Source organism: Heloderma suspectum, chromosome 2 (genome assembly GCF_057233095.1).
Source record: "Heloderma suspectum isolate Gila_16-S chromosome 2, 16-S_ref, whole genome shotgun sequence".
Classification (NCBI taxonomy): domain Eukaryota; kingdom Metazoa; phylum Chordata; class Lepidosauria; order Squamata; family Helodermatidae; genus Heloderma; species Heloderma suspectum.
In genome coordinates, this window is record NC_139459.1 from 338,945,739 (window position 1) to 339,017,602 (window position 71,864).

The 71,864-nt window shown below is 45.2% G+C and overlaps 2 protein-coding genes across 2 annotated transcripts in view; both read left to right on the plus strand.

The window, feature by feature from the left end:
• The first annotated feature begins 10,999 nt into the window (after positions 1 to 10,999).
• Positions 11,000 to 23,951, plus strand: LOC146355128 (uncharacterized). The gene is made up of 6 exons (XM_084840685.1): positions 11,000 to 11,225; positions 13,785 to 13,845; positions 14,026 to 14,107; positions 17,021 to 17,227; positions 19,238 to 21,667; positions 21,752 to 23,951. The coding sequence occupies exons 2-6, from the start codon at positions 13,822 to 13,824 to the stop codon at positions 22,432 to 22,434; spliced, it is 3,426 nt and encodes a 1,141-aa protein (XP_084696811.1). The 5' UTR covers positions 11,000 to 11,225; positions 13,785 to 13,821; the 3' UTR covers positions 22,435 to 23,951.
• Positions 23,952 to 64,418: 40,467 nt separating this feature from the next.
• Positions 64,419 to 71,864, plus strand: part of LOC146355129 (uncharacterized) — a 10,910-nt gene continuing 3,464 nt past the window's right edge. Inside the window, exons 1-4 of the mRNA XM_084829844.1 lie at positions 64,419 to 64,469; positions 64,614 to 64,740; positions 67,656 to 67,859; positions 71,640 to 71,864. The exon at positions 71,640 to 71,864 is cut by the window's right edge and continues 3,464 nt beyond it. Coding sequence (XP_084685970.1) covers positions 64,419 to 64,469; positions 64,614 to 64,740; positions 67,656 to 67,859; positions 71,640 to 71,864 — 607 coding nt within the window. The remainder of the gene's footprint in view (positions 64,470 to 64,613; positions 64,741 to 67,655; positions 67,860 to 71,639) is intronic.

Below are 71,864 nucleotides of genomic sequence, written 5' to 3' on the forward strand. Positions count from 1 at the left end.
CCAGGGGCTCCTCCCCAGCATAAACTGAATACCTCTGAGATCTTTGCAGGAGCAAACTTCTTTTTTTCAAATGTTGCTTTTATTTTTAACTTTATTATTTGTCTTTTCCTTCTGCCCCATCGTTATGCTTGTTTTTATATATTATTGTGAGCTGCTTTGTAAGAAAGATTTTTTTCCTGTCTAAAAAATATTTATGTTATTGATTGATTATATTCTTAGTCCACCCAATAATGACCAGTTCTCTGGGCAGTTTTATAGCTATAAGTCTATTTTTAAATGGTTAAATGGTGCTGATGACTGCTCCTGGAAGGGAGCAGGCTTCCGAAACACGCACTGCCCCCTTATATCCCAGCCCAGTTTCCTAAAACACTTTTCAGTGCGCAAGCAATTATTTTAGAGAGACCTGGCCAAGAAGGCAAGAGAGCAACAAAGGCTGCCTCATGCGTTCTGCCTGCGATGGTGGATTTCAATTTCGGTCTCTTCTGTCTAAATCCCAAACTCCAGCCACTATTGACCTCTACACACTGGGATATGAATAAAAGCTATGAAACTCCAAATGTCAACTTTTGCAGCAGCTATGCAATTCCAAATGGTGTGGTGGGTGCACGAGCACGGGGCCTGCACATAGCCCTGAGCTTCCCACTTCTGTGTGCCATGGCTGGATCTTTGAGAAACCACAGGCTGCTGATACTGAAAAACATTGGCTTTTCCAGGGTCCACTGATCTTGCTCCGGTATCTGAATGTGTTGGCATGGAACAGCGGACTTCCAAGGACCTCCAAAAGCAGCAGTTGATGAGAGTCCTGGAGGAACATAGGGAAGGTGAATTGTATTTCATTATGCCTGTGCCCACCCCAAGATACCACCTGGTACCCTTGCCCAGCAGCGGCAGGAGTGCTGCCTGATACCCCCCCCCCCCGCCTCCGAAAAGCATGCTTGGACAGGTTGAAGACTTCTCAATGCCTTGTCTTTCTAAAACTGCATACTGCTTGTGTTGACTCCTCTGTCACTGAGAGCAGCCGCTGTGCTGGCCGCAAAGAGAGACTCCTAGGCATCTAAATAATTCTGTCGATGGCCGTATTTTGTGGCCCGGTGCTTTTGGTAAGCTTTCAAGTTGCATAGACCTCTCCTTTAGACAGAACGGGCTCTGCGCACCCTTTCGCCATCTTTTTGCACCCACTGTTGAATAACAGGCTCCCTGCCCCAGTTAGCAATTTGCGCAAGTCCCTTCTGGAGAAGGGCTATTCTGTGCAAAGCGCCCTTTCCCCATAGTTTCCCATTGTGAAAGTTCCCACTTGGGAGCTCTAAGTGTGCACAACATGCCATGCGCTGTATCACCTGACTTATGGTCTCCCTCTGTGAGGCTGATATGCTGGTGGGGCTGTGGCTCAGCAGTAGAGCAGCTGCCAAAGGCCCAGGTTCAATCCCCAGGATCTCCAATCAGGGCTAGGAAAGAATCCTGCCTGAAACCCTGGAGAGCCCCTGCTGCCCATCAGTGTTGACAGTACTAGGCTAGATGGACCAACAGTCTGACTCAGCAGAAGGCGGCTCCCTATGTTCCTATGGTGGTGGTGTGCTGTGATTGGGTGGTGAATTATACCATATCCTATGCTTTGTTGTGGTAATGGGGGTGGCTTTAAATGTCATAATTCCCTCCCATTGAAGTCAACAGGAGGGGCATTTATTGGGCCAAGTCTGGGGCTGGTATAAAGTTCCGCCATCAACAGGAGCATAGCTGTGGATTGAAGAGGTATAGGAGGTGGCATAAGTTTGCTCCTCTCCACTGCTGCCCACGTCCTGCTTATGGCTCTGCCCTTTTTCAGTCTTTCTGCCAGCAGAGTGTTGTGCCAGGAGCGTATCTCACATTCTGCCAGCATACTGAGGTTTCTGCCGAATCCCATAGCCTCCCAGCCAGTGGATCTCAAGTACAGGATTGCACCCTTAGATGTCTAGGCCTACAGTCCTAAGAATAAGGGAAAGACACATTAAGGGGGAAGGGCAAGGAAAATAAAAGGGAAGGAGGGTCAACTGGAATAGCCGGGATGATCAGATAAGTTTTAAACAGGGACTTGAACTTAAAAACAGAGGGAGTCAGATGTCCAATGGAAGGTCATTCCAGTAATGGGGAGGATTTGCAAGGCAGCGAATAGAGAGGGTAATCTGAGATGAACTAGAAGATTGGTACCTTTGCAGCAGGGTTTGGCAGAAGATGGGTCTTCAGATGTTTGAGACCAACTCCCAGAAGCCTTTGCCAGCATGGTCAATGGCCAGGAATGCTTGGAGATCTATGTTCTGCCCACCCTTGCTCTACAGCAGCCTTCTCCAACCTACTGGCCTCCAGATGTGTTGGACTACAACTTCCATCATCCCCAGACAGCTATGTGGTCCAACACATCTGGAAGGCACCAGGTTGAGGAAGACTGCTGTAGCATGAAGGATTAGAGGAGGAGTGTACAAAGGAAGAAGAGAAGATAGATATAAAGGTGCAAGATCCTGAAGGTGTTTGAAAGTAAATCCAAGAAACATAAAGTGAGGACTAGTAAAAGCCAGTAAAGAGAACGGAAGGAAAGAGCAATATGATTAAGACAAAAGACAGAATCTATCCAGAGAGTGGCAGCATTTAGGACAGAGTGAAGTTAGGTACAGCCATTATAAAAATTTGTAATCGTTTTCCCTTATTCTTCATTTATCCCAGTAGGTGACGGGATGGAAAGTGAGGAAGAGACAGAAACCCCTCAACAGGAAGACCCCCCCCCCCAATGGAGCCACAAATGAATCCAGGCAGATATAATGGAGTCCTTTCACGAAGTTCCTGAAAGGATGAATTGTTTGCATTTGAGTCTGGGTCAGGAAATGACTCTGCCAGGATCCGGGCTGGTCAGAGCCACCATGAAACCAAAGTGAAGCCTCCAAAATGTAAGGAAATGTATCCCTGCAAGTGTCCTGCCTGTGGGAAAAACTCTACAAGTGCCCCGAATGCAGCAAAGCCTTCTGGTTCAATTGTTTCCTCATGGCATATCGGAGGAAGCACACGGGTGAGAAGCTGTATAAATGTGCTGAGTGCAGGAAAAGCTTCAGTTCTTGCTCGGACCTTTTTATTCACTGTCAGGTCCACACAGACAAGAAACCCTGTCAGTGTTTGGACTGCAAGAATAGCTTCAGTCAAAATTCAACCCTTAAGATGCATTGGCGAGTTCACACAAACAAGAAACCCTACAAATGCCCAGACTGTGGGAAAGATTTCAGTCAGCAGTCTACTCTGTTTAAACACGAAATCATCCACACAGCTGAAAAGCCATACCTGTGTATTGAATGCGGTAAGAGCTTCAACCGGAGCTCAGCCCTCCTGGCACACAAAAGAATCCATACAGGGGAGAAGCCTTTTGAATGCTCTGACTGTGGGAAAAGCTTTACTCAGACTGGACATCTTAATAGACACCAGAAAGTCCACACAAAAGATACAGGAACGTGATGAACGAGGCTGGGCCAAGACCAAAAGTGCTTGGGACTGAAGATGTTTGAACAGTCTACCTTTTGTTTATGCTCTTAGAGATGCAAGGGGATGCTTTAAGGAGAGACAATGCTGACATCCGGACTGGGTGGTGGCATTAAGAAAAAGAATTGCGGGGAGGGACACAGGATATTCAGCGGGGGCAGGCTCTATCTTGGATGCACAAAGTGTTGGGGAACTGGTACCTCTGCAGTTGGGGGGGGGGAGGAAATGTCATTTGAGGTACACTTCCCCTCCCCCCCATTACATCCCAGTGGTGTTATCCAGCTTGGAATACTCACCTTGCCATCTAAATAAGACTATTGCTGGCCTCTCCCATTTTTTTTAATATTACCAGCAGTCTCCCAACCTACATTTTGCCTTGTGTTTTCTGTCTATAATCTACTCTTGCATATTTTATTTTATTTTGTGTATTTGTTACATTTATATCCCGCCTTTTCCTCCAAGGAGCCCAAGGCAGCATACATAATCCTCCTTGAACCAGGGGGCAAAATCCAATTTAAATCCTACTGAGAGTAGACTCATTTAAATGAATAGGACTTAAATTAGCCATGACTAACTTAAGTCCCATTTATTTCAGTGAGTCTACTCTAAGGAGGATGTCGGTTGGATTTTACCCTAGGTCTCCCCTGTCCAACACTCGAGCCACTACACAACGCTGGCTCTCAGCCAGTCAGCTCACAGTTAGTTCAGGGTGGCTTATTTCCTCCCTCTGCATGGTACTCCGCACCATGGACAGAGGTGTATGTGCAAAGAATTGTAGTAGCACATTTCCGTTCATCACCACTGAAGGGTGGTATATAAATCCTCACAGCTGCTTTTTGCCTGTGCTGTAAACTGCAGAAGCATGTTGGTAAAAGCAAACAGTATCCGTTTTCCCACATTTATCTCTTGTGAGCACATCACACGCAGCAACACTCAATTTGTGTTTGGATTCTGAGGGCTTGCTGGCACTTTATGAGCTCACTCCTGTGTTGAACTGCGTCAGAACAGTTGACACTGAAGGTGAGTCTGCATAAAGACCACATGGATACCCGTCCATTTGTATCAAAACCCAGCTGGGCGAAAATGTCTCCTAGCACTGCTTGGACACGTTCCTTTTGTTCCCTGATCCTGACTTGTGGTCAGTCTGTTCTTGCTTCTTCCTCGTTATTTGTGTAGAGCAGGGCTGCATGTGATGCTGGGCCGGGGATCGCATGCATATGCACAGACATGTACATATACATACACAATTGCTGTGCTGGATCAGACACGTCCTCCATCTGCTTCTGCATCTTGATTCCTGGAACAGATGCAAAGAAGGATGGGGCTCTATTGTATTCTTCACAGTTCTGGAGAAGGGGGAAATTTGGTCTATGCAGCTTTTCTCACATCTCCATGACAAGTTATACTGGCTGCTACTGCCACTCCTACAGGGAGCCCTGTCGTTCTTTGTGTCTGGTTACCCTAGGTCTGACTACGTCAAGTAAAAGCACAATGCATCTTTGTGTTCTGAAAATCCTCGAGCTTAGTGGGTGATTGACTTCCAAGATAAGGTGAAGAAAATTAAGTACAGTGCTTAGACATGTATTACTATTATGCTATATAATTATTACTATCACTACTATTATATTTTTATTTATTAAGCATGAAGTTTGTTCCTATTGTCTTTCACTGAAGTGATACCTAAATAGTAGATTTGTGGTTTTTAAACGAAATATTCCTATTTTTCTCCCAAATGTAGCAACACTAAACTAAAACCCAACCACACTTTAGTGGTTCATATTCTTTATTTGAAAATGTCTTACATACTTTTGTGGACCAGAACAAAAGACAGAAAAATAGCCTCAGTGCGGTATGAGAAATTTATCTCCACCACATCCAGTCTATCCAGTCCATTTGGAGAAAAGCCAATGACAATAATCCTCATTATGTATTGCAGCAATTTCTGTCGCAATCTTCACTGTGACTCTTAGGACTTTTAGTTGGGGATCTCCTGGTTACCACCTCTGCAGAGACAGTTTTTGTATTTGAATCTCTTGCCTATGAGCAGTCACACTGTGATAAATATGTTAAGGGCACAATCCAATGCATGTTTAGACAGTGAAAAGGCCTACAGCTCCCAGCATTCCCCAGCCTTGCACCCTTAGTCTTTCAAATGCCACAGGACTCCTTAGCCTTGCTGCTAAAGGTTAACACAGCTATGCTTTTGGAACTTGGCTCATTTTTGCATGTTTCATTGTCTTCATGGCAGAGAAGTTGTGCAGTCCTAATCTTCCCTCCCACCATCTCTCTGCCCTTTCTTCCTTCACCCCAATATCCTTGGATGAGATGTCTACGTGGTTGTGTTCATCAAACCCAGAGGTGAAGAACCTCTTTCAACCAAGGGCCAAATTCCATTTCAGATAAGCTTTTGGGGTCTGCATTCCAGTAGTGGGTGGGCCCAAAGGCAGTAGGGTGAAAGGCAAAGTGGTTGGGGCCAAAATACCAGCATCTCTTAGCTTCAAGCTCTCACTGCCACTAACTAAGCCTTAAGAGAGGCATGTGAACCTTTTGAGGACACCACTACCCGCAGAGTCCCATTTGTTGGCATGTGTGAAAGGGCTTTCTCCTGTGTTGCCCCCAAAACTAGGGAATGCACTCCCTCAAGAACTACAATCAACCCCCACTCTCCTGGCTTTTAAAAAGAGTGTAAAAACACATCTTTTCAATTAGCCTTTAAAAATATGCAGTTTTAAATGTTTTAATTTTCATATTTTTATTCTCACGGGGTTTTGTTTTAAATTGTTGTACACTGCCTTGATGGCTTTTTAGCAGTTAATATATAAATAAATACAATTTTAGAATAGGGAAAAAACTGCACAAAAGCTGGGAAACCACCAAACAATTGGTAGATGGGGAAAGGGAGTGGGTCCAGGGGAGGGGGCGTGGCCATCAGGGGAACCCCAGTTGGCCAGATTGGGACCCTAGGAGGTCCGGATTTGGCCCTTGGGCCTGAGATTCTACAACCCTGATTTAGTCGCTTTACATGCCCCTTCCCCAGTCCTGTCATCTGCCCTGCCATTATCCTCACTCCACCACGTTAGAGGACTTCACATGTCCCACATTGGCTGAATACTTAAGGTGGGGGGGAGCAAGGCCACACTTGTTGGCCACAACCCACTGTGGGTTCAGCATTCATGAGAAAGGGCCCTATGTGCGACTACTGAGCCAATCAGGGTTCCTGAAAAAGAGCCCTAAGCATGTACAGCTGTCCACACATATGGTCCTTTCTCAGTAATGCTAAACACGTGGCTGCTAGGGGCATGCCTAGTGGGAGCAGTGGTGTTGGGAGCATAGCCAGCAGGCACAATCCTGCTCCTCCCTCACGCATTCCCTGAACTTGTGGGGGGCATGTGTGAACACCCCTATTGTTATCCTATCCCTCACAGGCTCTTTCTCCATTACACATCCCGGCTCTCAGAAAACAACCACCACCCCTCCCTTGACCCATCCTGTTCCAGGCTAGGGCCTGGAGCCCAGGGGTGTTTTGACCAGGCCTGGCTACAATACAGCTCAGAGCAGCAAGTCAAAGCCAAAGATAGATCCCTGTGAGGCTGGTTGCAGGAACAGGCAAGGATATAAGCAGGGCCAGATCAAGATGTTTTGCTGTTTGAGGCAAAGGACAAGATGCTGCCCTCTCGCCATTCCATGTTCAGAGGCCAAATGGCTGTTAACAGGATAATATCCTCCATCGCACCTGAGGCAGCAGGCTAGTTTAGGGGGCCCAGGATGGGCCAGGTGGTAGACTCAGCACTGCCCTCCGACAGATTGGAATGGCAGTGGGGGGCTCAGGATGAACAGCTGGGAGGACGCACTGTGCTATCCCCAATAGTTGCTGTCTGAGGCAATTGCCTCACTTTCCCCAGTGGCCCTGGAAACAAGACTCGCTGACAAATAGGAAGCCTGGAGTGTTGTTCCAGCACTGGTCTGGGGCCTACTGAGGATTTAAGTCATGGGTGGGCAACTTGTCGCCCTCTGGATGTTTTGGCCTACAAGTCCCACGAAGTCTTAGCCAGCATAGCCAGCCATGAGGCATCATGGGAGTTATAGGCCAAAACATCTGGAGGGCCACATGTTGTCCGACCCTGGTTCCTGTGGAAATAGATGCGTATAAAGCCCCACCTCTGTGTAACAAGTTAGGGGCTCTTTCATATGAAGGTCACACACCAAAGAAGTTAATTGTTCATTGCCAAACAGATATGTTTAGGAACAGCTTCTGTTAGAGCTCCTCCCCCAGTCTGCTCCTGACTCTGCCCCTTTCCTCCAGGGATCATCTCTAAACTCCCCTCTCTATATTCCCTGAAATGAGGTGTTGTCTAATTACAACAATCACTACACTCTCTGGAGGGCCCCCTGCTTTGTTATGCAAGAGAGTGCTGATGTGCGCGCGCATGCATGTGGATGTGCGGAGGAGGGTTCTCCTGGGCTGGAGGTAGATCTGGGAAGGGGTCATCAGAGTCACAAGGCAGGGCAGCGCTACCCCCTCGGGAGCAGGGGATGCCTCTCCTGGGATCCTTCATCACCGCCATGGAATGCTGTTGCAGAACAGCAGTTTTGCAGACTGCCTCCTACAGCGGTTTAGGATCCCAGTCTTCTCTGTCCTCTGAGTCTTCGGATCCCTCCTCTGTCAGGGGTGGGGTGGGGGAATGAAGACAGTCAGGGGTCCTTTGCTATAACATTATGATCATATCTCCCATTCCGCCTTTGCTTCCAAACTCCTGAATGATGCTGTTGACTCCTGTTGATTCTCAACCATTTCAGCTTCTAACTTCGATCCGTAGAATTTGTTGGACGAAAGCATGGATCTCTGCTCTCTCACCCTCAGCAACTTCTCTGTTTTGTCTTTAATATAGTTGACCACCCTCTCATCCTTGATTCCCTCAACACCTTCGGTTTCTGTAACTTTGTTCTCCTCTCTTATCTGCGCCATAGTGCTTTCATAATTTCCATTGGGGGAAGCTCTTTGTCCGCTGTGGAAGATTTCAGCAAACACCGAAAGGTAAGGATGAAGAGTTTGCACTGGATGTGGAATGGGGATGGGAAGCCAGGGAAGGTACATGAGAAAGGTGAACAATTTTGGCGGTCAAGGTTTGGATGGCCTGAGATGTGACAAGGGGAGCCCACAACAAAACAGAAGAAGGAGGAGGAGGAGACAGCAGTTGTCAAGGTGAGAGATAACTCAATGTTGTAGCACCGGGGATGGATTTTTGCTGCATTGTAGATGGAGAATTTGGCATATGTAGGAGCAAAGGAGAGGGGGGAATCAAAGATAAAACCAAGGCTGCATGCCAGGTCAGGAAGCTGGATAGGGATACTGTTGCCAATTGATACAGGCAGTAATTGAGGAGATGAAGGTTTGGGAGGAACGGCGACCAGTTAATTCTTGGCCATTTTGCCCTGGTTCATACATTCAGTGGGGCCAGCACTCAACGCCTGTGGTAGTGGAGTGGGGTGAATCCCCTCCACTGCTACAGAGATACACCTTGTATGAACTGGCTGCTCCGCTGTTGTGAAGCAGAGGCTGGGCGTTAAATAAGATTGTTTCTGCCTGGTTGGTGGGGAGGAGGGCTTTCTCCGCACCTCCATCCCACAAAATGAGCAGCTGCCGCCCAGTGAATTATGAAGCAGGACATTTAGGCATTCATTCAGTGAAATGTTCAGGTAGAAGTGCTGGCTGTGGCATGATGGGAGTTGTAGTCGAACACATCTTGGGGAAGGCTAAGACAGAAATCTCAGCCAACCAGCCAGAAGTGCAGGACGAAATGGAGCGGGAGGGGTCTGGGATGATGCGGTGTAGCAGGGCATTCTCAATGAATAGGTGTTACTGAAGAGCATGTGATTTCTGTCTTTCTTTGCCATTGTATTCCTGCCTTTGCCCAACCAACGTTTCCAGTGTCGGTCACCCAAACAGGTCCTCTGGGAGGGCGACAAGGATCAAGGCAGCTGCTGAAGCCCTGACACTCCAGGAAAACCTACCATCAACCCCTGATCTGCGTCTCCTTCCCATCACTGCCACTTGCCCAGCTGCTCAAACTGGTGGCAATGGTGTGGAGCAGCACCAGTGAAATTTGGACCCTGAGCTGGTGGACGGGTGAGTGGCAGCAGTTGCTGCACTTTGCCTGCAATCGTTTGCTTGCCCACCTGGGCAGGTGGGGCGATAAGTGAGCAGCAACAGCAGAAAGCAGCACTCACCATTTGCTTACCTGATGCCCCCTCTTCCCCTGGGCAGCAATGAAGGACAGGCCCTCCTCTTTGTTCGCTTGTTCACTCACCCCACAGCAATCGGGGCGAGTGAGCAGACAGAGTGGTGGAGGCGGGTGTGGATGTGCCCTGGAGGACCCACTGTTTTGCCAATGCCCCCCAAAACCTGGAGCAGGCCCTGGGCGTCTTGCACTCTTTAATGATCCTGCTGTGCAATGCCTTGTGCTTAGCACTGCTTCACTCTACCTCTCTTCCTTCAAATCCCTCCTTGAAAACTAACCTTTTTTCCCTGTTGCTTAGGATGCAATCCTATGCATGTTTAGACAGAAAAAGCCCTACAACTCCCAGCATTCCCCAGCCAGGGCGTTGTAGGACTTTTTCTGTCTAAACACGCCTATCCAATGCAGGGCAGGGGATGCGCGGAGGGGATTGTCCCCTCCGCGCTTCAGCAGCCCTGCATTTGCAGCTAGACAGCCGATTTCCGCTGTCTAGCCGCAGGAAGCCAGAGCATGGGAAGCAGCGGCCGGACAACACGTTGGATGTGTCGTACTGGCATTTCCAAGTTCCCTGCCCCGGCACACCCCCAGGAACGTTTTCGCCGCTCTGTGCTCCTCTTTGGGGCCATTTCACACTGCCTACAAGGCAGCATGGGAGGGGGTGAAGGATGGTTCTCAAGGAACCGACTTATCCTATGGCTGTCTAGCCGCTGACTAGCAGCCATAGGATTGCACCCTATGCAATCCTATGCACGTTTAGACAGAAAAAAAGTCTTACAACTCCCAGAACTCCCCAGCCTGCCATGTTAGGAGTTGTAGGACTTTTTCTGCCAAAACATGCATAAGATTGTGCTTTAAAGTGGCTGCTCCTTTGGAAGCCCTCAGCGTGCGCCCATGTGCTGGGAAAGCACAAGGGGCTACAGCATCCCAAAGTATCACGACTTCCCAGCATGATTGGAACCAAAACGTTATTAAACACCCAAGATTGGGCGGCATCTTTATTAGGAGCAACCAAAATTCCACAGATAAATGTGCAAACTTTGGAATTCTCCAGAACTCTTCATCAGGCTAAATGGTACAAAAAGTGGGGCGGGGTAATAAAGGGTGGGGAAAGTGCTCATCACGTAGGACGCATAGGTCGCGTGTTATTTCTCACATGGAAATGACTGGAGCAGAGTGGTTGTTTCATTATCTCTTGCCACCAGAGGTCTCTGGTTACCTCCGAGGGAGGGACTGCTGCCTCCGCTAGCCTTCTCTTCCTCGCCATCCGCATGCTGGGGGCTGAGCTTTTAGGGTCAGAGGCTGCTGACTCCATTGTGATCTGGGATCCAGTTGCTACTGCCCCTCCTCCTCGCTGGGTTTTTTTTTTTTTCAGGGGAAGAAGAGAAAGCTGCTTTCTTTGTCTTTACCTGCTGCGATGGTAGTTTTAAAGGTGGGGGGCGGGCTCCGGTTGGAACTGGACCCCGCTGCCATTCATTCTTGAACCGGAGATACCAGGTAAGATGAACGGAGGACACGGGGTGGGGGGCGCTGGGGGGCGAAGAAGGAAAGGGGTTTTTCTTCCGAATGTGGAGGCGGGAGGGATCTTCGAATGGGGTTGTGAGCGGAGTTCCGCAACCCTGGCGGGGAGGAGGAATAGTTTTGATTTTTTAAAAAGAGGGTTTGTAAAGGGGGCGGGAGAGGCGAGGGAGAATCTAATGCCATCCTGAGCTACTCAGCGTCCTTCGGCAGTCACCCCAGGACGGTGCAACTTTTCTGGGATTTGCCATTAATTTCTAAAAGTGGACGATATTAGGGGATCAAGCCCAGTGATTGAGCCTTGGAAGGGAAGCTGGTGCCTGAAAATCTTGCCCCTGAATCTCCCGTGTTGTGTGGGTTTGGGGGATACCCCTGGTGTGGAGATATGGGGGGTCATTTCAGAAATGATTTAGTTACGTTTATCGCTTGCTCTAAATATGCTTCGATTGAGGCCTTCGCCTCTCATTTTGGAAGTTTGTCCCCACCGCCCTCGAAACCTAGATCTGTAAGGGCGAGCTGTGGTTGCTTTGCACATGCTCAGAAGAACTCTAATGTTCCAGACAGAGCGGCCTAATTCAAATTAAAAAGCCTTGCTTGGGACTCAGAGGAGGTGGTGTGGGGAGGGAAATGTTCCCTAAGGCTCCCTGCTGTTGACTGTGATTGCTGTTTGTTTGCTTTAATTACCATCTGCATGCACGTGTTTTACAGAGCTACATAAGCAAAATGCAGGTTCTGGTCCCCAAGAGCTTCCACTCTAAATCTACATTCCGTGGGGGTCGGGGACAACAAAAAAGGGGAGGCAGAAAAGTGAGAGCAGGAAGCATCTGCATCTTCCAAAATCCACATTTGACAATACTTTTATTGGGATCAATCAAAAAGTTGCAAAATAGTGAACAAGGTTTCAAGTTCTATTCTATGATTCTCCAGAACTCTTCATCAGGCAGGATGTTAAGCAAAGCAGGGTGGGGATGGGAGAAGAAACTGGGTTGATGTTGAAGCCACAAGGTTGCATTTAGTCACGGTCTTAAAATGGAGTGTAGGAGGAGATAACAGTTTTAATTGGATTAGGCTCTACTAGGTGCTTTTCAGGTTGCACCTAGGGATACTGGGACAAAGAAAGAAGTAATATCTGATCTCCCTTTCTTTGGAAATATAAACTTCAGATCTATCTTCAGACCTAAGTGAAACACACAGGGGAATCCTGCATAGGGCCTAGTGGAGAAGAGCCTTATTTATTCATTATTTATTTATTCATCACATTTGTATCCATCATTCCTCCAAGGAGCTCAAGGAAGTGTACCTGGTTCCCTCCACCTCCCTGCTTTTATCCTCGCAACAACCCTGTGAGGTAGGCTAGGCTACGAGAGAGTGACACTGACCTAAAGTCACCTAGTGAACTTCATGGCTGTCTGGCAGGATTTGAACCTGGGGTCTCCCCAGCCCTAGTTTGACACTCTTAGGCGCAGGGGTGAGGAGCATGTGGCCCTCCAGATGTTGGTTGGCTCTAGTTCCCATCAGCCCCAGCCAGCATAGCCAATGGTCAGGGGTGATGGTAGTTGTAGTCTAACAACATCTGGAGAAACACTGGTTTCCTTACCCCAGACCAACCGCGACACCAGGCTGGTTCTCCCAATAAGGGCTCCAATCATCAACATGAACTATAACTGGGAGTAAGTCCCATTAACCATAGTAAGATTTACTTCTGAGTAGATATGCATAGGATTGCATTGCAAGTCTGCTATTTTGTTGTTAATTCGGTCAGTCGCTTCCGACTCTTCGTGACTTCATGGACCAGCCCACACCAGAGCTTCCTGTCGGCCATCGCCACCCCCAGCTCCCCCAAGGTCGAGGCCGTCACCTCCAGAATATCCTCCATCCATCCATCTTGCCCTTGGTCGGCCCCTCTTCCTTTTGCCTTCCACTTTCCCTAGCATCAGCTTCTTCTCCAGGGTGTCCTGTCTTCTCATGATGTGGCCAAAGTACTTCAGTTTTGCCTTTACACTGTGACTAAATGCAGACTATGCCTCTCCAACTACAAGCCAACTTTTCTCTCTCTCTTCCACTCCCCCCTCCTTTGAGTAACATCCAACTTGATGAAGGGTTTTGGAGAACTTGAAAGTTTGCTCATTTTGGTTGCTTCTTACAAAGATATTGTTGCTTGACTATGGGTTTGAGGGTTTTCTCTCTCTGTTTGATAGACCACCACAGTTCCGTTGCTTTTTAGTTACATATATGTAGGTTTAACTGTAGACTAAGCAGTTAAACCAAGAGGTTCAGGTAGAAGAGGTGGGTTTCGAGGAGGGATTTGAAGGAAGAGAGAGAGCAAGTAGACGATCCCTTTGAAAAAAAAACTGCTTTACTTCAGAGGATTCAAATACAGATTTATCCTTCAGAGGGAGGGGGTAGAGTAAAGGCCCTGATAGTCTTACCTATCTGGTGGGGCAGAGAGCAGATGGACAGAAAGGAGGCAGGAGTTTGGCCCCAGATAGAATCACTTTTCTAAAATCTTTGCACTGTTTTTTCTCAACCCCCATCCAGATAATCTCCATGTAAAGCCCAGCCACTTCTGGAAAACATGGCCAAAGCGGAGTCAGGTCAGGTAAATAAGTGACCTATTCTCCCCCAGCCCACCCCACCCCACTCACTCACATACTCACTCGCTCACACACTCCCTGGGGTTGTGTTGAATGGCTAGGGTGGGGAATTGGAATTCCTGCATAAGACTTCTAGGCCTGAAGCCTTCTGTGAGTGAATGGGTGGGGTTTTCTGTTTGTTTCAGACCCAGCAAGATTTCCTGGCCTCTGATCAAGAAAGCCTCTATAGGGAAGTGATGCAAGAGAGCTACAACACCATCTTCATGGGTGAGATGGCCTCTACCCATTCTTTTTCTTTAATCTTTAGGGGTACATTTTATTTAGACTGAAAACTTAAACCAGCTTTGACCTGGTTTAATTTTAACAGCATCCCAAGAAAACCATAGGGGTTATATGTGAGAGTGGCAGGGCTAAGGATTCACCAGGCATGCTGGCTGAGGAATGCTGGGAACTGTGGGACTTTTCTCTGTCTAAACATGCATAGGTTTGCACCCTAAATTGATTGTGGCTGAAATCCTATATTCATCTGGGAGTAAGTCCCATTGTGCTTGATGGAGCTTACTTTTGAGTAGACATGTATAGGATTGCACTGAAATCTAGGCAATTGACTCCTGGAAGCAGCCGTAAAGCCAGCATGTTTAATTTGCATGACATACAAACCACAGAATTCAGCTTTTCTTGGCACAGAATTTGGGTGTGCTAGGTAATTAAACTCAATAGGACTTGCTTCTGAGTAGGTTTGCATGGTTAATGTACATTTTAGTTTGATCTTATTGTACTATGGGTTATTTTTAGGTAACCTCTTCATTCCTGAGCCCTTGGGAAATGGGATAGGATAGAGGTTCTAAATCTGTAAAGTGTACATAAATATTAGGGTTGTCACCAGTTAGAAAATTACTTGCATGTGTAACATAATCCTATGAATATATACATTGAAGTAAGGCCCTCTATGGTCAATGGGGCTTATTCCTAAGATCATTTGCATAGGACTGCAGCCTTAGGGCTAGATGTGCCCGATCTCGCCTGATCTTGGAAGCTAAGCAGGGTCAGCCCTGGTTAGTACTTGGATGGGAGACCCCCTGGGGCTTCCTACATTGAGCAGGGGGTTGGACTCGATGGTCCCTTCCAACCCTATGATTCTATGATTAATCATTTAAATATGTAAACATTTGCATATAAGAAAAAAATCGTCCCAAAGGAAAAAAACATACTTTTTTTTCCTGGTGATGCATTCGCCTGTCACAGTAGGCAACGTATTAGAAGAGGCGTTCTCTTCTTAATAGGATGGGATGCCTCTTCTAAGATGGTGCTTGCTTCTGCAGCAAGTACTTACATTTTAGAAAATGTAAAAATCTGCTGCCTGATTAATCAGAAGCACCTTTTCATTAAAATTAAAAGCAATTTTCAGTCAAATTGTTTTTAATAGATTCATCTAACTGAATAATTGATTGAACATTGGTGGTCTGAGTGCTCATTTTCATTCACTGATGCCCATTTACAAGAAGTGGGCCTGTTGCATTTATGCAACAAGATTGTTTTCTTTCCTGAAATGCTTAGCTCAAGTCTGAAAAATGTGCCTCCCATTTTAAACAAAAATCCACCCATACATTTTGATGATAAATTAGGAATCAAGACAGCAGGAAGACATGACCCAAGTGATAGGGCTTTACAATCCAACACTCTTTCTTTAGATATCATCCAGGTCATCTTGCCAACTGTTTTCATAACTTACCCAGAATTCACCATGAACCTGTTCGTGTATTCCCTTTAAAACAATCACTACTTTTTATGTATTTACATCATTTTATTTAACATTAAGCATCTTCAGTTGCTCATCACTTGGCATTTCATAATAAGACATCCTATATTGTTTTAAGAGAGGACAATTAGCAATTTCTCAATAGCCTTTGCAGCAATTCCAATAAAGTTATTCTTTTAAAATCCGTGACAGTTTATTCCTCAATCTGTTCTGTCTTTACAGCAGAGGTGGAGAAACGTGTGGTCCTCCAGATGTTGTTGGACTCAAACTCCCGTCACCCCTAGTCAGCATAGCCAATGGTGAGGGCTAATAGGAGTTGCAATCCAACAACATTGGGAGGGTCACCCATCCTTGCTTTACAGGGTGTATGCCTGGTTCAGGAAAAAAGTTTTTTTGCCATTTATTTTATTTAGAAATGTATTTTAGAAGTTTGTGGGATGGTTTTCTAAATGTACATGGCCCAGAGCCTCTAACCACATAAATCTGATATCAAAATCACTTTAAAACAGCGCACCTGTTGGTCAAACTACCACACTATTTAAAACAATAAAATTTGCATTATGCTGGTATCAAAGGGCTACCTTATAGGGTTCCTGTGTGTCCACTGTGGGTTGATCATATCCTTTCTACTATGTTCACAGGGCTGTTGGACCTGAACGTATGCAGTAAGCATGTGCCTGGGAGCCTTGACCAATCCTGAAGCCTCAGGTTCTTTCCCCCAGCCATTGTCTGAGATTTCTGTTTAACTGGAGATGCTGGGGATTGAACCTGGACCTTCTTAAATGTGAAAAATGTAGTCTACCACTGGGCTATGGGTTCTTTCCTCACATTGAGAAACATACTTCCGTGAGGAGGGACTGCATATCAGTTATTGTCAGGCCCAAAGCAACCCTGGTCATGAAAAGTAATAGTATTCTGGTCAGTCTTGTAACTTCTGTGGGCTTATTTACTAGCCTGGTTTTTAAAAAAACTAGCCTGCTAAAAGGGTATTTTATGCCTGTGTTTTCATGCTGGCCACAGAGGAAGCTCCCCAGCATGGAAATGCAGGATGCTAACCTATTATCAAGCTAGTAAAAAAACACCATCAGCCAAACAGGTTTCCTTCCCTCTGCAGCCAGCACAGAAACCAAGTGGACTGGTGGAGGAGGAATGGAGAGATCTGTCCCTCCTCTGCCAGCCCCCTCCCTTGCCTGCATGACATTCCCGGTTGCCTATGGCTACCAGGCTAGTGCTTAAATACAAAGTTGATTTAGGCAGCCCACAGCTACTGAGTGATTGCTTGCACATCAACCTTGCCCAGAAAGGGAATGCTGGAAAGAGAGAAGTCGCTGGCTGGGCAGGCTTGATTTCTTTTTCCTTTCTTTTTTTTAAGCAGGGGAATGTATCCATAACTCACCTGGGTTTCTCCCCCCGCCCCCCAGCCTCCCCTCTTCAGCTTCAAGAATCTGAATTACTTGTCCACCTGGAACGAACGCAAGCAGCTTGGACCCCAGGTATCCAGTGCTCTAGCACTGATGCCAACGAAGGTCTGGTTAACCAAGCACTGAAACCATGCCCAGAGACAAGAACCTGGTGGAATTCCTACCGGAGTCCCGTGAGCGTGCCCACTTCGGATTCATCTAGTTCAGGTCAGGATTGCCCCTGAAATGCTTTGGCTCCTAAAGCGGGCTTGCTGCTCACTTCCTACATACGTATCCAGTCTGCAGGACCAGCCTCCCCACTGGATAGATCGCATATCTGTCAGGTGTATCAAGGCTGTGAGAGGAGTTGTGCACTTAACTGTTGGGACCAAGACCCACTTCTGACACACTTGTGTAGGAGCTGTTTCCCCAGATGGGGTCCATCCCATATGGCTCCAGTGTGTGTGTGCGAATAGTGGAACTACATGGGCAGGGCAGATCTTAAAAGTGTCATTTTCCCTAGATCAGGGGTGCAGAACCTCTTTCAGCCTAAGGGCCAAATTCCATTTCAGAGAAACTCTCGTCCCAGTGGTGGGCGGGGCCAAAAGTAAACAGCAGGGCCAAAGTATTAAAATACCAGCATATTGTACCTTAAAGCTCTTCCTGCCAGTAGCTAAGCCTCAGGAGAAGCATTTCACCCTTTTAGAATGGGGGAAAACTGCACAAAATCAGGGGAAACTACTCAATGATCAGTGGTCGGGGGGAGGAAAGGGAGGCCATGGGACAGGGGCATAGCCACCTGGGAAACCCCAAGAGGGCCAGTTTGGGACCCCAGGCCTGAGGTTCTGCATTCTTGCCCTAGACAGATCTTTTAATTCCTGACTCCTTTACTGAGTTCCCGTTTACTGAGTTCCCTGTGAACATAACATAAGAAGAGCCCTGATGGATCAGACAGAAGCCCTATCCTTGTCCAGCATCCCATTTCCCACAGTAGCCAACCGAATACCACCAGGAAGCCCACAAGCAGGATGTGAGGGCAATAGCATCTTCCCTATTATAGCAGTTGGAATTAAGTATATGGTGGTTTCATGTAGCTATGAAGGCTGATAGCCATTGAAAGGCCTATCTTCCTCTATATATTTGTGTAATCCCCCTTTAAAGCCCTCTCCATTCATGGCTTTTCACTTTTTTATGATTTATTATTAACGTTTATATACCGCCTTATCTGCTAAAAAGCCATTAAAAGGGTGTACAACCATTTAAAACAATAAAGCCCTGCAACAATAGAAACAAGAACATTTAAAACATTAAAATTATACATTTTAAAAAGATAAATTGAAAAAGATGCATCTTTACACCCTTTCTAAAGGCCAAGAGAGTGGGGTCCAATTGTAAAAAGGGCTCTCCGGCAGATCTTAATACTCGGGCATAGCGAGACAGGTGGTCCCTTAGATAGCCGGGTCCTAAGCCATGGAGGGAGCAATCCTATGGCCCCTAGACAGAGTCTGGAGGGCCATAGGGTAATTCGGATTCCAGGATCTGAGGTAGAAGATAGCGCTCCTACCAAGAATCCGCACTCCCCGCCCCTCCCCTTGCAGCCAGCACAGAGAACCACACTGGCTGCCTCTCTGAGGTCACAAAGGGGGCATGCCAGTGGGAGGGGATTGGGGAAGCCGGTATACAGTGTATCCCTCCTGCTCCGATATGCCCCAGCTAGATGGGCGAAAACGCAGAGCAGGAGGAGTGCGAAGGTGAAGATTGCCTCCACCGCTCCTCCCACTGTGCACAAGATGCCCGTAAGCTTCCAAGTTTGGGAGCTTACAGGCATTGCCATAAGATTGCACAGTTAGGTTAAGACCAGCAGCTTGTATTGAGCCCAGGAAGCAATTGGCAACCAGTGCAGGTCTTTCAGGACAGGTGTAATATGATCTCAGTACCGTGCTTCTTGTGGCAATGAAGTCCATAAACTAATTATTATATGTTGTGTGGGGAAGTGCTTTTGTTTGCCTGCCCTGAATCTATTGCCAATTAGTTTCATTGACTGAAACCACTCACAGGTGACCCTGAGTTCTAGTGGTATGAGAGAGGGAGAAAATCTTCTGTTTCCCCACATCATGCATACTGTTATAAACCTCGATCATGTCCTCCTCACCTTTTTCTCTAAACTAAAAAGCCCCAAACGATATCTTCTATCCAGCCTGCTTATAGAGTTATTCTTTTCTCTTCTTGTCCCAGCAGATGATGAATTGACAAGTGAGAAAGAAGACGAGGGGAATGTTAAGCAGGAAGGTTCCAGGGTCACAAAACCACGTGCAGCTTTGCTAGGTACATGCATTGCCAGTCACTGGAAGGGAGAACCCTGTGAGAGTTGGCGCAGTCAACTGCAGGGCGTTATTGGATATACCGACAAAAACCATGGAGACCTTGTTGGTAGCAGAAATGGCCAGCAAGGAATAAATGCAGGAGAGAGCCACAATGTGTGCTCTGAGTGTGGGAAAAGCTTTGGTAGGAGATCATCCCTCAACAGACATCTCAAAATCCACAGCAAGGAGAGACCCTATAAATGTTCTACCTGTGACAAATGTTTCACTGAGAAATCAGCACTCAATGTGCATATAAGAAGTATCCATAAGAGCAAATCCCATTCAAGAAAGGAACGCTATGAATGCACAGAGTGTGGGGAGAGCTTTGTTACAAGAGCCTCTCTTACTGAGCATCAGAGAGTGCACACCAATGAAACAATCTATTCATGCCCTGCCTGTGAGAAAAACTACATGGAAGAGAGATACCTGGTTAGACATCTAATGGCAGTGCACTCGGGAACACATCTCTTTAAATGCCCTGTCTGTGGAAAAGGCTTCATGAAAGAGAAAGATCTTGTTAGGCATCAAACGATGTCCCACATGGAAGACCATGGGTCTTCGTATTCTGACAGTAGGAAAAGCTACAGGGAGAAATCGTTCCTAATCAAACACCAGAGACTCCACCTGAGTAAATTTCCTTGTAAAGGCACAGATTGCAAGAAGGGTTTTAGAGACAGTGGAAGCACTGACAATCTGAAAATGCATGAAAAAGAGACACCTGATCAAAACCTTAACCATAACATGCATTTTGTGAAGGGGGCATCCCACACTCCTTATCAGGGAAGTGACATGGAAGAATATGTCCATTTGTGCCCTGTTTGTGGGAAATATTTCAAGAGTGAGAGATGTTTTACTAATCATCAGAGAATGCACATGAAAGAGCAACAATATAAACAGACAGGTAAAGGGGACGTCATCAAGGAAGAAATGCTGCTCACTAGAAATCAGATAATCCAAGTAAATATGAAACACAATACATGCTTTGACTGTGGAAAACCCCTCTGCCCTAATTCAATACTAGCTATACAGCCAAAGACTGAAATGGAAGATAATGTCCATATGTGCCCTAATTGTGGGAAAATCTTCAGCAACAGCCAGTGTTTTGCTAATCATCAGAGAATCCACACAGAAGAACAATCTAAAAATGCCTCCCTCCAGAAAGTCTGTAATGAAAGCACACTGCCCTCTAGCCAACAAGAAACTTCCCTGAAAGAAAGATGCTATAGGTGCTCTAACTGTGGGAAAGTATACACAACCGATTATAATCTCAGGAGGCACCAGCAAATCCACTCAGAATGCAGACCCAAAAAAGGTTCCAACCAGGGGAAAGTTTCTTCCTGTAGATGGTCCTTCACTGCGGTTCAGACAGCGGATGCCAAAGAACAACTCCATCAGCACAAATGCACCTACTGCGGGAAAGTGTTCCGAGCTAAAAGTGTCCTCTATAGGCATCAACAAATCCATATAAAAGGCAAGCCCTATAAATGCGATGTCTGTGGGAAAGCCTTCACGTACAGGTACACTCTCGCTCATCACCAGGAAGTCCATGTGGAAGAGCAAGTCTATCAGCATAAATGCTCTCTGTGTGGTAAAGCATTCAGAACCCATTCATCTCTCCGTAGACATCAGCAACTGCACATGGGAAGCAAACCTTATCCATGCGACATCTGTGGGAAAGCCTTTACCTACAGATACGCCCTTACAAATCACCGGGAGATACACGTGGAAGGACGGTCCCATAAATGCTCTTTCTGTTGGAAAGCCTTCCGAACCAGTTACTCTCTCAGCAGACACAAGCGCATCCACATGGAAATCAGGTCCTACCAATGCACCACCTGTGGGAAAGCATTTGGAACTAAATACTCTCTCTCCAGGCATCAGGAGATGCACGTAACAGAGAATCCAGGTAACTCGGCCAGCATTGGGAAAGATCCTGCTGACAGCTCAAGCCTGGCTAAAGATCAAGCAAGTAACACAGAAGAAAATTCTAAGAATTGGTCTAACAGTTCAACCCTCTCTGAGCATCAGGCAGTACACGTGGAAGGGAAAAACCCTGAATGCTCTGAGTGTGTGGGTGGCTGCACCTGCGCTAGACATCACTTAGAAGAAAATTCTGCTAAAGGGTTAGAATGTGAGAGCACGTTCACTGACAACTTGATGCTTCCTAAAGATCAAGTTAGCTATGCCGGTGGAAATGTGAATGAATGGTTTGAAAATTCAGTCTACTCTAGGCATCAGGGAGTGCACTTGGAAGAAAAAAACCCTGCATGTTCCGGGAGTGTGGGCAGCACAGGCCTTGCAGAACGTCAGAGCACCCACTTCGAGGAAAATTCTGCTGAATGGTTAGATGGCCGCAAACCTTTCAGAGATTGCGCAATGCTCACTAAAGATCAAGCTAGCCATCCTGAAGGAAATTTCAGCAAATGGACTGACAGTTCAATCTATTCTGGATATCAAGGTGTCCACATGGAAGAAAATCCTCCAGAGTGCTCTGAGAATGGGAGAACCTTTGTGGATAATGTAACTCTTGCTAAACATCAGAGCACCCGTGTAGAAGAAAATTCCATTAAAGGGTTTGAGGGTAAGGAACCCTTCGAGGACAGCTCAGGCCACACTAATCACCAGGGAATCATCACAGACAAACAAAGCCATACATGCTCTGACTGTGGGAAATCCTTGAAGGGCAAATATTCCCTCACTAGGCATCAGAAAACCCACTCACCAGAGAGACCATATCAGTGCCAAATGTGTAATAAAAGCTTCCGCAACTCCAGAGACCTTACAAGGCATCACATAACCCACTCAGACCTTAGGCCTTACCAGTGTACTGAATGTGGGAAACAGTTTAAGACAAAATCAGCCATTCTTAAACATCAGAAGGGCCACAAAGGAGAGAAACCTTATTGCTGTTCTTACTGTGGCAAGAGAGTCACAACAAGCTCAATTCTTCGTTGTCACCTGAGAATCCACACAGGAGAGAGGCCATATAAATGTACAGAATGTGACAAAGGGTATATGACAAAGTGGTCCCTTAAAAAACATTTGGAGTCACATTTAAAACCAAACTCGTAAGAGGCCCCCCGTGATGCTGATCAGCTGGATCAGATTTCTTAATACGTCTTTCTACAATTTTGGGAGATGAAAGAGGACAATTGTTCATGGCCTAAAAGTGCTGCTGTGAGATTCTACCTAGGATCTATCTGGGCTGAAACACAGCTGCCTCTTCAGATGGCTCAGGTTCTATATATAAGCAGTGGTGATAAACTACCTCAGAAAATGAAACTTGAATCTGTTCAGCCTCAAATCACTCAGATGTCTTAGCTCAAGAAATGGACCTCCATGCTGCCTCCACCACCACCTCCTTCTCCTTTTGGCTTAATTCATTTTGAATTCCTGAGATAAATGGGTACTGCATGGTGAAGGAGGAAAATGATGATGGGAACAGCAAAGTGGCCAGTTTACCTTGTCAAAGGAAAAGGGGCAGGTGGGAGGGTGGGGGCGTCCCGTAATTCCAGCGAGAACATCTACTGCCCAGTGAAAAAATAACTAAAATATTGCTACGTCTGACCAGCTTGATTTGATGTTGAAATGGTCTGAATTCTAATTAAGACTTCCTCTTTCATTTTCTGGAATATGTTTATGCCTCCCAAAAACAGAAATGAAGCGTTTTAGTAAGGATGTTAAAAAAGATGGAGGGGGTGGGGTATCAATCTAGTTGTTGCTTTGTGTTTTCATTACCAAACAACGGAAAACACTGCCAGTTATGAATCTAATGAAAGGATAAACTATACCATGTATTTCCAGCATATTTTGTGTTGTAAAAAAAGGTCACTCTCACTCAAGGGTCATTTCTCATAAGATGTTAAATCTAAAGACGCCTGCTCACAGGATTTAACTTGTGGATTCAGTGACCTCAAGAGAGAGTTTTCTTTCCATTTCAAAATGCATTGGGGATTAAAATTGGTTGTTTCAGCCTTAGCTATAGTTATTCAGGAGGTCACACACATGCACTGTTTTCATGTTACACCCAGTAGGGAAGGAGGAGAGTAGTTCAAGTTCCTGTCCTATTTTGGCAGGGAAGATATGCACCAGCCCTGGAGGGCATAAGATACACAACCTCATGCCCTCCAGATGTGTTTGATGGTAACTTCCATCATTCCTAGCCAGCCTGGCTGGAAATGATGGACATTTCAGTCCAACACATCTGGAGGGCGGCAGGTTGGGGAAGGCTGATCTAGACATATGCATAACCTCCACAGCAGGGCCCTTAATTGCTTGTGTACGTCTCAGTCTCTCTTTCTCCCTTCTCTTGGCAAATGTTTTATAGGCAAAAGGAGATAATGAAGCAAGTAAAGGACAAAATTAGAACCATAAGGACCTAATACACAGGATCGTTAAGAATGATAGTCGTACGGCGTCTGTCTTTGGCAGGAATCCAACAAACCCATGTTTCTCATATGGAAATTTTGTGACTACAGCTACTTTATAGGAACAGTTGTCTCTGATCACAGGTGACTGGGTTAATCCTAAACCATGAGGTTGAATTCTTTACAGTGTGTATGGGTTTTTTTTTAATAAAGCTTTCGTTGTCAGCATCTGCTTTTCTGGATTTTATTTGGGGGTGGGAGGAGAGAGACATGGCTGCATATATGCCTGGTCCTGTATCAATATGAGATTATCTAGCCAAAACTAGAAGAGAGATAGCACAAATGGTCATTACACACCAGACATAGCTAAACTTGACTCATTAATTAATTAATTAATCACCCATCTGGCTGGTCACCCGGCCACTCTGGGCAATGTACAACAGCACAATTTAAAACAGTAAAATTACACATTAAACATTTTAAAATACCCTAACCAACCCCAAATGCCTGCCTGAACAACCAAGTTTTCAACTCCTTACATACAAGAGGGTTGAAAAAGACACCAGGAAAAGGTGAGCCATTTCAGTATACGCCTAGACAAACTGGAAGCAGCAGTACATCTAGTTAAAACAGTGGAGAGATCAAGTTTTTGTTGTTTATTCGGTCAGTCGCCTCCGACTCTTCGTGACCTCATGGACCAGCCCACGCCAGAGCTTCCTGTCGGCCATTGCCACCCCCAGCTCCCCCAAGGTCGAGTCCATCACCTCCAGAATATTCAGGATACCTTGCCCTTGGTCGGCCCCTCTTCCTTTTGCCTTCCACTTTCCTTAGCATCAGCATCCTCTCCAGGGTATCCTGTCTTCTCATTATGTGGCCAAAGTACTTCAGTTTTGCCTTTAATATCCTTCCCTCAAGTGAGCAGTCTGCCTTTATTTCCTGGAGGATGGACTGGTTTGATCTTCTTGCAGTCCAAGGCACTCTCAGCATTTTCCTCCAGCACCACAGTTCAAAAGCATCTATCTTCCTTCGCTCAGCCTTCCTTATGGTCCAGCTCGCGCAGCCATAGGTTACTACAGGGAATACCATCGCTTTAACTGTGAGGGCCTTTCTTGTCAGTGTAATGCCTCTGCTCTTAACTATTTTATCAAGATTTGTCATTGCTCTCCTCCCAGGAAGTAAACGTCTTCTGGTTTCCTGGCTGCAGTCAGCGTCTGCAGTAATCTTTGCACCTAGAAAGACAAAGTCTGTCACTGCCTCCACGTTTTCTCCCTCTATTTGCCAGTGATCAATCCATCTGGTTGCCATAATCTTGGTTTTTTTTTTGAAGTTTAACTGTAACCTAGCTTTTGCACTTTCTTCTTTCACCTTCATCATGAGGTTCCTCAGCTCCTCCTCGCTTTCAGCCATCAAAGTGGTATCATCTGCATATCTGAGATTGTTAATGTTTCTTCCAGCAATTTTAACTCCAGCCTTGGCTTCATCAAGCCCAGCATGTCGCATGATGTGTTCTGCGTACAGGTTGAATAGGTAGGGTGAGAGTATACAACCCTGCCGTACTCCTTTCCCAATCTTAAACCAGTCCGTTGATCCGTGGTCTGTTCTTACTGTTGCTACTTGGTCGTTATACAGATTCCTCAGGAGGCAGACAAGATGACTTGGTATCCCAATCCCACCAAGAACTTGCCACAATTTGTGATGATGCACACAGTCAAAGGCTTTAGAATAGTCAATAAAACAGAAATAGATGTTTTTTTGAAACTCCCTGGCTTTCTCCATTATCCAGCAGATATTGGCAATTTGGTCTCTGGTTCCTCTGCCTTTTCTAAACCCAGCTTGTACATCTGGCAATTCTCGTTCCATGAATTGCTGGAGTCTACCTTGCAAGATCCTGAGCAGTACCGTACTGGCATGTGAAATAAGTGCCACTGTCCTATAGTTTGAACATTCTTTGGTGCTTCCCTTTTTTGGTATGGGGATATAGGTTGATTTTTTCCAATCTGTTGGCCATTCTTGTGTTTTCCAAATTTGCTGGCATATGGCATGCATCACCTTGACAGCATCATCTTGCAAGATTTTAAACAGTTCAGCTGGGATACCGTCATCTCCTGCTGCCTTGTTATTAGCAATGCTTCTTAAGGCCCATTCAACCTCACTCTTCAGGATGTCTGGCTCTAGCTCACTGACCACACCGTCAAATCTATCCCCGATATTATTATCCTTCCTATACAGATCTTCTGTATATTCTTGCCACCTTTTCTTGATCTCTTCTGCTTCTGTTAGGTCCCTGCCATCTTTGTTATTGATCATACCCATTTTTGCCTGGAATTTACCTCTGATGTTTCCAATTTTCTGGAAGAGGTCTCGTCCTTCCTATTCTATTATCTGCTTCCGCGCATTGCTTGTTTAAAAATAATTCCTTCTCTCTTCTGGCTAACCTCTGGAATTTTGCATTGAATTGGGCATATCTCCCCCTATCACTGTTGCCTTTTGCTTTCCTTCTTTCTTGGGCTGCTTCCAGTGTCTCAGCAGACAGCCATCTTGCCTTCTTGGTTTTCTTTTTCTTTGGGACGTTTTTGTTGCTGCCTCTTGAACAATGTTGCGAACTTCTGTCCATAGTTCTTCCGGGACCCTATCTACTAAATCTAGTCCCTTAAATCTATTCTTCACCTCCACTGCATATTCATTAGGAATATTAGTGAGCTGATATCTAACTGATCTGTGGGTCTTCCCTATTCTCTTTAGTCTGATTCTAAATTGTGCAATAAGAAGTTCATGATCTGAACTATAATCAGCTCCAGGTCTTGTTTTTACCGACTGCATAGATGTCCGCCACCTTTGGTTACAAAGGATGTAGTCAATCTGATTTCGGTGTCGACCGTCTGGTGAAGTCCATGTATAAAGTCATCTCTTAGGTGTTGGAAGAGAGTGTTATGCACAGTGAGTTGTCTTGGCAAAATTCTATCAGCCTATGTCCTGCTTCATTTTGTTCTCCCAGACCATGCTTGCCTGTAACTCCAGGTGTGGTTTGACTACCCACCTTAGCATTCCAGTCTCCTGTAATGAAAATAACATCTTTTTTGGCATACTATCCAGTAGGTGCTGCAGATCCTCATAGAACTGATCTACTTCTGCTTCTTCAGCATCTGTGGTTGGGGCGTATATTTGGATCACTGTGATGTTAAATGGCTTACCCTGAATTCGAATTGAGATAATTCTGTCATTTTTTGGATTGTATCCAAGCACTGCTTTAGCCACTTTATTATTAATTATGAAGGAGAGATCAAGAGATGCATATTATCTTGATCTTTTTAAGCTGACTTAAAAGTATATATTTAATTTTCCTCAGGTCTATACCTGTACAAAGCACTTGGGCAAAGATTAACATAGGACACAATCTTAGGCTGCAATCCTATGCATGTTTAGACTGAAAAAAGTCCTGCAACTCCCAATGGGAGTTGTGGGACTTTTTTCTGTCTAAATATGCATAGGACTGTGCTCTCAAGCTTACTTGGAACCAAATTGCATTGAAACCAGTGGGGTTTACTTCTGAGCAAACATGGCGGGGATTGGGTTGGGAGTCTCCCACATTAAGCAAGTTTTCTATTCCTATTTATGTCTAGATACTACCAAAAAGGAAAACGCATATCTAGATTTGTAATTTCTGAATTTGACCATCGGTGTGCATGCATGTGTAACATAATTTAAAACTGATTTTCCCAACCTCTCTGGGAATCCCTTTTTCTTTCAGATGACCTTCCTTTGCCTCTCTTGCCAGACAGGTACAGCTCTCCGCCCCAGTTCTCACAAACAGCAGAGGATGTGGTGAACCTATTTCTAGACTGAACTGAATGGTCTCCATACAAAATACCGTTTTTAAAAGACAAGACAAACAGAAAATGTAGCATCTCAGGGAGAAGGCTAAGCTAGAACCCTTCCAAGATAGATGCTAGTTTTCTGTGTCAGGGATTTGTTAGTGTTTTTGTATAGAGGAGCACTCTGTCCTGTGAATTCCTGTCTCCAGAATCAAGTGGTACAGCCTAGAACCAGGTTTGCTGTCCAATCTGCTCTTTGTGAGAGCTAGGGAGTGGTGTCAGAGGACAGAGTGGCAAACAGTCCATGCCAATGACCTCAGATCAGCCATTTATTCCATCGGTTGCCCAGCAACCAGCAAGCTCTGTTCAGAGGCCAGTTGGACTTCTTGCTTCTGTGTGCTTAAATCAGGGGTGGGCAACTTGTGGCCCTCCAGATGTTGGACTACAACCCCCATCAGCCCTAGCCACCATAGCAAATGGTGAGGGGAGTTGTAGTCCAATAACATCTGCAGGGAAATTAACAAGATCTGGTTGAAATAATTCCACTTTTTGGCCTGGTTCCACCTGGTCCTGGAGAATCTTCCAAGAGCCCTCAGGAATGTTTCCTTATACCAGAGGGGAGACCTAGAAGTGAGCTAATGTCACTGGTAGTGTCCTGCTTGACTCCCGAAGTCCCAGTAATTCTTTTCCTCCTGTCCTGCTTCCTTTAACCTAGCCTTCCCCAACCTAGTGCCCTCCAGACATGTTGGTCTACAACTCCCATAATCCCCAGCCTGGGGGCATTATGGGAGTTGTAGCCAATGTGTCTGGTGGGCACCAGGTTGGGGAAGGATGTTTGGTTAACTGCCCAACAGCATGCTAGGTTGGACCCTACTTAGGTCATTTAGTCTTCAGAAAAGTCTCAAATGCATATTTGGTTATTTATTTAGTCAAAACAAGATCATAGCCAGTGTTCCTTGATCGGTATGGCTGCCACATTTCCTGCTGGGGAAATGAGTGATTTCTTCATGGCAGGTAGAATCTTTTAGAACCTTGTTGCCAAGCCCAAGTGCCTCTACTTTAGTACCTATGAACTGTTCTGGTCAAAAGTAGACATTGAATAAGAACAGTTATCTTTTAAGTGCAGAATGTTTTGCTTACTTATAATGAACGTCTTTCCCCTTCATGGATCACTGCCTTGTTGTGGCGAAGGGGCTTGCGTAACTCAGTGAAGCCATAAGCTATGCCGTGCAGGGCCACCCAAGACGGACAGGTCATGGTGGAGAGTTCTGACAAAATGTGGTCCACTGGAGAAGGAAATGGCAACCCACTCCAGCATCCTTGCCAAGAAAACCCCATGGAACGTATCACAAGGCTAAAAGATACGACGCCGGAAGATGAGCCCCTCAGGTCGGAAGGTGTCCAATATACTACTGGGGAAGAACAGAGGGAATTTCCAAGTAGCGCCAGAAAGAGTGAAGCGGCTGGGCCAAAGCCGAAAGGACACTCAGCTTTGGATGTGTCTGGTGGTGAAAAGAAAGTCTGATGCTGTAAAGAACAATATTGTTTAGGAACCTGGAATGTCAGATCAATGAATCAAGGTAAGCTGGAGGTGGTCAAACATGAGATGGCAAGATTGAACATCGACATCTTGGGAATCAGCGAACTAAAATGGACAAGCATGGGCGAATTTAATTCAGGTGACCATCATATCTACTATTGTGGGCAAGAATCCCTTAGAAGAAATGGAGTAGCACTCATAGTCAACAAAAGGGTGGGAAAAGCAGTACTGGGGTACAATCTCAAAAACAATAGAATGATCTCGAATCCGAGGCAAACCATTCAACATCACAGTAATTCAAGTCTATGCCCCAACCACTGAGGCCGAAGAAGCTGAGGTTGATCGGTTCTATGAAGACCTACAACACCTTCTAGAACTAACACCCAAAAAAGATGTCCTCTTCATCATAGGGGATTGGCATGCTAAAGTAGGAAGTCAAGAAATGACCGGGATAACAGGCAAGCATGGCCTTGGTGTACAAAATGAAGCAGGACAAAGGCTAATAGAGTTTTGCCAAGAGAGCACGCTGATCATAGCAAACACTCTTTTCCAACAGCACAAGAGGTGACTGTACACATGGACATCACCAGATGGTCAATATCGAAATCAGATTGATTATGTCCTTTGCAGCCAAAGATGGAGATGCTCCATACAGTCAGTAAAAACAAGACCTGGAGCTGACTGTGGCTCAGATCATGAGTTGCTTCTTGCAAAATTTCGGCTTAAATTGAAGAACATAGGGAAAACCACTAAACCATTCAGGTATGACCTAAATCATATCCCTGATGAATATACAGTGGAGGTGAGGAATAGATTTCAGGGATTAGACCTGATAGACAGCGTGCCTGCGGAACTATGGACGGAGGTCCGTAACATTGTTCAGGAGACAGCAATTCAATCCATCCCAAAGAAAAAGAAATGCAAGAAAGCAAGGTGGCTGTCTGATGAGGCTTTACAAGTAGCTGAGGAAAGAAGGGAAGCGAAAAGCAAGGGAGAAAGGGGAAGATATACCCAACTGAATGCGGATTTCCAGAGGATAGCATGGAGAGACAAGAAGGCCTTCTTAAATGAACAATGCAAAGAAATCGAGGAAAACAATAGACTAGAATGGGAAAGACTAGAGAACTTTTCAAGAAAATCGGAGATCTCAAGGGAACATTTTGTGCAAAGACAAGCATGATAAAGGACAAAGAAGGCAGGGACCTAACAGAAGCAGATGAGATTAAGAAGAGGTGGCAAGAAGACACAGAAGAACTATACAGGAAAGATCTTAATGTCCCTGATAGCCATGACAGTGCGGTCACTGAACTTGAGCCGGACATCCTCGAGAGTGAAGTCAAGTGGGCCTTAGGAAGCATTAGTAACAACAAAGCTAGCGGAGATGACAGTATTCCAGCTGAGCTATTTAAAATCCTAAAAGATGATGCTATTAAAGTGCTGCACTCAATATGCCAACAAATTTGGAACACTCAACAGTGGCCACAAGACTGGAAAAGGTCAGTTTACATCCCAGTTCCAAAGAAGGGCAATGCCAAAGAGTGTTCAAACTAATGTACAATTGCGCTCATTTCACATACCAGCAAGGTTATGCTCAAAATCCTACAACTTAGGCTTCAGCAGCATGTGAACCGAGAACTACTGGAAGTACAAGTTGGGTTTCGAAGAGGCAGAGGAACTAGAGATCAAATCGCCAACATTCGCTGCATCATGGAGAAAGCAAGAGAATTTCAGAAAACGTCTATGTCTGCTTCATTGACTACGCTAAAGCCTTTGATTGTGTGGATCACAACAAACTGTGGCAAATTCTGAAAGAGATGGGGGTACCAGACCACCTTACCTGTCTCCTGAGAAACCTGTACAAGGGTCAAGAAGCAACAGTAAGAACCGGACATGGAACAACCGATTGGTTCAAAATTGGGAAAGGAGTACGACAAGGCTGCATATTGTCACCCTGCTTATTTAACTTATATGCAGAGTACATCATGAGAAATGCCGGGTTGGATGAATCACAGGTTGGAATTAAGATTGCCGGGAGAATTATCAACAACCTGAGATATCCAGACGATACCACCCTAATGGCAGAAAGCGAAGAGGATCTAAAGAGCCTCTTGTTGAGGGTGAAACTGGAGAGTGCAAAAGCTGGTTTGAAACTCATCATTAAAAAAACTAAGATCATGGCATCTGGCCCTATCACTTCCTGGCATATAGAAGGGGAAGAAATGGCAGCAGTGACAGATTTTATTTTCTTGGGCTCCAAGATCACTGCAGACAGTGACTGTAGGCATGAAATTAAAAGACGCTTGCTCCTTGGGAGGAAAGCTATGGCAAACCTAGACAGTATAGTAAGAAGTGGAGACATCACCTTGCCGACAAAGGTTCGTATAATCAAAGCTATGGTTTTCCCAGTAGCAACGTATGGCTGTGAGAGCTGGGCTGTAAGGAAGGCTGAGTGCCAAAGAATTGATGCCTTTGAACTGTGGTGCTGGAGAAGACTCTTACGAGTCCCCTGGACTGCAAGGAGGTCAAATCAGTCCATCCTAAAGGAAATCAACCCTGACTGCTCATTGGAAGGACAGATTCTGAAACTGAAGCTCAAATATTTTGGCCACCTAATGCAAAGAGAAAACTCCCTGGAAAAGACCCTGATGCTGGGAAAGACTGAAGGCAAAAGGAGAAGGGGACAGCAGAGCATGAGATGGCTAGATAGCATCACCAATGCAATGAATATGAACTTGAGCACACTCCGGGAGAGAGCGGAGGACAGGAAGGCCTGGCGTGCTATTGTCCACGGGGTCACGAAGAGTTGGACACGACTTAATGACTGAACAACAACAACAACATGAAAGTCAAGTGTAATGGAAAATTAATCAACAAACACCTTACGCTAAATGGGGGGCACCCTTTAAATCAGCAGTGACCATGGGGTGGTCTTCATCTGGCTCATAGTCTAATTTTCCCTCACTAGTAGCCCAAGGGTGGGGAATCTCAGGCCCAGGGGCCAGATCCTCCTGGGGGGTCCTGATCCAGACCTCTGCAGTTACTGGTAGTTACAGCTTTAAACTACAATCTCCTGGCTTTTTTGTATTTTTGGACCTACACCTTTTGCCTCTGGCCCCACTCACTACTGGAATGCCACCTCCAAGAGCTCTGAAACTCGGAGGAGTCCTGGGGACTAAAAGAGGTTCCTCACCTCTGCCCTAACCCACCTCAATGGAGAGCTCAGGGGAGCAATGCATGGATCTTCCCCCTCGCATTTTAGCCTCATAACTGGGTGAATAGGTGACAAGCCCAGGGTCATCTGAGAATTTGAACCTGGGTCTCTCTGGCCCAGTCTATCACTAACCACTACTCTAGCAACTCCTCACCTAGGATTGCTACCTAAAGAGTTCTAAAATAAGGAACACATTGGCCCAGTTCTCACAACCGCCACAACTCACCATGGCTTATTTAAGCTACATTGGGTTCCGATGTGTGCTGGCTCCCCTTTTGAATATTCAAGCTGTGGCGGGTGATTGCCATGGCTTATCGTGTCATGCAAACCCAGCGAGAGTGGCTTATGGGAGGGTTCAACAACTGTTTTAGGATTATGCAAGTGTTGTTTAAGCCTAGCATCAGCTGTACTCACAAGGTTTGCACAACATGATATGCCATGGCAGCCACCCATCGCTGGTTGAAGATTCAAAAGGGGGGGGGGCGACACACACCGCAACCCACCGTGGCTGAAATTAGCCATGGGGGGGGGGGGGGCTGCAGTGATTGTGAGAACCTGGTCATTGTGAGGCTTTAAGAAAATGATGTATTCTGAGTTAGAACATTAACAACAAAGCATCTGCTACAACAGATTAACAGCTACCCCTCTGAAAATTGTTACAGGGGAAGAACATTGTTGTTGTTCATTCGTTCAGTTGTGTCCGACTCTTCGTGACCCCATGTACCATAGCACGCCAGGCCTTCCTGTCCTGCGTTCTCTCCCGGAGCGTGCTCAAGTCCATATTCATTGCATCAGTGATGCTATCTAGCCATCTCATCCTCTGCCGTCCCCTTCTCCTTTCGCCTTCAGTCTTTCCCAGCACCAGGGTCTTTTCCAGAGAGTTTTATCTTCGCAGTAGGTGGCCAAAATATTTGAGCTTCAGCTTCAGTATCTGTCCTTCCAATGAGCACTCAGGGTTGATTTCCTTTAGGATGGACTGATTTGACCTCCTTGCAGTCCAGGGGACTCGTAAGAGTCTTCTCCAGCACCACAGTTCGAAAGCATCAATTCTTCGGCGCTCAGCCTTCCTTATAGTCCAGCTCTTACAGCCATACGTTACTACTGGGAAAACCATAGCCTTTGTCAGCAAGGTGATGCCTCTGCTTCTTACTATGCTGTCTAGGTTTGCCATAGCTTTCCTCCCAAGGAGCAAGCGTCTTTTAATTTCATGGCTACAGTCACCATCTGCGGTGATCTTGGAGCCCAAGAAAATAAAATCTGTCACTGCTTCCATTTCTTCCCCTTCCATATGCCTGGAAGTGATGGGGCCAGATGCCATGATCATTAACAGCACTTTAATAGAAGATACTGCCCTTATAAGGTATTAAAGTGGCTTTTTGGCATCCTTGCGCAGCTGCCAGGGGCCCACCATCATGGCAGAGCCCACCGTCTGCCCTAAGTCCCCTTTACTTATTTATTCTTGAAGCCTAGTGAGTGCTCTGAGGAGTGCCAGGCAGCTGAATCTAGCTGGTAATGCCCCTGATACATCTTGTCACTGGAGCATTGTGGGCAATTAAAATGGCAACCCTGGGCCACCTGGCACTTAGCTGCCCCTGCTTCTAGGTAGGTCGGCCAGAGCCCAGCAGAGTGCACTTTGTCCAGGTCCCCTTCAAACCTGGAGCTGGCCCTGGGACAAATGGTTTGCTTCACTATAAGGCAGGTTCTTGTATTTATTTATCTATTTATTTGTTACATTTATATCTCACTGTTTCCTGCAAGGAGGCCGAGGTGGCATAGCTGACCCTTCTCTTCATTTTCTTCTTACAAGAACCCTGTGAGGTAGGTTAGGCTGAGAGTCAGTGACTGGCCTAAAGTCACTCAGTGAGCTTCATGGACAAGTGGAGGCTAGAATCCGGGTCTACCGAGCCCCTGTCCAACACTAACAACTGCACCACACTGGCTCTTGTGGCACTGTATGCTACAGTTATGCCACAGGGAGAGGGAACAGACTTCAAGTTAAAGTAAAAAAAAACTTTAACTAAAATGCTTACTCAGAATTAAGCCTCACTCAGTACAACGGGGCATATTCCCTAGTAAGTGTGTATAGGGTTGCAGCTAACCAATTGTAAAAATAAATATAAAAACACATTGACACTGTTTGACAGCACCATAGAGCCCCATGTGCAGAGATTCTCCATGGATTTTCATGCCATGATCTGTTTTGGGGCCACTATGGAAAATTTCAGTTACCTACACTGTGGCAGCCCACTCATGTTTGAAATATCATTTTTTTCTTGTTCTATCTCTGTAAGCCCTCACAGAAATGGATTTAAAATGCCGCCCTATAGATTTGGGTGCTGGCAATCCTGCCCTCTAGCAGTAGCATAAAGCTATAAAATGGAGACATTCAAATGAGGTCTTAAAATGGCTGCCTTCTGGGAACACACTTTGAACAGGTCATATGTTTGCAAGGTTTTGTTTTGTTTCCTTTAGCTGAGAATATATGCAGGGGGAGTTGCCCTTAATGGAAGATCCCTTGCTTGCTTCAAAGTAGCCCAACCCTCTTCATTCTGCCACCCACTGGTACAGAATCATTTCAAAATGAAAAACAGCAGCCTTCACAGGAAATGAGACATAGGCGGGAAAAGGGCAGGCCAGGGGGTATCTAATAATCACTTGTTTAGGGCAACATGTAGGTTTGCTCTCAAGTGTTCTGCAAAGCCTTTTAAGAAAATAGCAAGTTTCAGTTCCGGAATGCTGGGTTTGATTATTGTTGATCAGACCGACATCCCCCTCCCCACATCCAGAATCCACCAAGGACTAAACTCTGTTATATCCAGGCACTGTGAGAAGATGCTCTTCTTGATTTCGAAGTTTGTGTACATGAAGGAATCCACATTGCAGGGGAAAACTATCAATAGCCTGACTGTGGGAACATTTCCATTTAGGCTTGAGGGTCCAGACTTTACTGATCACAAAATAATGCTGAACAGAGGGTGGGCAGAATGTAGATTTCCAGATATTTTGGACTTCCAACTCCCAGAAGCCCCTGCCAGCATGGCCAATGGTTAGGAATTCTGAGAGTTCACATCTGAGACATCTGGAGATGTACTTTCTGCCCACCCCTGCTTTATGAGAAGACAAAAGACAAAGTTAACCTTGTTGGCCATAAGCAAAAATCTGTATTAGTGTAATGCCTTTATTAGGTCACCAAAAGATCATCCCAAATTGTGCAAGCTTTCAAGATCTGCAGGTCTCTTCATCAGGCAAGATGTTTCAAAAAGCAGGTTGGGGGAGGAAAGAGGGAGAAAAAATCCTGACTTGATGTTGAAGTCGTGGCATCTGTATGATCTCTCTTTTGAGTGGAATGGGGGAAGAGGAAGGGTTTGCAGACATTCAAATAAGGCTCTAGTAAGTGATATGATGGCTTTAGGTTTCACTTGCAGCTGCCCTTAAGGCTGCTGGGATGAAGAAAGGCAGATAAGTTGGATCCCGCATTTTTTAAAATATAAAATCCAGCTGCTTACTCAGAAATGTCTCCATCTTGGGCAAAGCACACAGGCTCTTTTGGCAGTGGAAACAGAAAATAGGCAGTCTTTATATTCACATAGCTGGAGATTATTTTAGAGGCTGTGCTGGGCAAAAAAAGGTCAATAGAAGCCAAACTGGATAGTTGTACTGTTGCAGAACTCAGAGTCAGAGAGACCACGGAGTGAAGGAAAAAGAGTTTCTTTATTTAACGTGCGGGCTTAAGGCTGGAATCACTTCCAAAGAGCCAGAAGCCCCGAAATACATCAGCACATTGTTTTTATAGATATTGTGACACATAGGAAACGGCTCCTCCTCTCCCTCCCGTGTGGGGTTGCAGTCCTCAACCTTTCTTCTCCTAGCACCATTGTTTATAATACAAGAAATGGGTTATAGGGTAGCCATGATAAGCAGAGAACAGAAGAGAACAGCAGAGAACAAGATATACAATTCTATGACCTTAGCCTTTGTTGACAAGATAAGAAATTCCTGTGTCTCGTCATCTTACAAACATATATTTCAGACAGCAAGAGCTCAGCAAGAACATGAAGCATGAGACTGCATGAGGCTACTTAGTCTGACCCCCGATATGGCTGCTACAGTACCAAGTAGTTGAAGGGGATGATACCACCCCTCCTTCCCCAGACAATGAAGGCCCAGCTTCAGGTGATATAAAATTCCTCCAATGTATGGTCCCACTGTTGAATAGCTAAATTTGGTATTCCCAAGTCACACAAAAAGCAAAGGTAGTCATGTTGGCCATAAGCAACATTCCAGAATCCATAGTAGCATAAAACTTTTATTAGGTGACACACACAGTTTCCTTTGGCAGTGGAAACAGAGAGAAAATAGGCAGTTTCTATGCAGTACTAAGTTTCTAAAAAGTCAATAGATGCATTAGAAACACTTTCAGGAGAGAGATGTGTGGGGATTGACAGAAATGCTAAAATACTAGCTCAGAACTTTGCAATCACCAAAGAGTCCACAACTATATCAATGCGCTGTTTGTGGGGCAAAACTTCTATGATGAACGTCTGCATCTTTTTCAGTATCCGAACCCCCCCCCCCTTAATTATTGGCATTTGATATGGACTTCACCATTAGAGTGAAGCATGAGTGGATTCAGATGGCCATTTCACCACACATCTGCTGAAATGTCAAAGGTGTTACATGAACATAACAATGGTGATTTTTAGCATTGCAACCAATTTACCATGTATCATGTAAGGTCCAGTGGCTGGAATCTTGAACTTGGTGGTTGGAGACCTTCCTTTTACCTAAAAGTGTAAAAGGTCATTAGATGACCTCCACCAGGCTGTAATATTTCAGCTTTAGCGGTTTCACTGGTTCTAACAACAGGCAATACAATTCTATGGGTGGCTACTTAGGAGGAGCTCCCACTGGGTCCAATGGGACTCACAAGTAAGTGTGCTTAAGGTTACAACCTTAGGGTGCAATCCTATGCATGTTTAGACAGAGAAATGGGGCTGGCTTGGGAATGCTGGGAGTTGTAGGCCTTTTCTCTGTCTAAACATGCATAGGATTGCGCCCTTAATAACACAAATACCCCACCTCTTATTTTGGCAGAGCTCCTGTGCTTTTAACAGCAGCATGAGAGGCAGGAATTCAACAGGTGAGAATTCCCCATGAATGCATCTCCATTTCAGAAAACTTAACCTGTTGAATTTCTGGCCAAGGTACAGCTGTTACAGCCCTGAAAGACAAAGAAAGAAAAAAGATGGCAATTTTACATCCAGAGTATTATTTGTTGCTCTGAGGATGAAATGCAATAGGGGCTGTATTTACCTCAGATAGTTGGGCAAATGAAAGCCAGTATGGCACAGTGGTTAGAGTACTGGATGAAAACTGAGGAGATCCAAATTCAAAGGACCAGTCAACCATGAAACTCAGTGGGTATTGCTGGGCCAGTCACTGTCATGGCCAAAAAGTATCTTGTTGGGTTGTTGTGAGGATAAAACATGTGGAGGAAAGGAACGTACACCACCTGAGTTCCAGGGAGAAAGGGAAGCTATCATGGCTTTGGCACTGCTAACAGCATCCTGGTGTACACATTTGTTTACAGGTGAAGCTTGTTTATTATGGGTTGGAGCCAGACTTAGTCATGCAGACCTGTTGAATCATGCCTAACTCAAGTCCTATTGATTTCAGTGGATCTACTCTAACTATAACCATGTCTGGATCCAACTCTATGTATTTATTTAGTACATTTATATCCTGCCTTTCCTCCAAGGAACATACATGGTTCTCTCCCCCCCTCCCCTCCATTTTTATTCTCACAACAGTCAGGCTGAGAGATGGTGACTGACCCAAGGTCACCTAATGAGCTCCCTTGTAGGGAGAAACTACATTTCTGCAAGTCTGGTAGCTGTGAAGGCACAGATTTATTTTATTATTAAATTTATTAATTGCCCATCTGGCTGGTCACCCAGATCCACTGTTAGGGATGAGGAAGGTGGTAACTCATTGACCTGGCATGACATTCTGGGCCACCGTGAGTTATTTAACCCACAATGAGCCATGGCAAATGCATGCAGCCACCATTATGAATATGCAACCCCTAATGGGGTTGCAGCACGTCACCGGCTACCGTGGGTTCTTTGAGAGTTAAACAACCCTTGCATAGCCCTAGGGTTATGCGAGGGTTGTTTAACATTCATATAACCCACAGTGGCCGGGTTCAGACAACACACCACAACCGCATTGGGGGTTGCATATTCATAATGCCATCCGCATGTGCCACTGCTCATTATGGGTTAATCCATGTGTCTGGGGTGTTGTGTGAACTAGCTCATTGTTTATTCTAGCATAATCTTGGGCCATTGAAATCAATATTTTGTCTGTTTGCAGATGTCCAGCTCTTTTGAACTTTGTTTTAAAGTTAGAAAACAACTGTTAAAGCCAATCCATATGTGGAGTCTTCCTCCGCCAAAAGTGTGCTCTAGCAAGTCTAAGTGTATATAATAAGAAATCAGCCAACTTAACCAACCCCTGGGAGCTTTCCAATTCCTAGGCTCATTTGTACTGTCTAGTCCCATGGTCAGAGAGGGATCAAGATCTGAGTAGCAGCAGCTCCAGCTTCTTTCCTCTCTGTGCTTTTTGGCATCTACTGAACCTAAATGACTGAGTGGGAGGGGGTTGGGCAGGGCATGTACCTAAGAGAAAACTGCACTCTTCAAATGCCCAGAAGCACATTCTTCTGATAATAGCTCCTTCTGCCTCCTAACCCTCCTGATAGAAGTATCTGGACTGCCATCGACTATCAGGGGCCAGAGAAGACTGTCAGACAGATACCCATGTTATCCCTAACATCCGTATATTGTACCTGTGTGCTGGGTTTTAATTATCAGCTGCTTTGGGAACCAATCTTGGCCGAAAAGCACCTGGCTTGAGGGGGAGGTCATAAAGATAACGAATGAAATAGCTGTCCGTATGGACTCCATGATGCTGGGGAAAACTGCACCTGTTAGTTTTCTGCCTGCTGCTGCACACAGCTGTTGAAAGCACAGGAGCCCCGTCGGGAAAGAAAGGTGGCAACCTTAGGCGGCCACCAGGGGGCTCTGGCTGCGGCTGGAGGCGGCTTTCTTTTTCCCCGCTGTCCCCCGGGCGATTGGATGCTTAAGCGGCTGCCCGCTGGGTCAGATGCTGCTATCGCTGGAAATGGCTGGCCGGCGCCACTCCATCTCCCGTAGAACAACGTGGGACTAGTGGAAACTGGAAAGGCCTTCAGACGCTGCAACCCATTTCAGCCCACCAGTGGCCCTGGGAAGTGGAACCAGCCGCTCCTCTCCCTGCAGCCATCGCTTCTTAGGCTTGGAGGCCCCAGGTGAGCGAGCGAGGGAGGGAAGAGCCATGACCGCGACCCCCTGGCTCCGTGGGAAAGGCTATGATGGGAGACCAGAGAAAGCGAGACAGAAGGCTTGAAAAGGGCCTGCGGGGAGAGGACGGTGGGATGGCTCTCCAAACTTGCCCAAATCTAACGTGCCAAAATGTGGGTGGCTGTCCTTATGAGTGCAAAGAGGTTGGGTTGGGTTTTGGGGTGATTTGGGTGTGTCTGTGTTAATTGGGCCCTATAGCTGTGCTTGCTTTTGTTTGGTTTTTGAGTTCAAAAAGCATCAAGGGCAGATCCAGTTTGGTGACCTCCTATTTGGGTGGGTGGGGTAGCATTTGTTTTACATTATAACGCACCCCAAACGTTTGGGCTGTATTGGAGGGAGGGATGCAATCCTGAATGGAACTTTCCTGCTCTGGAACAAGAGCTCAAGCAAGCCCTTTCTGAAATTTGCCTTTCTTGCTCCTCAACAGGCTTGAAGAACATATGTCTCTTGTTGGACTCAGGACCATCCTGAACTTCTGGAGGAAGGGAGATGGCTGTTGTAGATATGGCTCAAGTAAGGGAGATTCAGGAAGGGGGGAGAGGGAGAAAGGTGGGGAAAGAGAAAAGCTTGCTTTGGGGGTAGGTGTGGTGGTGGAAAAGGCCTCCAGAATTAGGGGCGGAGGGGAGTTGTTCACATGTTAAGGGAAACGCAGACACGAAGTGCCACCTGCGTTTCTTGTTTCAAGTGAAATGTCCACAGACATTTCACTTCCAGTATATAGTTCATATTTTCTGATTTCCCGGAGGGTAGCAGTGTTAGTCTATTGCAGAAAAACCAACAAAGAGTCTTGTGCCAACTTAAAGGCCAACAAATTTAATGTGGCATACGTTTTTGTGGACCTCAGCCCACTTAATCAGAGGCTTGGAGTATTATGGAGAGTTTCAGACTTATATACAGTACATACAGGGGTGGGCGTGGAATTATAAACAGTGAGATCAGAAGAAAATTAAATGCGAAAAGTGACAATCATGTTATTAACAATGGTTGCTCACAGTGCAGTTGTTGCTGATAAACACCCTAACCATGGGCAGTGTTATAAAAGCTTATGTAGGCATGGGCCCTGGATCTTTGTTGAGTGTGCCTGACTCTGCAGAGACTGCCCAGCCAGTTGCTCCTGGGCACAGGCCACCGTAGGCAGCGAGGCCCTGACAGGAGGAAAAGTAGGCGCATTGCTGCTCACATATCAAATGGCACGCCAGAGGCCTTCCTCATCTGTTGCTTCCTCCAAGCTGGCCCAGGCCCTTACCTTGAGGAAAAATAGAAGTGGGTTTGCTTGCAAAAAGGGTTTGAATGCACAACAGTGTCTGAATTTGAGCAATGTAACATATGTGTGTAGCTTGCCCTGGCTTGCAGGCTGGCTTGAGTGTGTCTAGAGATCTTTGGCTCTGCAATCATCTTTCTGGAGTGCTCACGCTTTTTGCATAATCCATGTGGCCAGATTCTGGTGGGTACATACATCTCCCTGCCATCAAGGTTTCGTACTAGGCTAGAGAAAGGTGAATAGATGTGGGAGAAGGATACGGGCTTCTTGCTCTTTTATGTTCAAAAGCCACAATGCCTTGTGGCACCTTAAAGACTCACAAATTTACTGTGGCGTAACAAGCTTTCATGGACAGGAGTCCACTGTACAGAAAGTTATTTTGAAATATGTTGCTTTTCATGTAACTGGAAAAAATGGCACTTGCTGAAATAAAGGTACAGGGGTCCTGATGATCTCTGTTGCCTCTGTTCCCCTGAACTAGCTAACTTTTTGCCCACGTGGGCTTCCCCTCCTGCTGCCTCCCTTGAATGTTTCTGCCTGATGTTTTTTTTCTGAAATCAAATGCCCTCCTCTCCCCTGTCCATACATCCCACTTTACAAATAGGTGTGTCTTTAGGTTACAGGGTCCTTTAAACACACACACACACACACACACACTTTACAGCCTGAGGCAGCTGCCTCAGTCAGCTGGTTTGGGACGTCATGAAAAAGCAGCAAATTATTCATTATTTAATGAATTGATTATTATTGTATTCTCACTGCCAGGGAAGAGGAGAGAGGTGCTTGTAGGGTTTTTGCCTCAGGGGCCAAAACAACTTGACTGGCTTTGAGTACTACAATGCACCTTGACTGGGGTTGGGCTGGGAGTGGTGTGGCGGCGGGGGTGGGGGGAGGCACCATTTGCTGCTCTGCCTTTCGGCAGCAAAATGTCTTCGGGCCAGCCCTGGACATGGCTATAGAGACTTGTGGGGTGAGAAAAAGCAGCTGAGATGGTACAGGAAATTATGTGGGGTAATGAAACAACTGGGGGTACAGAGGGATCTGTGGATGGGAAAACATGTTCAATATTACATCAAACTTACTGTGTAATCCTAAATATGTTTACTCAGAAGTAAATCATACTGACTTCAGTCGGATTTACTTCCAGGTAAGTGTATGTAGGATTGGAATCTTAGTCCTGTCTGGTGCTGTTGTGCTTGTTGGTGAAGGTGTGTGTGGGGGGGGGAGCAAGTGAGCACTCCAACTGTGTTTAATAGGGGTTACTCCTTAGTAATGGTATAAGTTTGCAGCCTAAGAGCATGGGTTATTATACTCCACAATACATTCCCCCTTGCCAGTGTGCCATGTTCAGTTTGCAATCCATCAGTAAATGTTTAAGGTGGCATACAGCTCTTCACTGGTTCCAGGCACTCCAGCCTCCTCCTCTGGATTTGGGCCTGAAAGACCAAGGAAAAGTGTGGGTGCATCGAGGGCAAGTTTTAAGCAAGGACAATTTGGGACATTGCACAGTTTTGTCCTAAAAGTAAGAGTTTAATTAGCTTGCTTGCTATAAAATTTGTTGTTGTTCAGTAGTTAAGTCGTGTCCAACTCTTCGTGACCCTCTTCTGAACCTCTTCTGAGGTTGTTGATAATTCTCCCGGCAATCTTAATTCTGACCTGTGATTCGTCCAACCCGGCGTTTCTCATGATGTACTCTGCATATAAATTAAATAAGCAGGGTGACAATATACAGCCTTGTTGTACTCCTTTCCCAATTTTGAACCAATCGGTTGTTCCATGTCCGGTTCTTACTGTTGCTTCTTGACCCTCGTACAGGTTTCTCAGGAGACAGGTAAGGTGGTCTGGTACTCCCATCTCTTTAAGAATTTACCACAGTTTGTTGTGATCCACACAATCAAAGGCTTTAGCGTAGTCAATGAAGCAGAAATAGATGTTTTTCTGGAATTCTCTTGCTTTCTCCATGATGCAGCGAATGTTGGCGATTTGATCTCTAGTTCCTCTGCCTCTTCGAAACCCCACTTGTACTTCCGGTAGTTCTCGGTTCACATGCTGCTGAAACCTAGCTTGTAGGATTTTGAGCATCACCTTGCTGGCATGTGAAATGAGCGCAATTGTGCAGTAGTTTGAACACTCGTTGGCGTTGCCCTTCTTTGGAATTGGAATGTAAACTGACCTTTTCCAGTCTTGCGGCCATTGTTGAGTGTTCCAAATTTGTTGGCATATTGAGTGCAGCACTTTAACAGCAGCATCTTTTAGGATCTTTTAGCTCAGCTGGAATACTGTCATCTCCGCTAGCTTTGTTGTTAGTAATGCTTCCTAAGGCCCACTTGACTTCACTCTTGAGGATGTCTGGCTCAAGTTCAGTGACCGCACTATCATGGCTATCAGGGACATTAAGATCTTTCCTGTATAGTTCTTCTGTGTATTCTTTCCACCTCTTCTTAATCTCATCTGCTTCTGTTAGGTCCCTGCCTTCTTTGTCCTTTATCATGCCTGTCTTTGCACAAAATGTTCCCTTGAGATCTCCAATTTTCTTGAAAAGATCTCTAGTCTTTCCCATTCTATTGTTTTCCTCGATTTCTTTGCATTGTTCATTTAAGAAGGCCTTCTTGTCTCTCCTTGCTATTCTCTGGAACTCTGCATTCAGTTGGATATATCTTCCCCTTTCTCCCTTGCTTTTCGCTTCCCTTCTTTCCTCAGCTACTTGTAAAGCCTCATCAGACAGCCACTTGGCTTTCTTGCATTTCTTTTTCTTTGGGATGGATTGAGTTGCTGCCTCCTGAACAATGTTACGGACCTCCGTCCATAGTTCCGCAGGCACTCTGTCTATCAGGTCTAATCCCTGAAATCTATTCCTCACCTCCACTGTATATTCAGAAGGGATATGATTTAGGTCATACCTGAATGGTTTAGTGGTTTTCCCTACGTTCTTCAATTTAAGCCGAAATTTTGAAAGAAGCAACTCATGATCTGAGCCACAGTCAGCTCCAGGTCTTGTTTTGACTGACTGTATGGAGCATCTCCATCTTTGGCTGCAAAGTACATAATCAATCTGATTTCGATATTGACCATCTGGTGATGTCCATGTGTACAGTCGCCTCTTGTGCTGTTGGAAAAGAGTGTTTGCTATGATCAGCGTGCTCTCTTGGCAAAACTCTATTAGCCTTTGTCCTGCTTCATTTTGTACACCAAGGCCATGCTTGCCTGTTATCCCAGTGATTTCTTGACTTCCTACTTTAGCATGCCAATCCCCTATGATGAAGAGGACATCTTTTTTGGGTGTTAGTTCTAGAAGGTGTTGTAGGTCTTCATAGAACCGATCAACCTCAGCTTCTTTGGCCTCAGTGGTTGGGGCATAGACTTGAATTACTGTGATGTTGAATGGTTTGCCTTGGATTCGTACTGAGATCATTCTATTGTTTTTGAGATTGTACCCCAGTACTGCTTTCCCCACCCTTTTGTTGACTATGAGTGCTACTCCATTTCTTCTACGGGATTCTTGCCCACAGTAGTAGATATGATGGTCACCTGAATTAAATTCGCCCATGTCTGTCCATTTTAGTTCGCTGATTCCCAAGATGTCGATGTTCAATCTTGCCATCTCATGTTTGACCACCTCCAGCTTACCTTGATTCATTGATCTGACATTCCAGGTTTCTAAACAATATTGTTCTTTACAGCATCGGATTTTCTTTTCACCACCAGACACATCCACAGCTGAGTGTCCTTTCGGCTTTGGCCCAGCCGCTTCGCTCTTTCTGGCACTACTTGGAAATTCCCTCTGCTCTTCCCCAGTAGTATATTGGACACCTTCCGACCTGAGGGGCTCATCTTCCAGCGTCATCTCTTTTAGCCTTGTGATACGTTCCATGGGGTTTTCTTGGCAAGAATACTGGAGTGGGTTGCCATTTCCTTCTCCAGTGGACCACATTTTGTCAGAACTCTCTGCCATGACCTGTCCGTCTTGGGTGGCCCTGCACGGCATAGCTTATGGCTTCACTGAGTTATGCAAGCACCTTCGCCACAACAAGGGAGTGATCCAAGAAGGGGACTATAAAATTTAAATTATAGTAATTATTTCTAATTATGCACATATTTGCATAGGTAAATTAGTATATGCAAATTTGTGCAATGTTTTGTGCTATGGGCCTGAATCGTTTCAGTACCTAGCACTGACCTTGACACTAGCTAAGCCAATTAGTACACATAGTGTGATTAAAAAAAATCCTTCTTCCCAGTTTTTATCCTTGAACTGGGATAAAGGTTTTTTTTTAATCACACTGCATGTGTTAATTGACTTATCTAGTGTCAGGGTCTTTGTATTATCAGCAACAGCTGCACTGTGAATGACCCCTGTTAACACTGCGTCACTTTTTGCGTTTAATTTCCTTCTGATCTCACTATTTACAGTTCTTCTCTCCACCGCACGTACTGTATATAAACCTGAAACTCCATATTTTCTAATGTAAGGCACCTACCCTGCAGGATGAGGATGATAATAATGAACCAAAAAAATAGCACTTGCATTTTAAGTCGTCAACTCTTTTAACATAATGTAATGTTTTTATATAGCACCTCCATAACATAGACCGGTGTTATTTGCTGTGTATTTAAAATAAGGGGTTGGGGCTGAGGAAATAATCATTTGCCTATGGCCACCTAATGAGTTTGTTTGTTTTATTATTACATTTTTACTACACTCTCAGTGGTACAGCTTTACTATGCTGTTGGTGGTGGTTGTTGTTGCTGTTGTTCAGTCATGTCCAACTCTTCGTGACCCCATGGACCATAGCACACCAGGCCTTCCTGTCCTGTGCTCTCTCCTGGAGCGTGCTCAAGTTCATATTCATTGCATCGGTGATGCCATCTAGCCATCTCATCCTCTGCCGTCCCCTTCTCCTTTTGCCTTCAGTCTTTCCCAGCATCAGGGTCTTTTCCAGAGAGTTTTCTCTTCGCATTAGGTGGCCAAAATATTTGAGCTTCAGCTTCAGTATCTGTCCTTCCAATGAGCACTCAGGGTTGATTTCCTTTAGGATGGACTGATTTGACCTCCTTGCAGTCCAGGGGACTCGTAAGAGTCTTCTCCAGCACCACAGTTCGAAAGCATCAATTCTTCGGCGCTCAGCCTTCCTTATAGTCCAGCTCTCACAGCCATACATTACTACTGGGAAAACCATAGCTTTGATTAGATGGACCTTTGTCGGCAAGGTGATGTCTCTGCTTCTTACTATGCTGTCTAGGTTTGCCATAGCTTTCCTCCCAAGGAGCAAGCGTCTTTTAATTTCATGGCTACAGTCACCGTCTGCGGTGATCTTGGAGCCCAAGAAAGTAAAATCTGTCACTGCTTCCATTTCTTCCCCTTCGATATGCCAGGAAGTGATGGGGCCAGATGCCATGATCTTCGTTTTTTTAATGTTGAGTTTCAAACCAGCTTTTGCACTCTCCTCTTCCCCCCTTAACAAGAGGCTCTTTAGATCCTCTTCTCTTTCTGCCATTAGGGTGGTATCATCTGCATATCGGAGGTTGGTGATAATTCTCCCGGCAATCTTAATTCCGACCTCTGATTCATCCAACCCGGCATTTCTCATGATGTACTCTGCATATAAGTTAAATAAGCAGGGTGACAATATGCAGCCTTTTCATACTTCTTTCCCAATTTTGAACCACTCGGTTGTTCCATGTCTGATTCTTACTGTTGCTTCTTGACCCTCGTACAGGTTTCTCAGGGGACAGGTAAGGTGGTCTGGTACTCCCATCACTTTAAGAATTTGCCACAGTTTGTTGTGATCCACACAATCAAAGGCTTTAGCGTAGTCAATGAAGCAGAAATAGGCGTTTTTCTGGAATTCTCTTGCTTTCTCCATGATGCAGCGAATGTTGGCGATTTGATCTCTAGTTCCTCTGCCTCTTCTAAACCCAGCTTGTACTTCCGGTAGTTCTCGGTTCACATACTGCTGAAGCCTAGCTTGTAGGATTTTGAGCATCACCTTGCTGGCATGTGAAATGAGCGCAATTGTGCGGTAGTTTGAACACTCTTTGGCGTTGCCCTTCTTTGGAATTGGAATGTAAACTGACCTTTTCCAGTCTTGCGGCCATTGTTGAGTGTTCCAAATTTGTTGGCATATTGAATGCAGCACTTTAATAGCATCATCTTTTAGGATTTTAAATAGCTCAGCTGGAATACTGTCATCTCCGCTAGCTTTGTTGTTACTAATGCTTCCTAAGGCCCACTTGACTTCACTCTTGAGGATGTCCGGCTCAAGTTCAGTGACCGCACTATCATGGCTATCAGGGACATTCAGATCTTTCCTGTATAGTTCTTCTGTGTATTCTTTCCACCTCTTCTTAATCTCATCTGCATCTGTTAGGTCCCTGCCTTCTTTGTCCTTTATCATGCCCGTCTTTGCACAAAATGTTCCCTTGAGATCTCCGATTTTCTTGAAGAGATCTCTAGTCTTTCCCATTCTGTTGTTTTCCTCGATTTCTTTGCATTGTTCATTTAAGAAGGCCTTCTTGTCTCTCCTTGCTATTCTCTGGAACTCTGCATTCAGTTGGATATATCTTCCCCTTTCTCCCTTGCTTTTCGCTTCCCTTCTTTCCTCAGCTACTTGTAAAGCCTCATCAGACAGCCACTTGGCTTTCTTGCATTTCTTTTTCTTTGGGATGGATTGAGTTGCTGCCTCCTGAACAATGTTACGGACCTCCGTCCATAGTTCCTCAGGCACTCTGTCTATCAGGTCTAATCCCTGAAATCTATTCCTCACCTCCACTGTATATTCAGATGGGGTATGATTTAGGTCATACCTGAATGGTTTAGTGGTTTTCCCTACGTTCTTCAATTTCAGCTGAACTTTTGCAATAAGAAGCTCATGATCTGAGCCACAGTCAGCTCCAGGTCGTGTTTTGACTGACTGTATAGAGCTTCTCCATCTTTGGCTGCAAAGGACATCATCAATCTGATTTTGATATTGACCATCTGGTGATGTCCATGTGTAGAGTCGCCTCTTGTGCTGTTAGAAAAGAGTGTTTGCTATGATCAGCGTGTTCTCTTGGCAAAACTCTATTAGCCTTTGTCCTGCTTCATTTTGTACACCAAGGCCATGCCTGCCTGTTATCCCAGTGATTTCTTGACTTCCTACTTTAGCATTCCAATCCCCTATGATGAAGAGGACATCTTTTTTTGGTGTTAGTTCTAGAAGGTGTTGTAGGTCTTCATAGAACCGATCAACCTCAGCTTCTTCGGCATCAGTGGTTGGGGCATAGACTTGAATTACTGTGATGTTGAATGGTTTGCCTTGGATTCGTACTGAGATCATTCTATCAGATTTTAAGATTGTACCCCAGTACTGCTTTTCCCACCCTTTTGTTGACTATGAGTGCTACTCCATTTCTTCTAAGGGATTCTTGCCCACAATAGTAGATATGATGGTCACCTGAATTAAATTCGCCCATGCCTGTCCATTTTAGTTCACTGATTCCCAAGATGTCGATGTTCAATCTTGCCATCTCATGTTTGACCACCTCCTGCTTACCTTGATTCATTGATCTGACATTCCAGGTTCCTAAACAATATTGTTCTTTACAGCATCGGATTTTCTTTTCACCACCAGACACATCCAAAGCTGATTGTCCGTTCAGCTTTGGCCCAGCCACTTCACTCTTTCTGGCGCTACTTGGAAATTCCCTCTGCTCTTCCCCAGTAGTATATTGGACACCTTCCGACCTGAGGGGCTCATCTTCCAGCGTCATCTCTTTTAGCCTTGTGATACGTTCCATGGGGTTTTTTTGGCAAGAATACTGGAGTGGGTTGCCATTTCCTTCTCCAATGGACCACATTTTGTCAGAACTCTCTGCCATGACCTGTCCGTCTTGGGTGGCCCTGCACGGCATAGCTTATGGCTTCACTGAGTTACGCAAGCCCCTTCGCCACAACAAGGCAGTGATCCATGAAGGGGGCTGTTGGTGGTACAGCTAGGTAATTTTAGACCCTGGACTTAAAGATCTTATGGGTCCCCCCTTTAGACAGCCAAATGTATTACTCCAGTTGTGAAGCAGACAACTAACATTTATCTTCCCCTCCCACTTTCATTCCATGCTTTAAAGTTTGTTTGTTTGTTTATTTAATTATTTATTTATTGCATTTATATCCCACCTTTTCTCCAAGGACCCCAAGGCAGCTTACATGGTCTTTCTCCTCCTCTTCATTTTATCCTCACAATAACCCTGCGAGATAGGTTACGCTGAGAATCAGTGACTGGCCCAAAGTCACCCAGTGAGCTTCATGGCTGAGTGGGGACTAGAACCCAGATCTCCTAAGTCCCAGGCCAACACTCTAACCGCTACACTACACCGGCTCTCCTTTTACATTACTGATAGGTTAGAACAATAACAACAAACTGCTTGCCAACTCTGATTTTTAAAAAACACAGAATCTGAACATGTGCAGTTCCCCTGGGCTGTGGGGCCCTGGGCTTTGGCCCTTAGGTTGCAGCCCTAGCTGTACCACTGCCCACTCTTTCTCTAAGTAGCTCATGGTAGAATATATGACGCCCCCCCCTCATTTTATTTGTTCAACAACCCTATAAGGTAGGTTAGGCAGAGAGAGACAGCCATGATCATCCTGTAAGGTTTGTGGCGCTGAATGGGGAATGTAAACCTGGGCCTACTCACACTCTAATCACTACATGTCACAAGGCAGCTAAAATGATCAAGGGCTGGAGCATCTCCCTTGTGAGGGAAGGTCACAACAGCTGGGATTGTTTAGCTTGGAGAAAAGTCAAGTGAGGGGAGACATGATGGAGGTGTACAGAATTATTCATGGTGTGAAGAATGTGGATAGGGAGACATTTTTCTCCCTCTGTCATTATATTAGAACCTGGGGTCATCCCATTAAGCTGATTGGTGGGAGATTCAGGACAGGTAAAAGCAAGGACTTCACAAGGTGCACAGTTAAACTATTTGATTCTCTGCCACAAGACATAGTGATGGCTTTAAAAGGGGGTTAGACAGATTCCTGGAGGAGAATGATATCAAGGGCTACTAGTCCCGATGGCTCTATACTACCTCCAGTATCAGACGCAGAATGTCTATGTACACCAGTTGCTGGGGAACATGGGTGGGAGGGTGCTGTTGTGTTCATGTCCTGCTTGTGGGTTTCCCACATGCAGCTGGTTGGCTATTGTGTGAACAGAATGCTGGACTAGATGGACCCTGGGTCTGATCCAGCAGGGCTCTTCTTATGTTCTTATGTTCATATGGCTGAAGTGAGATTTGAACTGGGAATTCCCAAGTTTTCATAATATGCATGTACATCGCTGGATTTCTCTACATTTGGGAGCGCTGCTCAAGATGTTAGTCTGAACACGCATACAGAGGCGACTGTGGAGAGTTGCGCCTCCTGGCCCTGCTTCATGTGCACATTTGTCCAAAGTTTTAAAAGAACCTATGCTCATACAAATTTCACGTTCATGGGCCTTCTTTGTGCAATTTATTTATTTATTAATTATCCTGCCTTTCAGGGGACTGTGAATGTGAGGGCATAGCGTACACCCATAGGCTCTCAGACCTTTGGCCAAAGATGTATATGGCCTGGGACCAGAGGGCATAATCCTGTTCCCCCCACATACGCACACACATGTTCAGAGTATGTCTGAACAATATTTTGATTACTGGCCTGTATGCCTGTTGACCAAGAACTGACTTCATTTGGAAAGAGTTGCAACAGAAGTGATACGAAAGTCTTCTGTGCCTGTGTTGCCCCAAGCAAGTCAAATGACTGGATGCTTAGCCACTACTCTAAGTTTCATATACAAGTTCCTCCTTTGACCATTGAGGTCTGAAGTGCAGAAAGTGGGTATGAGAGTCATTTAGGCAAGTACTTTTATGGCTCCTTCATAATGTTTGAAGCTGCGTTGAGAGCTTGGATACTTAAGTATCAACTGGCCAATCTCTTCAAAGGGGCTGGGCCTAATTAATTTGTATTTATTCATTACATTTTTATGGTGACCTTCCTCCAAGGAGCTTGGGCACAGTATGTGGTTCTCTGCCTCCCTTTTACCCTTGCAGCAACTCTGTGAGGTAGGTTAGGTGGAAAGAAGGGAGTTTCATGGCTGTGTGAGTTTTTGAACACAGGTCTTCATAGTCATACTATAGCAGTCTAGCTGTTACACCACACTGGCCTAGGACAGTCTTTCTAGACTAGGGAGCTTCATGCCTGCTCTTATCTTTCTGCTGTCTTCATTATCTGATTGTTGCCTTGAGCACTAACTTGAAATTAGAAAATATTTCTCAGGACGATCCAAGCCCTTTTATGCAGTTTTAACCAGGTATGGTGAGAACTTATCACAGAATAGTAGGGTTGGAAGGGGCCTATAAGACCATCGAGTCCAACCCCCTGCTCAGTGAAGGAATCCAAGTCAAAGCATCCCTGACAAGTGGCTGTCCAGCCTCATCTTGAACACCTCCAGTGTGGGAGAGCCCATCGCCTCCCTAGGTCATTAGTTCCACTGTCATATTGCTCTAACAGTCAGGAAGTTTTTCCTGATGTTTAGCTGGAATCTGGTTTCCTGTAACTTGGGCCCATTATTCCGTGTGTCCTGCACTCTGGGATGATCGAGAAGAGATCCTGGCCTTCCCCTCTGTGGCAACCTTTCAAGTACTTGAACAGCGCTATAATATCTCCCCTCAGTCTTCTCTAGGCTCAACATGCTGAGTTCTTTCAATCTCTCTTCATAGGGCTTTGTTTCCAGTCCCCTGATCATCTTTGTTGCCCTCCTCTGAATCCCTTCCAGTTTGTCTGCATTCTTCTTAAAGTTTGGTATCCAGAACTGGACACAGTACTCAAGATGAGGCCTGACCAGTGCTGAGTAGAGGGGAACTAGTACTTCCCGAGATTTGGAAGCTATGCTTCTATGAATGCAGCCCAAAATAGCATTTGCCTTTTTTGCAGCCACATCCCATTGTTAGCTCATATTCAGCTTGTGATCTACAGCAATTCCAAGATCCTTCTCACTTGTAGTATTGACTCCACTTTACCTTGTTTTTACTGCAAATTTTAACCACATCCTTAAGAGCTATTCTGGAAAAACCTAGGGTTTGTTCCCACTGGGTATATAAGGACTGATTATTTTAACCCTAATGTGGTAGAGCAGGGGTGAGTCAAAAGTTGACTGGGATCTTCTGGTAGATCTGCAAGTGATTTGCAGTAGATCAGCAAGGATTTCTCTGACTCCTGATTGTTTAACTACAGCAACAACAAATGGACTCCCCTGCTCTACCTGATATTGCTGAAATGAAGAAGGGGGTGAGGTGGGGAATTAACCAGGTGGAGTTTTGCGTGCAAGGACTGTGACCTTCATTCAGTTCTTGTACTCAGAACAATTTTTTTTAATGCTAAGTGTGCGTCTTTTTGATCAAGCTCTGGTTGGTGGATCTCAAGGTTCTAGTAAAACACAAAGTAGAGCATGCAAAGTTCACGTCTGCCTATCCCTGGGGTAGAGTTTCCAACTTTTGAACCTGACCCTGTATCTGTCCTTTTAATATCAATTTAATCTGAAGCAATTAGCATGAATGCAAGCACCATGAAAAGCTTTGCCTGCTGACTTCTGCTGTTAAAGGCACACGCCCTGGCTAGGTTATGTCTTCCCCTACCTGCTAACTGGCAACCTACAAATGACCTTGTAAGTTGTATGGTACCACAGTCTCTCATCAAAAATCCCCAAATTCTGGTGAAGGGGGGAAACCTCCCCAAAATAAATACTTGGAATAAATGAAGCAAACTGGTGGAATACAGCAAGATTTTCATTGCTTTGCAAAATTTAGGTTTCTTTGATGCAGAAGTTGAGCCTTTCTACCTCTTTCCTTTTTTTTGTACAGACCATAGGAAAAGTTTGCCAAAGACACCCAATTATTTAAGGTGGTTAAAACAAAAAGAGATTGTGAGGAGCTCCAAAAGGATCTCTCCAAACAGGGAGAATGGGCATCCAAATGGCAAATGCGGTTCAGCATAAGCAAGTGTAAAGTGATGCATGTTGGGGCAAAAAATCCCAACTTCAAGTATCGCCTGATGGGATTTGAGCTAGTGGCGACCGACCAAGAAAGAGATCTTAGGAGTTGTGGTGGACAGCTCAATGAAAACGTTAACCCAGTGTGGGGGCACTGTAAACAAAGGCAAACTCCATGTTAGGCATAATTAGGAAAGGAACTGAGAATAAAACTGCCAATATCGTACTTAGGGATGGGCGGATTCCCTACCTTCTGGTCTGGGGGGAATCTGCCTGCAGGGGGGAGACGATCCATTCCTTCCCCCAGAATCCTCTTCGGCTGGCTCCCCTCCGCAGCGATTCCGCGGAGCTGCTGGCCAGCTCTGGATTTCCAGTGATACGGCCGCCATGCTGTATCTCTGGCTGAAGGGACTGACTGTGGATGCAAATGGATCTGGCCGAAGAGGATTCCGTGGGGAGGTGGAGGTAAGTGTTCCGTTCTGCCACAGACTCTGGGGGGGCGGATTCTTTACTCATTGGAGTCCGTGGCGGAATTCTCCGCCATCCCTAATTGTACTGCCCTTATTGTGTGTGGCCCACTGGGCCACCCATAGTTATGGTTGGGAACATTATTTTGAGCATTTTTCCATAGGGGGAAAAAGTCAGTTTTGGGGGCATAGCTAAGCTCCCCTTTGTCTGATCTACCCCAAATTCTGATAGCTTCTGATAGATAGCTATGGAATTTTCCAGAGGATTAGCTAGGTTTGGTGCATAACAAAGCTTATTGGGGAAAAGTATTAACCCCTCACGAGGGCCTCATGGATGGAAATTAGTGTTGCCATTTGGGCTGTAGGTCTGTGGGGAGTTCTTCTAGTGCATAGCTTATGGTAGAAAAAAAACTGAGCATGAAAATTTGAGAAAAAAGAGTGAAAAGGAGACTGCCTGTTTCACGAAGTATGGATGGAAAGCTGCCAAACTTGCCAGGCTAGGAGAGAATGGGTTAACTAGCAGTGAGGTTGAAATCCAGCAAGATCGGTCAAGGATTGGGGGAGATATGAGCTCTCCCCCATCCCATTTGTTTGTATGGATGGGAGTCTTTTGGAGCCTCCTGCTGAGCTGTGGCATGGGGGCAGGGGTTGAAAGGGGCCTTCTAGAGCCCCTGGCAGAGCAGCTTGTTCCAGGTCAATCCATCAAGGCAGGGAGAGGGAATGACAGGGGCTGTGCCCTGCCCCTGAAGAGGTGTGGTTGATCTGCATTTTTTGATTCCATGGGCTTGTGACTGAATAAATGGGGGTAAAGGGAATGCATTTAAATCTGTGCTGTCATGTTGTGAAGCAATGTATTTGAGCTGTATGAGTGTGTGTGTGTGTGTGGGGGGGGCATTTGCAAACTGATGCATTCTTACGTGTGTGTGTGCGTGTGTGTTTGTATATAGCGCTTGGTGTGGGTAGATTCTATCCATAATATAAATCCCTTTAAATTTATGGTGCTGCAACTTAAGATGACGTGGTGGTGGTGGTGGTGGTGGTGATAGAATACACATTGGCATTATTTTCTTGTGTGGGCCAAGTGCTTTTTAAATGATGAGATATACCCAGCAATCCTGTGTAGGTCTACTCAGAAGTACATCTCACTGAATTCATTGGGCCTTATTCCCATGTAACCATGTGTATGTGTGTGTGAAATGGGTTTCTCCCCCCCCCCCCCCGCTTTCAGTAAGCGGGCTCTGCCACAAACTGCTTTCTCTGTGTTATTATTCTGGAGAAATGTCGGGGGGGGGGGAGTGTGTTGATGGGTTAAACTGTCCACCAAAAGGCTTGTCTATAACAAAATAAGAGCCCTTGGGTCTACCTCCAGTGATCCCCACTTTCTGCCCCACCAGTTAGATTGGCCGTGAGCCTCCACTGCAGAGACCTAGGTACAAATCCCCCCAAACTGCCTCTCCAGCCTGGAGCCCCCAACCAAGTTCCCTCCAGACCCCCACCTGCATCACAGGCCCCCACCCCAGACCTCCCACCCCTGGCATAAGCCATGACCCCAGACACCCATCCCTAGCACAAGTCCTCACCTAGCAGACCCAGGCATGAGCTCCTCCCCAAACCAGTGCCCCCACCCTGAAGCCCCCACCTCAGGCACAGGCCCTTATCCCCAAACACCCAAGCCCATAGCTTGGAGGGGGGATCTGTTGTGATTCCGGTATTCTTCTGAACAAACCCATGGTCGGGCTGGGCTGGGCTGGTGTTACCCAGTGCTTTAAATGTGGGGAAATCTTCTTTTACAACTCCAGTGTTGATAAACACCGGAGTCTCCACACCCTTCCTAACAAAAGATGTGATGTCGGTGGCAAAACCTACAGTGGTTTGTGAGTTATGGTTGAACTGAACACACAAAAGCTGGGAAATAATTTTTCCAACCAAAACAGCAGCCCCCTTTCACACCACAAAGCGCCTCGGGCAAAGGAACCAGCTCGTGTGTGGCACGTGATGGAGGGCGGGAGCCCATTGGGATGCACACGCGACTGTTGAACCACAGGGCTGTGGGACCTCTCAGTCAACAGCCTGAGGGCTCGGACCTGTGAGGCACTAGGTATGCAAAGTCAGAGATGCCCCCTCATGCCTGAGTGAAAACAGCTGAAGGAAAGCCAGCAGTACAGGGGTTAACAGTTTGGCACCCATAGCAGGGGCGTTGCTAGGTTCTTAAAAGATCCAGGGCAGAGGCCCATAACACAAATTTGTGCATATATATATATATATTATAATCAAGTCTAAGCCCACCTCTAATATATATATATATGTGTGTGTGTGGTGTGTGTGTGTGGTGTGTGCGTGTGGTGTGCTTGCATGTGTATAGATTACATACATACATAAGGAGTGTGCACTGACCTCACCCCCTTCAACTCAGACCCTGATTCATCATTTTGGAAAGTATCCCGCTACTGCTCTGGCCAATTTATAGTCAGACCACTTCAGCTCAGCACAAAACCTGAGTCAATGTTTGGAAAAACGAGTCTTTATGCTTCCTGTTGACTACTGTTAAAGATTTTGTACACTACCATGGGAAATTAGAAAAAAAACCTGCAACTTTTTTCTCTTGGTCAGAACTGGATGATAATTTCAGGCATAGTAGCCCCCTAGAAGGGATTATGCCTGCCCAATGTCAGAAAAATACACGCAGGGATTATATTTTGATTTTCAAAATATAATCCCTGGAATTATATTTTTTTTATATAAGGGAATTGCCAATAACATTTTTATTACTTGGAAGAATTGGATAAAAATTTCAGGATTAATTGCCCCATCAGAGGAGATCTTGTCTGACAAATTTCAGAATGATAGCCACAAGGTTTTTTGTGCAAGGGCGGCCTTGACATTTTGAAGTCTCCAAAAGAGGACATACTTATCTCCCTAAATTCCTTGTGGACCATTGTTCTGAAAATTACAGACAGCCTAGAGTTGTCCCTAAGTAAGAAACCAGCAAAGTTTCAAAAGGATAGGTGCAGCGGTCCATGTGGAAAAGGAGCTCTCCAATTTGGGGGAGGGAGTGATTTGCTTTCCTTTCCCTCCTCCCCTTCCCCAATAGTTTTTGAGTAGGTTTGTATGAAAATGCACAGGTCATTAGAGGTGTCCCCCAGGCAAGAAACCTGCAAAATTCCTGAAGGATATACATGCATGCACGTTTAGAATTACTAGAATTTATTTACCTTTCTCCAGTGTTAGCAGCAGGGGAACATGGGTGGGAAGGTGCTATTGCACTCATGTCCTGCTTGTGGGTTTCCTGTGAGTGTCTAGTTGGCCAGTCTGTGAAAAGAATGCCGGACTAGATGGACATTGGTCTGATGCAGCACGGCTCTTCTTATGTTCTTAAATAGAGAGTGCCTCCGAGCATGTGCAGAATGCTTTTCTTTCACCACTGAGCTCTTACATTCTCCCACTACCAATTCTATTCCCCTCTACGCAACCATCCCTCCTCATCCTACCATCCTCTAGCAACTCTTCATAAAAACAGATGTATTGTTTTATACACCTCTCCTCTACCTCCTCCTTGTTATGCACAAGCTCTCGTTGTATCTTCCCCCCCATAACTTCATTTGTGCCAAGACTTCACCAGGATTCAGCCAAAGTTTTGTTTTCAAAACTAGGGCTAAGTCATGGAGAAACTCTGAGCATGTACTAAATGCCTTTCCCTCACCACTGAAGCTAGAGTTCATGCAAAACAACAACCCGCAAATTACAAAGCATGCATAGGACTGAGCTGAAAGGGTAGTCAATTCATTAGACTCAATTGGGTAGGCACTGTATTAAGCGTGCAGTACCGTGTTCACAACTCAACTCTTTATTTCTGAGAAAACATGCAGAACGTCAAGGTGCAAACCTCCCTGCAAAAGTAACTTGTGCTGGAATCCTATGCACACTTTCCTAAGGTTAAGCCTCATTAAACATAATGGGAACTTCTGGGTAGGCATACATAGGGTTGCATAAATTAGCAGTATTGATCTCCCCTCCACTTAAAAAACAAATCAAAAACTATGTTTATTAAAGCTTTCTGTTCATAGGAACATAGGAAGCTGCCTTATACTGCCCAGAGTCAGACCCTGGGTCCATCTAGCCCAGAATTGTTGACACTGACTGGCAGCAGTGGCTCGCCAGGGTTTCAGGCAAGATTCTTTCCCAGCCCTACCTGGAGATGCTGGGGATTGAACCTGGGACCTTCTGCATGCCAAGCACGTCCTCTGCCACTGAGCTACAGGCCTTCCTATTGCTGGATAATGGCAACTGACAAACAAAGCAGCCCCAGATTTGTTTCCCTGCAAACATGTGAACCCACTCTTCTCAAAGGCTGGAGTGAGGAGAAGCAGAAAAACCAACCCTCTTGTCTGTTTGTATAAAGTCAAATACAGTTCAGCACTTCTCTTGCCCACTGAAGATAATTCTCTTTAAGAATTCCCCAAGATATGCGGGTGGCGGGGTGGGGGGGAGAGAATTCCCTAAGCCAAGTGGCTCCTTTCAGAGAGGTAGTACTTCAGAGGAATTTAGGAGGCTGTGGAGGGTTTGTAAGGATTGCACATACTTAAATTAACTTTATGAGATGAGGTAGCTGAGGGCTTTTTCTAGCTTTTTTAAAACTGTAGAACCTATTTAAAGGCACCAGCAGTTTCTCAATCATGATGCCACATAGTCCTAACCCTCCCTTTGGAATAATTTGAGTCCTACAGCTATTTAGGAGAAATTAAGGTGGAGGGTGAGAAAGAAGTTTATGGAGGCTGATTGGATCCTTTGCTGTACTGAAGCTACTAAACTTCTGCAGAAGCCAAAGATTCCAGTTTGGGGCAGTAAGATCAGATGCTGTGTGAAGTATCAGTATTTCACATGGAGCTCTTGTCACAGGCGTGGTTTAGAAATGGGGTGTGATGTATTAGGCAGAGTTCCTGCATGTCATGCAGCTGTTGCAGATGTAGGAGTCCTGCCAGGAAAAATGACAAGCCTGCTCATGAGTGCTGTACCAAGGTCCCAGAGGATACAAGACACGTTAGAAACAAAGCAGAAAAGTGGGGTATTAATATTTTTTATTACATTCATTCTAAGTCTTAAGAAACAAGTAATAATTACTCCCATTTTACATGTAGAACTGGGACTAACACATAAAGTTCTGTCCAGGCCACGCAAAGAGAATCCATGGGTGAACTGAAATTTGGCCCAAACTTTCCTAGCTCTACACACTACTGATTTAAATACATTTCACAGAACAGGCAAAAATTCAGTAGATGCGGTACTTCTCAACATTCAGAGATGAGGGAGGAAAAAACCCTTTAGATTTCCGTGTATTATGCAACCACTAGTATGCAGCAGTTAAAAGCATGGAGTCTGTGTCTATAAAAAGGGGGATATCCCTTAGGGGATTGCACTGCTTAGGCAATTTCCTCTTACCTCATGTTTTTCTCAGCCCCAGAGCATTCTGGGAAAGCTGTTGCTCTTGGTGGCCATTTAAAACACACCCTTACAGCTCTCTACGTTAAAAAGTGCCTTGTAGATCTGACTGAAGACAAGTTGGGCTCTTCAGTCTACACAGCACAAGATTAATTTCATTCTCCCCCAATTATCTGATTTGATCTGATTGGTTGATTCATTATATTTCTGTATTGCCTTTGTGGGGCCAAGCAAGGCAGTTTACAAAAAGTTAAAAACTGGGTAAAATCAGTATAAGTCCTACTTGGAGTAGACCCATTGAAATGAATGCAACTTCAATTAGTCATGACTAATGTAAATCCCATTCATTTCAGTGGGTCTACTCTAAGTAGGATTTATGTTGGATTTTACCCCCCCAACCATGCTCGTATAAAAACATAGTAAAACATTAAAAACAACACTAAAAACAATCACCAAACGAGGAGAAAGAAGACTTTCAGCACAATTCTAAGCATGTTTACTTGGAAGTGGGTTGTTACATGTGGCTTACTTGCAGGTAAGGGTGCATAGTTTTGCATCCTTGGCTTATTTAATGTTGCTTTTTTATTTTATTGTGATGAATGCTCTGTCTTCTGTTTTTATTTTGTTATGATGCATTCATTTTATTCTGGTTTTATTGCTGTTATCTGAATGTTGTATATTGCCTCAAACAGCCAGTGGGTGGAGGGGCAATTTATAAATATGTCTAATAAATTATGATGATTATGTCATATGGCTCACATATTATTGCTTTTCCAGTTGTCCTTTTTCTTTAATTTCTTAAAGAAAGGAATATATACTCTGTTAAAATAGTGATCACTGCTTGGTTTATAACTTACTGCTGAATATAGAATTGATGTTTAATTAGATTTTATATGTTGCAAACCAAAAGGGCAGATTATTGTGCACATATACTTCATATTGCTAATGGCAGAAAGTGAAGAGGATCTAAAGAGCCTCTTGTTGAGGGTGAAAGAGGAGAGTGCAAAAGCTGGTTTGAAACTCAACATTAAAAAAACTAAGATCATGGCATCTGGCCCTATCACTTCCTGGCATATAGAAGGGGAAGAAATGGAAGCAGGGACAGATTTTACTTTCTTGGGCTCCAAGATCACCGCAGACGGTGACTGTAGCCATGAAATTAAAAGACGCTTGCTCCTTGGGAGGAAAGCTATGGCAAACCTAGACAGCATAGTAAGAAGCAGAGACATCACCTTGCCGACAAAGGTCCGTCTAATCAAAGCTATGGTTTTCCCAGTAGTAATGTATGGCTGTGAGAGCTGGACTATAAGGAAGGCTGAGCACCGAAGAATTGATGCTTTCGAACAGTGGTGCTGGAGAAGACTCTTACGAGTCCCCTGGACTGCAAGGAGGTCAAATCAGTCCATCCTAAAGGAAATCAACCCTGACTGCTCATTGGAAGGACAGATACTGAAGCTGAAGCTCAAATATTTTGGCCACCTAATGCGAAGAGAAAACTCTCTGGAAAAGACCCTGATGCTGGGAAAGACTGAAGGCAAAAGGAGAAGGGGACGGCAGAGGATGAGATGGCTAGATAGCATCACCAATGCAATGAATATGAACTTGAGCACACTCCGGGAGAGAGCGCAGGACAGGAAGGCCTGGCGTCCTATGGTCCATGGGGTCACGAAGAGTCGGACACGACTGAACAACAACAACAACTTCATATTGCTCATTTTCCTAGTTAACAATGCAGCCCTATACATCAGCCTAATATTTAGCAATTTGCCTTAGAAAAGGCAGAGGAATTAGAGACCAAATTGCCTTATCCACTGGATAATGGAGAAAGCCAGGGAGTTTCAGAAAAACATCTATTTCTGTTTTATTGACTATTCTAAAGCCTTTGACTGTGTGGATCATAACAAGTTGTGGCAAGTTCTTGGTGGTATGGGGATACCAAGTCATCTTGTCTGTCTCCTGAGGAATCTGTATAATGACCAAGTAGCAACAGTAAGAACAGACCACGGATCAACGGACTGGTTTAAGATTGGGAAAGGAGTATAGCAGGGTTGTATACTCTAACCTTACCTACTCAACCTGTATGCAGAACACATCATGCAACATGCTGGGCTTGATAAAGCCAAGGCTGGAGTTAAAATCGCTGGAAGAAACATTAACAATCTCAGGTATGCAGATGATACCACGTTGATGGCTGAAAGCAAGGAGGAGCTGAGGAACCTCATGACAAAGGTGAAAGAAGAAAGTGCAAAAGCTGGGTTGCAGTTAAACCTCAAAAAAACAAGATTATGGCAACCAGCTTTACTGATAACTGGCAAATAGGGGGAGAAAACGTGGAGGCAGTGACTTTGTCTTTCTAGGCGCAAAGATTACTGCAGATGCTGACTGCAGCCAGGAAATCAGAAGACATTTACTTCTTGGGAGGACAGCAATGACAAATCTTGATAAAAGAGTTAAGAGCAGAGACATCACACTGACAACAAAGGTCCGCATAGTTAAAGCAATGGTATTCCCCCTAGTAATCTATGGCTGCGAGAGCTGGACCATAAGGAAGGCTGAGCGAAGGAAGATAGATGCTTTTGAACTGTGGTGTTGGAGGAAAATGCTGAGAGTGCCTTGGACTGCAAGAAGATCAAATCAGTCCATACTCCAGGAAATAAAGGCAGACTGCTCACTTGAGGGAAGGATATTAAAGGCAAAACTGAAGTACTTTGGCCACATAATGAGAAGACAGGATACCCTGGAGAGGATGCTGATGCTAGGGAAAGTGGAAGGCAAAAGGAAGAGGGGCCGACCAAGGGCAAGATGGATGGACGATATTCTGGAGGTGACGGACTCAACCTTGGGGGAGCTGGGGGTGGCAATGGCCGACAGGAAGCTCTGGCGTGGGCTGGTCCATGAAGTCACGAAGAGTCGGAAGCGACTGACCGAAAAAACAACAACGTAGGTGACCAGGAATTCTATGTAGGCAAGTGGGCATGCAGGCTGAGGAAGGACAAATAGTCCCATTTCTCCCCTGCTTGTCTGCTTGGTTTCTGAGCTAGCCACAGAGGAAGGGAAGTCTCATCTTCCACAACCAGCGTGGAAATGCTGGCAGGTTGGTTGAAGAGGAATGGAGCAATTCATCCCTCCTCTGCCAACCAGCTTGAGAGAAATTAAACATATTTGCTAGTCTGCTTCCATGCTGGCTGTGGAAAAGGTGCGTTCCTTCCTCTTTAGCCAGCAGGAAACACAGGTTACTTGCCTTTTAGCAGGCCAGTAAAAAAGAAATTGCAGGCTAGTAACATTTGTGGGACTATCTACAGGACTGTTTGCTATATGTGTCTACTTAGAAGTAAATTACATTAAGTTCAATGGCGCTTACTCCCAGGTAAGTAGATATAAGATTGCAGCCTTAAACATTTTATTGTAAACATGGAAGTTTACTGTGCCACATTTAGTCACTTGCACTCCAGTTCCATTTAAAAATGTAAACTATTATGGTTTATAAAGCAACAGGAGAAAACCAAATATACCCCTCCATGTTGAAACCTCTGACTAGTCTCAGTTATGGCAAGAACCTTTCATTTGCTCTTAAGATCATCAGAGCAACCTTGCTGGATCAGCCAAAAGGCACAACCTGCCCTGCATACTGTTTCCAGCAGTGGCTTGTCAGATGCCTCTGGGAAACCCCCAAGCAGGCCTTGGAGGCAACAGTTTTCTCCTGTTTAATCTCTATTTGAGTATTCACAGTTACACTGCCGCTGAACATAAAGGGTTCCATTCAGTTATTATTGTCAGTAGCCATTGCTAACCCGTCCACGTTAGGAGAAAGTATGTGTTTCGTAAACAAAGGAAAATATTAAAAACTAATAAAGTTGAATTATATGTTCAGCATTTGCATCAAGGCTTATTCATACTTTTCAATAGCCTTGTAAGTTAGGCTAGTACTATTTCCATATTTGTCTGTTGAGGTGGTGCCGCGGGGAGGGATTTCCTTTGAAAAGCAGGTAATAAATAAAGAAATTAACAAATAAAGAAATCTGTTCTGGCTGAGAGCGGCTCTCCAAGGAATCAGGCGGAGAAGGGTTCTTCCCATCACCTGCTACCTGATCCTTGAAACTGGAGATGCCAGGAATTGATCCTGGGACCTTCTGTCTGCATGCAAAGCATGTGATCTACCACTGACCCTGTGGTCCCTTCCCTAATATTGCAGAGGGGAGGGGGGCCTGAGCAGAGATGTACAATTTCTGGAAAATTTGAAGCCAAGGGTCTGTGGGAGACAGTTTTCCTTCCTGTTTTTTTCAGGGGGAAAAAGGATAATTTTGGAAAAATTGAAATATATATACAATGCTTTCTTATTTATTTATTGCATTTCTATACTGCCCAATAGCCAAAGCTCTCTTTATACTGTAGTTTAAAACTACAGTATTAAATAAAAGTAAGTAAAAAACAAGATAAGGCTTAGCAGCAATGCAAAGATATAAAATACAGTGACAGTTTTAAAATAACAGAACTAAAAGACTAAAATGCCTGGGGAAATAAAAAGCTCTTCACCTGGCACTGGAAAGAGTACAATGTAAGTGCGAGGCAAGCCTCTCTGGGAAGCTCATTGCACAACTGGGATGCCACAGCAGAAAAGGCCCTCTTTCTGGTACGTACCCACCTCACTTTCTTTGGCAGGGGCTCCTAGAGAAGGACTGCTGAGGATGATCTTAGGATCTGGGCAGGTACATATGGGGGGAGACAATCCTTCAGGTAACCTGGCCCCAAGCCACTTAGGGCTTTCTTAACTTTTACTTAGTTTAACCTGCTTTGAGGATATAAAATGCATAATTTATAACCTAGCATATTGAATTGTACTATTTGGTATATTTATGAAATTTATAGAGCAGGGGTGGAGAACTACATCTGGGTGGAGGGCCAAATGACACCCCCCCCCCCATAGGGGAAGGCACGGATGAAGTACTTAGTATGCCACTCCTGCTCTTGCACATTTTTCCTCCATTCTAAAAGGTTAAAATGCCTCTCTAAAGGCTTAGTTACTGAGGCTAAGAGCTTTAAGCTCAACTATGCTGGCGTTTTTGCCTCCGCCCATTTTGCCTGCAGTTCTGCCCACCACTGGAATGTGTCTCCTGAAAGCTTCTCTGAAATTGAATTCAGCCACCGGTCTGAAAGAGGTCCTGCGCCCCTGATCTAAGGTCATAGATTGAGTTTGGGGTACATGAGAAATTTGAATTAATGGCATAATCGCTCACGGCTCTGAGGTTATTGTGTGCAATTACACAATATCGTGTGTGATGCCTATTACCCAATATTCTAGAGCAGTTCTGGAGGGCACCAGGTTACCTAGCCCTATCCTAGCAGTATCCCTTGACGCCCCTTTACCACTATGTCATGTTTAAATCATGGTGGTATGCTTTCCCCATCCTATATAGGATGATCACCAGGAGATAAAGCAGTAAAAAAGGATTCATCGTCTGCCCCTCCTTCCCCTCAGCCTCCCTGAGAGGGAACAACTGCAGGGGGTTCTTGTCAGTGGGCCCCTGCTGGGGTGTGGGCCCTTAGCAGGTGCCTGACCATGCCTACCCTTGACGCCAGCCCTGTGTCCAAAGGTGAACTTCATGGCCGGGTGAGGATTTGAACCCCTGTTTCCCTGGTTCTAGACCAACACTGCAACAATTACACTTCACTGTCTCTCCTCAAACATCTATTAGTGTCTAGCATTGCAGATTCCAAATAAGAGACTTGTTCTTCTTTGTTGTTGTTTTTCTAGGTTCCAGAAGCCTTTGTGGAGGTGACTGTGTATTCAAATGAAGGGCCGTGTTCATTTGTGGGTCGTCGTCAAAGAGCGTTATACAGGAACGTCATGCAGGAGAACTACGGGACCATGGCCTCGCTTGGTATGGATTCCTTAACAATAATAATAATTATTATTATTATTCTTTCTGGTATGTACCCACCTCACTTATTATTATTATACCCCGCCTTTTTCCCAGTGCTGGGACACAAGGCAGCTTACAAACATTAAAACATATACAATTAAAACATGAAAATATACAAAAGTTAAAATATAATTAAACAACAATACAATTAAAATTATATTACAAACAATAAAACAGCATTTTAAAACAGCATTTTAGCAGCTTACCTCCAGGTTCCAACTATGTCCCAAAGGCCTGCTGGAACAAGAATGTTTTAGCCTGCCTCCGGAAACACATCAAGTAGGGAGCCATCCTAGCCTCCCTGGGAAGGGCGTTCCACAGCCGTGGGGCAGCCACTGAGAAGGCCCTCTCCCGGGTTCCCACCAAACGTGCCTGTGACAGAGGTGGGACTGAGAGAAGGGCCTCCCCAAAGGATCTGAGGACATGGGCAGGTTCATAAGGGAGGATATGGTCTTTCAGATAACCTGGACTGGAGCTGTATAGGGCTTTATAAGTCATAGCCAGCACTCTGAATTGTGCCCGGAAACAGACTGGAAGCCAGTGAAGCTGTTTTAACAAGGGAGTTGTATGCTCTCTGTAGCCAGCCCCAGTCAACAGTCTGGCAGCAGCTCTTTGGACCAACTTCAGTTTCTGAACACTCTTCATAAGCAGCCCATGTAGAGCACGTTGCAGTAATCCAAACGGGATGTAACTAAGGCATGTGTGACCGTGGCTGGATCAGACATCTCCAGGAATGGGCACAGTTGGCGCACTAGTCTTAACTGCGCAAAAGCACTCCTGCCCACTGCTGAAACCTGAGCATCCAGGCTTAGGGCTGAATCCAGGAGCACCCACAAACTGCGAACCTGAGTGTTCAGGGGGAACCATAGAATACTAGGGTTGGAAGGGGCCTACAAGGCCATCGAGTCCAACCCCCTGCTCAATGCAGGAGTGCAACCCCGTCCAACACAGGCTGAATCCCTATTCCCTGATCTGCATTTTGACTGACCAGGAGCATCTCTGTCTTGTCTGGATTAAGTTTCAATTTGTTCTCCCTCATCCAGTCCATTACTGATGCCAAACACTGGTTAAGGACAGAAACAAGACAGAAATATATGGCCAATGAAATCTGCCCACTCTTTGGCTTCCTGGGGATCAAACGGTGGCAGCCACTGGCTTCCCTCTCAAATATCAGGGAGCATAATGGGACTGTCCGCCATCCCTGCCCATGTCTTTAGGGGGAAGAGCAGCCATTCAGTCCTAGAGCCCTTGCTTAGCATGCAGAAGGTCCCAGTGCAAGCCCTGGCATCTCCAGGTGAGGCTGAGAAAGACCCCTGTCTGAAATCCTGGAGAGCTGATTCCAGTTGGTGTGGAGTAGGCAGTACTGAGCTGGATGGACCAGTGGTCTGGCTTTGAAGTAAGGCAGCTTCCTTCCTAGCCACCAGAAACACGCAGTGCCACAGAGAGAGGCGCGCACACGCACACACACACGTCTGCAGGCTTTCTTCCTGCTTCAGAATACGGCTGCAATCAGTACTCTCTTGTCCAGGGGTAGGCAGCATGTGGCCCTGCAGGTATTTTGGTCTACAACTCCCATCATCCCTCACCATTGGCGGTACTGGTAAGGGATGATGGGAGCTGTAGGCCAAAATATCTGGAAGGCCACAAGTTTTCCACACCTGTTCTAGTTCTAGGAAACATGAGACAAAAATCCTCCTCAGTCTTTCCTGTCCAGTGCCCTTCAAATCCCAGTAAACATCCTCCTCCTTTTCCCTGGACTTCATCTAGCATCTACAACACCATCTGTATCTGAAAGCCCCAGCCAGAGTTTCCTTTCTATTTGTCTCCCTGCTGTCACATCTTCCAAGGTAAAGTTACTGATATAACTTCATGTGATACTATTCATGTGATGATGCCCACTGATCCGAAGTATTCTTCTGAAAGTGTTCATTTAGCATCATGAGCGCTAGAAACTGTTTTAGAACAATCTCATGTTCTCACTTTTCTGTGGCAGGTGCAATGTTTGGCAACAACTGTAAGCCAAACATGGCACAATCAAGGCCAATTCTTACTTCAAAATGCTCTAAAGACCTTTCCTGCGTTGTTTGCTATGTTACAGTGGAATGGATGTGTGCATTTTCTGTAGGTGAAGTATTCATATCATTTATAGTACGTGACTTCTATACATTAGTAGTAGTAGTAATAATACTTTTGTATAGTGCTTTCAAGTGTTCAAAGTGCTTCACATGCATTATTTAGTTGTAATCCTTACAATAACCCTGTAAGGTAGGTTAGTATTATTTCCCATATTGCAGATGGAGGGAGTACTGAGGTTAAGAGAGAGTGGCTTGCCTAAGGCCATCTAGTAAGCTCATGGCAGAGGTGAGTTTTGAATCAAGGACTTTCCAGTTCTTTAGCTCAGAGAGCAATCCTGTGGCCCTCTAGACAGAATCTAGGGGGCCATAGGATAGCTCAGATTCCTGGATCCAAGGCCAGAGACAGCATTCCGACCTCAGACCCAGGAGTCCGAGTTCCCCACCCGCCTCAGAGCCAGTGGAGAGAAGCGTGCCAGCTGCCTCTCTGAGGTCACAAAGGCTACCTCAAAGGGAAGGGAAAGAGGGCGTGCCAGTGGGTGGGGAGGGGAGGGGACGGCTTATCTCCAGGCTTCCCCAGTCGTCTTCCCTCCCCCTCTCCAGTGCCTCAGCTAGATGGTCGAAAACACAGAGCAGGTACCTGCACCTCCTGTTTTGCTTTGGATGGCCGTAAGCCTCCAAGTTTGGAGGCTAACAGCCATCCCCATAGGATTGCGCCCTCAGTCTCTTAGCCACTATGCTAGACCAGCTCCGTCTCATATATTCTTTTAATCTGTAAATGTCTCTTTCTATCCTCTGTAGGAGGGTTCCCTAGTCACACTGCTGAGCTGCTCACCCGCCTGGATCGAGGGGAAGAGGCCTGGGTCCCAGATCTCCAGAGCTCTGATGAAAGTGCAGATGAAGGCCCAGTTAAGCCAACACTGAAGCGATTGCCAAAGGGGGGGACATGGTGGGATCGGTACCGAAGTCCCATGACCTACCCCAGTTCGGACTCTGCAAACTCAGGTCAGAGTAGTCTGCAAAAGGTCTTGGTTCAAAAGGCTTCAGCAGAGGTAGCCCTTAAGTTCCATCATACACACCATTCCAAGAATGCACATGAGCGACATTCAGCTAGCAAGGTAGTTCCATGCAGCATCTGGTCCTATTCAGTATGGTGGCATCCTGATTCCACTGCACAATGGAAAGGGAAAAGTTAATGTGTCGCAAGGGGGAAGGTCGGTGCATCAGCCTGTGTTGTCCTTCTTGGTACAATGTCAGTGTAATGCTTCATAATTGCAGATACTTCCAATGTAGCCTTTCACTTCCTAGTGGGATGGGTGCCTGTCATGTCATGTCTGTCTGTCTGTCTATCTATTTGATTTATGCCCTGCCTTTTTACCAAAGAAATGGCTTTCAGGGCACCTGACAACAATAAAACCTGAATTGTACAATAAAAGCTTTGTTAAAACAATCATAAAATGAATACATGAAAAACAATTAAGAACACAACAGTAAAAAATAAAAATGGTACCCAACCCAGCAGACCAGCTTACATGCCAAAGGCCTGCTTAAATAAAAAAAAGTCCTTGCCTGCTGGTGGAAGGAGAGAGGGAGCCAACTTAACCTCCTTCGGCAGGGAGTTCCAAAACCTGGGAGCAGCCACCATGAAGGCTGTCTCTTGAGCCCCCCCCCCCCCCCCGAAACATGCATCCGATGGCGGTAGTACCGAGAGATGTGTAGCAACCTGCCCCTGCGTTAAGGTCTCCTGTTGAGGCTCTGCTCTACATTCTCCCAACATTCAGAGGTGAGAGGCAAGTGGGTACCATGAACAGAGGGCCTCTTCTCTCCCGGCAGCCAGACTCATCAGAACATAAGAACCCTGCTGAATCAGACCAAAGGCCTTTCCAGTCCAACATTCTGTTCTCAGAGTGGCCAACCAGATGTCCCAGTGAGAAGCCCACAAGCCCTGGAAAATCCCCCCCAGGCATGTTCATCAGGCAATTGTGTTACTGTGTTTAGGTATCGACTTAAAATGCCTTTCATTTGCCCAAACTTTTAGTGATACTTAATTTCTGATATTTTTGAAAAAATTATAATTGATCAGCTATTTTGTTGGCTGCTGTTATGTTTTACTGAAATGGACTGGGTCTGTTTTAAAAGAATGTGCTGGCTAGGCCAAAAGGTGCTTGTCAGGAAAGTTTCATGAAGCTTGTTACCCGGCAAGTGCGTCCTCCACTAGGAAATGAGAACTCCCCTCACAAGCCTATGCGGTGCTGTTGAGCCTAGGTTTAACCAGGAAGATTCCTGCTTCATGTCGCTTCATTACCATTAAATAAATGCCGAGAAGGATTTTTTTTGACAATAGCATGCCAGACTCTGAATCGAATTCCTCATACTTTTCCTCACAAAAGTTTTACATGTCTGCCCATGTTTCACTCTCCTGCATAGTTCATTTTGAATGAACACACAGATTTATACAAATCTGTATAGTGTGGCCACATTTGGAATAGCGTATACGAGTTTTAGTTGCTTCCTTTCAAAGAAAGGGTATTGTAGAACTGGAAAAAGATGCAGAAGAAAAGAGCAACCAAAATTACCAGGGGATTGCAGCACATTCCCTACGAGCATAAGCTAAAGCGTTTGGGGCTTTTAAAACTTTAGATGACTAAGGCTGCAATCCTGTAACACCTTCGTAGGAGCAAGCCCACTGATTTTGGTGGGGCTTCTTTCTGAGTAGACGTGCATAGAATTGCACTATAAGTGGGCAGACGTGACAGAGGTTTATAAAATTGTGAATGGTGTAGAGAAAACCGATAGAGAAGTTTCTCTCTTTCCCCCTCAGGGGTTAACCAGTGAAACTGATTGGCAAAAGATCCAGGACAGACCAAAGGAAGTAATTCTTCACATAATGCATCATTACTTTATGGAATTTGCTGTGACAAGATATGAAGATGGCCATTAGAACATAACAACATAAGAAGAGCCATGCTGGACCAGACCAAGGGTCCATCCAGTCGAGCACTCTGTTCACACAGTGGCCAACCAGATGTCGACCAGGGACCCACAAGCAGGGCATGAATGCCACAGCATCCTCTCACCCATGTTCCCCAGCAACTGGTGTGCTCACTGTCTCTGGTACTGGAGGTAGCACATAGCCATTAAGACTAGTAGCCATTGATAGCCTTTACCTCTAGGAATTTGTCTAACCCCCTTTTAAAGCCATCCAAACTGGTGGCCATCACTACTTCCTGTGGTAGCGAATTCCACAGTTTAACTCTGCGCTGTGTGAAGAAGTCCTTTTATCTGTCCTGAATCTTGCACCAATCAGCCTCATGGGATGACCCTGGGTTCTAGCATTTTGAGAGAAGGAGAAAAATGTCTCCCTATCCACATTCTCCCCATCATGCATAATTTTGTACACCTCTATCGTGTCTCCTTTAATCTTCTTTTTACCAAGCTAAACAAGCCCAGCGGTTATACCCTTCTCTCATAGGGGAGATGCTCCATTTCCTTGAATATTTTAGTTGCCCTTTTCTGCACCTTTTCCAGCTCTACAATATCTTTTTTAGGTGTGGTGACCAGAACTGTACACAGTATTCCAAGTGTGGTCGCACCATAGATTTGTATAGGGGCTGTATGATGGTGACAGTTTTATTCTCAATCCCTTTTCTAATTATGCCTAACATGGAGTTTGCCTTTTTTTACAGCGGCTTCACACTGGGTTGACATCTTCATTGAGCTGTCCACAACAACCCCAAGATCTCTTTCTTGGTCAGTCACTGCTAGCTCAGATCCTATCAGGTTATACTTGAAGTTGGGATGCTTTGCCCCAACGTGCATCACTTTACACTTGCTTACATTGAGCCACATTTGACATTTAGATGCCCATTCTCTCAGTTTGGAGAGATCCTTTTGGAGCTCTTCACAACCCTGTTTTGTTTTAACCACCCTAAATAATTTATCATTCATCATGGTTTAAATGGCTTTAAAATAGGGTTAAACCAGAAACAGAGTTAAGGAACAACAAATGAATGAACACTGTACACAATCATTTATTATATATTTATTTAATAAATAAATTTATATAGTGCTTACCATATTTTAAAAATATCTCTAAGTGGTTTACAAAAAGAATACATTAAAATAAAGTAAAACATTTGTAAAAACATTGAAACCAAATCCTCATAATATCATAATTAACAAGCAGACTCGGCAGCACAATCATTCAGGGAGGGCCTGGGAAAAGAGTAACGTAAAGTAATAGTTATATATACGGTATTATATATATGGTATTATATGTATCACATAATAAAAAAATGTAACTGTTGACTTACGTAAAAAAGGATCCTGTACAGTATTAATTTATTTGTTTTTCTTAACTCCGTTTCTGGTTTAATAGGTTCATGTTTTGGAATGTGTTTATTCTTTGTACATTTAAAAAACGGTTAGACAAATTGATGGGGGATAGGTCTATCAATGCCTTGTTAGGCGTAATGGTAAGTGAATTCTCTCATTCAGAGGCAGCATACCTCTGAATACTAGTTGCCAGGGAGCAACGTCAGGAGAGGGCTATTGCCTACATATCCTGAGTGTGGGCTTACCAGAGGAATTTGGTTGACCACTGTGGAAACAGCATGCTAGAAGAAATGGACTTCTGGCTTGATCCACCAGGGCTCTTCTTATGGTTTGTTTACCACCTTTCTTTACCCCTCTTCTCCCCTCTTTTGTTGAGTTCCTTCCCCCTTTCTTTTGCTGCTCTGATAACAACCTGCATTTGAATATTTTCCTCCCCTTTTTTACCTGTAGATGATGAACAGGAGAGTGAAAGTGAAGAACGGAAACCTCAGCATGGAGGCCACAGGCTGACAATACTTCACAGAAACCTATTGGACAGTTCTAGAGGGAATGGATCCTACAGTCTGAAGCCAAGAGAAGTCTGTAAGATTGGGCCTCAATTGAAGAAACCTCCACGAAGCCAGCTGGGAAAGATAAAGAGCAACTTGACAGAAGTTGGCGATGCCAGTGAGAGCA

Coding starts and splice junctions, on each gene's coding strand:
- LOC146355128 (XM_084840685.1), top strand. CDS start 13,822: ATGGCCAAAGCGGAGTCAGGTCAG. Junction 13,846..14,025: donor CCAAAGCGGAGTCAGGTCAG/GTAAATAAGTGA, acceptor TGTTTGTTTCAG/ACCCAGCAAGATTTCCTGGC. Junction 17,228..19,237: donor TTCGGATTCATCTAGTTCAG/GTCAGGATTGCC, acceptor TTGTCCCAGCAG/ATGATGAATTGACAAGTGAG.